General features: G+C 37.2%; 3 protein-coding genes across 4 annotated transcripts in view; 2 read left to right on the top strand and 1 right to left on the bottom strand.

The window, feature by feature from the left end:
* Positions 1-7,348: 7,348 nt before the first annotated feature.
* Positions 7,349-22,376, bottom strand: cib2.S (calcium and integrin binding family member 2 S homeolog). The gene is given in 6 exon segments (NM_001096791.1): positions 7,349-8,567; positions 9,888-10,083; positions 10,403-10,550; positions 12,005-12,116; positions 17,875-17,909; positions 21,988-22,376. Coding segments are annotated over 6 exon segments (564 nt in total). The 5' UTR covers positions 22,039-22,376; the 3' UTR covers positions 7,349-8,545.
* A 6,237-nt stretch (positions 22,377-28,613) lies between these two features.
* idh3a.S (isocitrate dehydrogenase (NAD(+)) 3 alpha S homeolog) lies at positions 28,614-43,838 on the top strand. Of its 2 annotated transcripts, none has more exons than XM_018254263.2 (11): positions 28,614-28,699; positions 31,320-31,382; positions 34,290-34,373; positions 35,082-35,196; positions 35,886-36,073; positions 36,837-36,970; positions 37,829-37,931; positions 40,459-40,523; positions 41,492-41,576; positions 42,421-42,573; positions 43,114-43,838. In XM_018254263.2, exons 1-11 carry the CDS (start codon positions 28,649-28,651, stop codon positions 43,195-43,197), a joined length of 1,125 nt encoding a protein of 374 aa, XP_018109752.1. In that variant the 5' UTR covers positions 28,614-28,648; the 3' UTR covers positions 43,198-43,838.
* A 16,137-nt stretch (positions 43,839-59,975) lies between these two features.
* Positions 59,976-72,089, top strand: part of LOC108713002 — a 15,575-nt gene continuing 3,461 nt past the window's right edge. Inside the window, exons 1-5 of the mRNA XM_018255623.2 lie at positions 59,976-60,144; positions 65,409-65,609; positions 70,653-70,785; positions 71,169-71,363; positions 71,898-72,068. Of these exons, the coding sequence (XP_018111112.1) occupies positions 65,463-65,609; positions 70,653-70,785; positions 71,169-71,363; positions 71,898-72,068 (646 nt within the window). The 5' untranslated portion in view covers positions 59,976-60,144; positions 65,409-65,462. The remainder of the gene's footprint in view (positions 60,145-65,408; positions 65,610-70,652; positions 70,786-71,168; positions 71,364-71,897; positions 72,069-72,089) is intronic.

A 72,089-nucleotide genomic window follows, 5' to 3' on the forward strand; every position in this document is an offset into this window, starting at 1 on the left:
AAACATTTGTTTACATCTATCCAAATTTTGCTTTGAAAGCTACTTATAACTTTGCCATAAAGTATTTGCACAATGCTTTTAGATTACCTGTCCGGTGCGATGTTCCTGTATGAGGGGCTGTCATATTTGTGCAGCAGGAGTCCGTTAGCATTAGAATCTTTAACTGACAGGCTGAGATGGGACAGTTAGGTTGGCAAAACAGTCAGGTTTAGAAACTTCAACTAACAATTACTTACAAAAACAAATCTCTCCGCAAAAAACATTCAATATGACCTATAGGTAACTTTTAATATACTTTCATATTTTAAAAAGTAGTTTTTTAGTGTCAGTATCACTTTAAGTCTGCTAAAAATATTGATATAAACCCAATAGGATTGTTTTACCAACCAATATGGATTTATGCTTAGTTACCATTAAGTACTGTTTTATTTTTACAGAAAAAAGGAAATCTTTTTCAAACATTTGAATTACTGTTTTTGCTTAAAATGTTCTCCTATGGGAGATGAACCTCCTTTGATCTGGAGTGTTCTGGATAAGGGATCCTATAACTATATACACAACACTTTCTTCACATTAAGGTAGTTTATTTAAACACAGGGGTGCCTATGTCATCATACAAAACACAAGTCATAAAAATAAATCCTGCCCACTGGATGCTACCGTAAGAAAAATACATATGCTGGGGTCACATCCCCATACTCACTGGTACTTTACAGGCTTGACTGTATCACCTTGTAAGTTTAACCAGTGCAGAAACCCCATACTCACACATCACATGAATCACCCTTTCTCACTAAACAGCAATGTGGGCAGTCTATATCACTGAAGTTCCTGCCAAACATGCCCCCTCCGTGAGGTCCAGTGTCAAGATTTGGTTAATGGTGTTTCAGTGGTTCTAAATGGCATTTGCCTATGAGTATGCACTAAAAAAATGCCGCTTTTCTGATTATTGAGGGGCACTCAACATAATATTTCACACAAGGTGCTGTTATTTCATATGTAGCTGGTCCCCGGAAAGATTACAGTACAGTATTACAGTTACAGAACTGAATTGTGCCATTTGTCTCAATACAAACAGTTTCGTGGAAATCTATAAATAAGTAGGGGCACATACTGTAAGTGGCAATGCAAACGGGGACCAGCCCTTTGTCGAATGCGGCATATACAACTTGTACTTTAAGATGAAGAAAGAACTGCGCAATAACATTGGCATGCAGACTGGGTCTAGACTAGCAGGAAACAAAATAATTATTTTCTACCAATAGATAGGCAAAACTTGAACTTCAAAAGAAAGAAAGCAAAACAGCAGTTTAGATGTTAATTAGAACACTGTTTTCTTTGCAGTTTTCAGATTTTAACAAGTATGATGAGATTGAACCAGGGTTCCAGAATAAAAAGGGGCAGAATAAGAAGGGACAGATTAACTCAAAGCAGGATGATGCCCTTTCTTCACAATCCAAGAACAAGACAAGAAGCAATCCAGAAAAAATGAATATGGACTGTGCCAAGGTATGTTACAATTGGAGGTGTTACATAAGGTATGTTGAGTTTGGAGGTGGAGGATTATGTGGCCCTCCCTGTTAATAAGAATTCTATGACTGTAGACCTGGGGGCTTATTTATGAATGAGACAAAATGCAAATTTAAAACTAGGCGCACAAGTGGTCAATTATCACCACTAGTCAAATTTGCTCATGGGCATAACCTATGGTAACCAGTCAAATTGTTACTTACATTCATTGTTCTTTTTACAGCCGGCTAAAAAAATCCAATCATGGACTGGTTGCTTTGGGTTACTGTCCACCAGCAAATTTGCCTAATGTTGATACAAAAAGTATTGTAGAAGTGATACTTATATTGGCTAACAAAAAAAATACATTGCAAGCTTTCGGAGCTTTCGGAGCATCAAGGCCCCTTCGTCAGGCAAAATACAAATGAAAGTTAGAAAAGCACAGCATATACTGTATACTGTTAGATCAGTGAACAGTAGTCATGTGCAATAAATTAGGAAGGTTACAGATAGATAGAGATCAATTGTGCAGATAATAAAATGAATTAGGGTGGGTTGTAAATAGTCCAGGAGTCTGGATTCAGTCAGGACACATAGTGTGACATTAAACCTGACCCTAAATTAAGGCCCTGTCTTAATGTGTTAAATAACTCCATACATTTGAATTCATAAATCTTCCTTTCCCATTTTAAAGTTCCATCACAGACATAAGCTCAACACCAAATCATGTGATATACCACTTCTGCAATCAAAATCGCAGTCTTCAGGGAACTTTCTCTTTCTTTCTCTCTGAAAGTTCTCTAGCGCTGAGGTTTTTTCCTAGTGAAGTGTGTTACTTGCCTATTAGTGAATTGGTGAAATCACTGTAAATTGTAATTTTGTTGAATTTTCACCAAAAAAAACCACAATTTGCTCCGTAGTAAAGCTGTCCTTTATCTTGCCAGCACTTGTACCTTTCCAATATTAAACCCTCATTTCTCATAATTTGATACAGTTAACATTCTTCTGTAAGACAAGGCACCACCTTTGCCAGAAAGAAACATCTCTTTGGCTGAAATCACACAGGAAGATGTTGGGGATCAAGAAGTTTTCAGACGCTTCAGCAAAGCTGGGGTTTGTACGTCTAGTGGAACTGCAGAAGCAACTGTGCAACAGCACAAAGAAACCAGTGAAAATGTGTATGCCCAGATAACCAAAGGGGGTACCTTTCATTCATTCAAAGAGACAGATGTTAACCAAAAGAACATTGTGAAAACTGTGGTACCAGACCTTCTATATTCTGAAGTTCATGCTCCTACTGCCTTGGGGCACCTTAAGAGCTTCTCTGAGTCAACATCTACAAGTCAAGAAACAGTAAAAATTACTTTAGATACCAAGTCCCAGAATGGGGAATATGAAGTGGTGGAGCTGAACTTTGCATCATCCATTCAATGTAGTGACAGATTTCAGATGCTTAACAGTAAAATTATGGGAGGTCCAATGCTACCCGAAACAGTGGAAAGCATATATTCGTATTGCACAGGTTATCATCCTGAGCTTGAGGACACGTATGAACCGATTCCTTTGACCGGACTCAGAACCTCCAGCTGCGATCAAGGGTCCAGTCGAACACCCAAAGACACTATCAATAAAAATCCTTACGAGAAAGCGCGTATAGCCACATCATTACAGAGTAATATACATGAGACGGCTGAGAGAGGCGTCTCAAAACTTGCTGTAAAAAAGCAGACTCCAGTACAGAAGGTATGCCCAGGTGTAAGCTCTCTGCTTTTGCCATCCTAACTGTATGTTGTACTATTTTATATGTGATGGTGTTGGGCCTATGTCATTACAAGGGCACACAATGCACTTCAGTCACCAAATTGTGAGCTGCAACATTATGAATACAAGCAGCAAATGTACATCTGCTGAACAATTACTTGAAAAAGCCAAAAATGAAAGTGTTTTAGAGAAATTACAATATAATGTCCTATTGCCCTGCACATAGCAGAAGAAATTCGGATGCACACCTAAGATTGCAGTGGTGTCCAAAAATAGTGATTTATTTGTGGCCCAAAATATACATCACAAAAGGGCAACGTTTCGGACCCCTCTGGGTCCTTTATCAAGCCTATTGCCCTGCACAAGCTGCTGTGTAGCCATGGGGGCAGCCATTCAAAGCTGAAAAAGGAGAAAAGTCACAGGATACACAGCAGATGACAGATAAGCTCTGTAGTATACAATGAGATTCTTCAGAACTTATCTCTTATCAACTGTGTGTCCTGTGCTTGAATGGCTGCCCCCATGACAACACAGCAGCTTGTTTATATAAACTATAGTAGTGTTTCTGAAGCAAACACCAGATTTGCCAGTGCATGGCAACACTACTTGATATTGTCATTCCTTTAAACCACTTTCATTTTCTGGTGTTCCTTTAATGCCATGTCATATATATATATATATATATATATATATATATATATATATATATATATATATATATATATATATATATATATATATATATATATATATATATATATATATCTATCTACACCATAATCTAAACAATTACAATATGGAAGATTTTAGATTAAACCTGAAACAAGATCTTCTTTACATGTTTAATATTCCAATATGTATTTGGAAAACATGATTTCTTATCTCCATTCTTATTCTTTTTTTTTGCAGAATGAAAAGCAGAAAAGATTCTTTTTTGCGGAAAAGAAGAAATAAAGCAGTGTGAGTTGTCAGGATTTCATTACATAGCATCTATTGTGGAAAAAATAGATTCTCATGGAGAATATTACTGAATTCATGACGTTGAATGATTAGCATGATGTTGTATACAGTATATTCACCATAGTTTACTTCAACACTCTGTTCTGCAAATATGAGACAACTGACGTCTATGTTGGCATTAAACATTTTTTTCATATAGATGGAACAAACTTTATTTAGGCTTTGAACGTAATAGGATTGTAAACATATACAGATAATTATGTATATTTTTTCTTCATCAAATTATACTGGAAGCAAATAGGGATGCACCAAATCTAGGATTTGGTCCAGTATTCGGCCAGGATATGGCCTTTTTCAGCAGGATTCGGCCGAATCCTTCTGCCTAGCTGAACCGAATCCTAGGGGAGGGAAATCTCGTGTATTTTTGTCACAAAACAAGGAAGTAAAAATGTCTTCCCCCTTCCCACTCTTAATTTACATATGCAAATTAGGATTCGGTTCGGTATTTGGCCGAATCTTTCGTGAAGGATTCGGGGGTTCGACTGAATCCAAAATAGTGGATTCGGTGCATCCCTAGAATCAAACAAGGGAATAAAGGACAGGTTTGTTTAGTTCTAGGAAACTGTGCTTAAAGCTTTTATACAGATAATGTAGGATTCACGTTCAAGGAATTTTTGCATTTTAATGCTGTTGCTGAAATTTGGGGAATAGTTTGGGGAAAGTTTTTTATTGTGCACTATTGCTTTAAGATTATGACCCTGATGTTGATGGACTACAGTTCCCAGCATGCCTCAAACTTTCATATATGTTCTATTATTCTAGGATTTGTAGTACAACAAATACTGAGCAACTTTTGATTTACTACCCCTTTAATTAATGATGTTACTTCAGGTGGAAATTCACAGGGGCTGCAATGAGACAAAGTTATTATTTTAAGAGCTGAGTTTTTTGTACAGTAACTGGAAATTCATATATTCTAGTGCACAACTGTGTTCTCTGTACTAGACTGAGCAAGCCCCAAGTATAGTGAGTGCGGGGGATAGATGATGGATGGTAACCCCACCAAAAGTAGTCAATGGGTCTACATTATATGCAAATATATTTCAAGATATGCTACTACATTAAGCACTCACTTGCATCTCACATATTCAGATGTAATACCTTAGGTTAGAATATTCTTCAGAAATAAGTTTGTCAATTATTACAACAAATAAGAAAATAAACCTTACAATATCTCCCTTTGAATTATGTAATTCATGAGAAATGAACTCTCATACAGACCTTTGTAATTAAAAACATACTTTTGATTTATCATTACCACTTATAAAATGCAAATACTGTATATTTAAACATTACTTTCGTGGCTGATCATTTTAATGAAAATACACACAGAAGAATAAGTTGATAATAAAGTAATTCAAGTCGCTTCATCCACAACTAAAAAACTTTTATTTTTAGTGGTATTATTTGGACAGTACAGATTGTGTTCAGTTACTACACCTAGCTGGAAGACTATGCCCGTAAAACCTTTTTAAAATGCAAACTGCTTGTTCTGGAATTGTTACGTGTGTGTATTATTGCAGCAACTGAAACTGAAACTTTCTTGCATCAGGCATTTCTATTTTCTTTTTTTTAATTAAAATATAAACTCTATACAGGTATTAATTTCAGACACTTTGGTTCACTATACATAGGTTACTATACATTTAAAGTACTACACTATTTATTTTCATAATTATTTAGTCCAACATGTTATTGTGCTCTTTTGCAAATTTCTTTTTAGGGCTATGGCGCATGACATTGCCTCCTGCTTTGGCCCTGTGCCTGGACTTTGAGTATACTGTATCTCTACCTGCTTCCTTTTACATGTTGTCTGGAGTTCCTGACGATCTTTATCTGTAACATTTGATTTCTCGCAGTTGTCAACTTATTGCTGGTCCACTGAATGCCCAAAGTGGAATGGGTTCCTTACAGGTTCCACTGCAGACAGCAGGTTCCAAAAGGTTCCAAAAGGTTCATGGTGAACACCAATACTAGTGGGCAAGTCCTAGTTTGCCAAGGGGCTTGTGTGACACATGTGGGTACATATGCTGGCAGAAACTTTACATGGGTTTTTCTTACCACCACTGCAAACAGGTTAAGAAAGGCAATAGTCAAACCACCACAATCTGCCTGTCACTGCTTCCTATAGGATACTGTGTTTCCCATAGTATCCCATAGTATCCTATAGGATACTATGGGAATCACACTTCCTGATAGGAGGACCACAGCTTAGAAACTCAAGCCAAGACTGTTTTAATGGAAGCCCAGTGACCAAATAATTTTTATGGTCCTCCAGTATTCTCAAAGGTTTAACAAATTTCTGTAAATTATAACATAATCTTATAATAATAATCAAAGACTCAAACACAAGGTATGAGACATAAATTGGCTGCTATGTGTAAAGCTATACAGCACTGGCTTATGTATTACAAAATAGTATTATTAGCCTGTACATCATCTTCAAGTCATTTTGACCAAAAAAAAGGAAGCACATAAAATAATCATGTATTTTTACTTGTTCACTGTATCAAAATGAAAATTATTTTTTGGAGGAAGCAATGGAAGTTACACTGCATTTGTTTTTGCTTCCATGGCTAAGCGCCATTTGTATTCCCTCTATTTACAAGTCCCTTGTAAAAAGGACTATATATATATATATATATATATATATATATATATATATATATATATATATATATACTGTATATATATCTATATATCTATATATATATATACTGTATATATATATCTCCAAGCGATGATGTATTTTATTTTTGCTTTTTGTTCCAAGGACGCCCACCCAACCCATGCACATATTTCTGCCACTGCTGGAGGCTATACTAAGCAAAGCACTTAGCAGGCAGCAAACATAGGTATTGGGGTGGCTACAGAAGCAGACACTACATGGGACTACATCAAGTCACAGAAAAACAAAATGTGTTTCAAATAAAATGCACACTGATTGGTGACTGAGTCAGCCACCAATTAAATACTAAAGAAAACCCACTACCCTTTGTCACTTTTAAACCTCAAGAATGAAACATCATAGAAAAGTGTTACAACAGATTTTTTTTTCTTTAATTGCTCTGTAAATGGACATCAAGAGCAGGTTCTACTGGAGATGTACATAAATGCAGTTTCGCTATGAAAGGCACCATAGTAGTTTTATGTGAGAAGCTACGAAAGCACAGTCATTAAAATGTCCACTTATCACTTTGCAAAGTTCCAGTATTTTTTTATCTTCAATGTGCCCCTGGGTTGGAGTGAGCTTCTGTCACCCATTCTAGCCCTTATAACCTTTCTTGTACGTATTAAGCTTCCATTAAAACATTTCAAAACATTTGTATTGCCTCGCTGGAAAATACGCTGTGCTCAAAAGCCACTAAAATATTAAGACATCTTACTGGAAGGTGTTTTAGTTGGAGATCATTACATCCAGCAGCAAACCATTTTCATACCTATTTCTTAATGTTTTCCTCCATTCAAGCTTGTCTTTAAAATTGTTAATAATTAGGACAAGGCTGATAGGAGGAATCATAGAAAGAAGATGATAGCTTAAAGCACCACATATTCTCATGCTTTTTTCTTGATCTTGAATGACAAATAATGGCTTCCATAACAGTGTTTTCTGATTTTAAACCTTAATTTTATGCAGGCATGTTTTACTTTGTTATGAGAAAGCCCTATGATTAAAGGAGTTGCTCCTGAAACGCATCAGGTGATGTTGGTTTGTGACCCGTTGCAATAAACCACCTTCTTTTTAACCGGAGTACCGCCTTTCCATCCTTTTGCGTACCTTAGGAAAAAATACTTATCACTCCAAATCACTGGTGCGAATTATACCTACCATGAAAAAAAAATAATCCAGTTGAATGAAGGTTGCATGAAATGTGATATTGAATGGCTGCATATTTTCTTTTGCAGCAAGACTGCATTTACAGGTGTTCATACTGTAATTTCACAGTTTATGTGCAGTTATCTGTAATTTATTTCCAACCTCTACTCATTCAGCAAATATCATCCCCTTCTGTTCCAGTTATAGATTGTTTGTTCTTTTTTGCATCAATATTATTAATAAAAACTGAATCGATAAAAAAGACTGCAAGTAAATGCATCCTCAGATTTTGGAAAAGGACTCCTAATGCAAAGTCAGCTTCATTTCAGCAGATGGAGCTATTTTGTTAATGTTTTTGCACAGTAAGTGAGGCCAGGGCCTGGAGATGCCGGAGATTCAGCAGTTCTGAAGTAGCAAAACCTTCCATTTGCTAAATCTTCATATTCGTATATGAAAAGTACTGCAATAGAAGAACAGACAATTTATAGTGCTATATAAATAAACAGAATTGCAGGTCATTTGGGAGGTTAAAAATAAGTTTTCACTGGTCAACTTGTTCCATGCTATGCTGTATGTTATTATAGTATAAGATTAAATAAAACTATTACCCTGAACAACGCAAGTCCTTATAAAAATATATTTCACAATAACAGCCTGTATGTAAAATACCATTTCATATAAAAAAGGGTATTTTCATGAAAAATAGACTTCCCTAGTACTCACTCACAAACCAAGGGTTACAGCAGCCAAATAATGGATACATTTGTGTCTTTTACCCCACACTTTTTTCTATTACAACTAGAACTCTCATTCAATCTACCATTTCTCATTGTGAGCTGGGGGGGGTGAGTATACAGTCCTAGGCATAACTCCACACTTTAACTATGACAAAGGTCTCTTAGCAGGCTAAGATGTTGGTTCACAAATAACAAATGTTTATTCACTATAGTAAGTCATGAGCGTTCCTGGCTCTATACATTCCTTGATGACTATTTCTGCTAAAGGTGCAGCTACTGCACTTATATGTATACATACATGCATATATGGGGGCATGTAATAAAGGTTCAACATTTTGCTGACATCTAGTAAACCCTAGCAACCAATCAGATGTTTGTTTTCAAATAGTAAATGCTACATGCCGATTGGTTGTTATGGTTTGTTTACTAGACAAAAGCATTACCCCTATAGATTTAATTTAGTCTCTTCTCTGCAACTGTTGTTTAATAAATACCCAATTTATGGCAAAGACTCAGATCCCAGACCTCTACTACTAATTTCAACATCATAACATATATTAGCATACCACGGAGCAACTCACATTTCTTTCACAAACTAAAAGTTCACACTGACAAGCGTCCATTCATTCCAGATTAGCAAGTGGTCAAATACTTGATAAAGGGCTAAGCCCGAAACATGTTGTTGTGCAATCTTCCACAATAAAACACTTTGCAGTCACTTTGGATGTGTCCTGCTTTCAACTAATATATTGAGGTGGTCAAATATGCACCATGTGTGTACATACACTGGTCAGTGTGTTATGATGATCAGAATTTTAATGTTTAGTTTAGTGTTCACTGGTTTTATAACGTATTTTATGCACCAACACAACACAGCAAGTAAAGAATATTAATCAGGACAAAGTCAAAAATCTTTCTTGCTACCCCTTACATTCTTCTATTTAGTGGTTGGTTTCAACATGTCCTACACAGTTCTTCCAAAAGAAATAGTGCTTTGTGATTCTGATTACCAAGTTAGCACATTTATTTAAATATGGATTTACCTGAGAAAATCTGGAGCTTTGGAAATCATGTTCTCAAAATCTGCAAATGCCAATTTACCATCCCCATCCATATCAGCTTCTTCAATAACCTTCTCACAGACCAGAGTTACCTCCTCTTCTTCCAGCTCCTCTCTTGTCAGTTTGTTTAGGGTTTGCTCCAGATCTGATTTACAAATGAAGTTGTCAGTGTTGAAATCTGGAAAAAAAGAACAGACACACACGGAATAGTTATAAATATTGTCTAAAATGTATAACATTCTGCTTAGAATTAGGTTTTATTGATTGAGAAATACAAATATTGTCACCTCCTTGACATAGCTAAATTAAAATAATAATATCATAACATGAAGTGCCCCATATGTACTGTTTATCTGTGGAGTCTTTAGATATATATTAAAGCATGCAGAATTTGCACATTTAATTACTGTTATGTACTATAAGAATCAGTAATAGCACATAAGATGTACAGATTGTGCAAATAAGTGCCTGATAATTCGTTTGCTCTGTGTCATTACCATAGATTTTAAAGGCGTAGATTGCCTTGAGCTCCCGTGGAGCCGTTTCACTCATCACAGAGAACATGTCAACAAAGTCATTGAAACTGAGGTTTCCTTTTCCATCCTCAGAGAAACCCTGTACAATTCTCTCCTTGAAAGGATTCTCCTGGAAAAAAAGAGAATGATGGTTCTTTTTTTTTTTTTTAGCATTGCTGTAACCATACAGTTTCATAAGCTGCTATTTATTGGCAGAATATTTTTTCTTATTATGATTCAATGGGAATAGTACTACTTTGGTACCGATGGGGCCTCTTACATTGGGCTTATATTGGTTATATTGAGTGAATAACAGAGTTACAATCTTTTCTAACAGAGAAAATAGCCTTCCTGGTTATAATTTCAGTCACCTTTCTAACCAATTTTACCAGAAAACATACAAAGCAACACAGACAAGCAGCTTAGTCAATACTAAATATTCACAGAAACCTTGTTTTCTCTCCTGAGTGATCATTTTACTCTTGATTAAACAGCTAGATTTTCCAGCTGGTCTCCATAATTACATAAACTGACAGAAAGCTAAATGTTGCATAGTGATGCTAATTCCTATCCCTAGGGAAATGCCAATGGCTATCTTGTCTACCTTACTGTGCACAGCATGGGATGGGGGTACTCTCGACAGCCACACAAAGAAACTGTCAACTTACTGCACATCTGAACTGTATATATAATATATATATATATATATTAGATATATATACCCAGCACACTCTAGATAAGTAAAAAAAAGATGTATTCACATATCATTTGTGTCCAATGTTTCCGTCGGACTGGGCCAGTGGGACACTGGGAAAAAAGCTGGTGGGCTTTTATATATATATATATAGTGTATAACTTCCGAATCAGCTAAGTGAGCCATGAATATCCTGTAAATTATACCCTTGCTTAGTCATATAATTTCTGTCAAATGATCTCAGAGTTCCATGACCTTTATAAAATCACAAGTGGGTACTTTATTCATTATATACACACATAAAATATAACTTAAGTTTATTTAATTCTCATAAAAACATTGTAGAATTATTTTAACTCTACGATAAACTCTGTAACTTTAAACTTAAAACTTGTGGTTGCAAAATTGGGAGCTTGTAGATAAGTGGGGGTTTTGGTGGACCATGGATGTAATGCTTAGGTCTCTAACACGCCTATGTTAGTAATGCTGTTGTACAGATCTGCTCTTTTTGTATTTTTTATATTATGAATAAATATTAAAAATTAAAAGCATAAATACATCACACCTGGATCCATGCTAACAATAAATTAGTTTAAATCTATCACACCATGATTCATGTTAAAATCAATATTAAAATCATATTACTAATGATATTGATTAATCATATTAGTTTAGAAGGAAAAATACATCCTTTTTGTGCCATCAGAGTTGTGCAATTGGTTTATCGCATCAAAACCCACACCTATGATCTGACCCTAGAGAGAAGGCTGATGAATTACCCTTTTCACTTAACCCTTTATTTTCTCAAGAGAATTATTGTGACTTGTTCCTTGGAAGTCTGCCATTTACAAAGACTGCATCACTAGAGTACCAAGGTATGTTGTGCTTACCACTAGCTCTGGCATGTTAATTATTAGCTGCATTGGCACTTTAACATCAGGGTCATTTGTGTAATCCATTGGCACAATGTGAGGTGCCAGTTCATAGAATCTCCCATGTAACCTACAAATATCACAAAAGAGTAAAGACAACATTTAACAGATTATATTAAAAATAAATGAAAGTTAAAATGGCATATAATTAGTGAGGGACAAATCTGACACATTTTGCTTCACCGAAAATTTGCAAAATGCATTGAAGTCTATGGGTGACGATTTTTTTTTTTTTTTGATGCATAACAATTTATTTTTTTTAGGGGCCTCTATGGGCATCTTTTTCACAACAAAACCTGGTGAAAATTTTGACTACATATAATGGTTTAAAGTTCTCATACCATTGCCTTAAATACACAATATTAATACAATATACAGTTAGGCCCATAAATATTTGGACAGAGACAATTTTTTTCTAATTCTTTACATTACCACAATGAATTTTAAATAAAACAACTCAGATGCAGTTGAACTGCAGACTTTCAGCTTTAATTCAATGGGTTGAACAAAAAGATTCTGATGAAGTGTCAGGTTTACTGACACGAAACGCGTTAGATGTAAACCCCCCTCCCTAACTATTTTAATGCGCATAAAGCCAGTAATTTGATATTAACTCGCCTGACTCCGACATTGCTTTGAACGGCGCTCCGCAGCGGTATCAGTGGTATGTAGTTGAAGCCGGCTAGAAGGAGCCGATCTATCGCGAGAGCAGCTGCTTAGCAGGAGTTAGCGTACAAGGGAAGCGCTCCGCCATTAGCCACATCGTATTTTCGATTGTTGAACAAAAAGATTGCATAAAAATGTGAGGAACTAAAACCTTTTTTTCACACAATCACTTAATTTCAGGGGCTCACAAGTAATTGGACAAATTAAAAAACTGAAAATAAAATGTGAATTTCTAATACTTGGTTGAAAACCCTTTGCTGGCAATGACAGCCTGAAGTCTTGATCTCATGGACATCACCAGATTCTGGGTTTCCTCCTTTTTAATGCTCTGTCAGGCCTTTACTGCAGTGGCTTTCAGTTGCTGTTTATTTGTGGGCCTTTCTGTCCGAAGTTTAGTCTTCAACAAGTGAAATGCAGCTCAATTGGGTTCAGATCAGGTGACTGACTTGACCATTCAAGAATATTCCACTTCTTTGCGTTAATAAACTCCTGAGTTGCTTTGGCTGTATGTGTTGGGACATTGTCCATCCCAATCAATTTAACTGCATTTAGCTGGATTTGAGCAGACAGTGTCTCTGAACACCTCAGAATTTATTCAGCTGCTTCTGTCCTGTGTCACATCATGGATAAACACTAGTGTCCCAGTGCCACTGGCAGTCATGCATGCCCAAGTCATCACACTGCCTCACCATGTTTTGCAGATGATGTGGTATGCTTTGGATCATGAGCTGTGTCACATCTTCTCCATACTTTGTTCTTGCCATCATTCTGGTAGAGGTTGATCTTGGTTTCATCTGTCCAAAGAATGTTTTTCCAGAACTGTGTTGGCTTTTTTAGATTTTTTTTTTTTTTTTTTAGCAAAGTCCAATCTAGCCTTTCTATTCTTGATGCTTATGAGTGGCTTGCACCTTGCAGTGCCCTCTGTATTTACTTTCATGCAGTCTTCTCTTTATGGTAGACTTGGATATTGATCCGCCTACCTCCTGGAGAGTGTTGTTCACTTGTTTCGCTGTTGTGAATGGGTTTCTCTTCATCATGGAAATGATTTTGCGATCATCCACCACTGTTGTTTTCCGTGAACGTCCAGGTCTTTTTGCATTGCTGAGTTTACCAGTGCTTTCTTTCTTTCTCAGGATGTACCCAACTATAGATTTTGCCACTCATAAAATTGTAGCAATTTCTCGGATGGGTTTTTTCTGTTTTTGCAGCTTAAGGATGGCTTGTTTCACCTGCATGGAGAGCTCTTTTGAACGCATGTTGTCTGTTTACAGCAAAATCTTCCACATACAAGCAACCCCCCTCAAATCAACTCCAGGCTTTTGTCTGCTTCATTGATAATGACATAACGAAGGAATTGCCCACACCTGCCCATGAAATAGCCTTTGAGTCAGTGTCCAATTACTTTTGAGCCCCTGGTCCAATTACTTTTGAGCCCCTGAAATGAAGTGATTATGTTAAAAAAAGGCTTTAGTTCCTCACATTTTTATGCAATCTTTTTGTTCAACACACTGAATTAAAGCTGAAAATCTGCAGCTCAACTGCATCTGAGTTGTTTCATTTAAAATTCATTGTAGTAATGTATAGAACCAAAATTAGAAAAAAGTTGTCTCTGTCCAAATATTTATGGGCCTAACTGTATACAATATGAATGCAATAAAAATGGAAAACTAACACTACAATGATAACTTTTTTTAAAAATCAAGAAAGATTATGCTATCTGTATTTGCAAAAATAGCATAAAGGGCAAATTTCAGAAATGCAATGTTTTTTAACTAAAATGTAGTGTTTTCCCCAGGATTTCTAGCTTTCAGATTTTGAAGGTTTTCCTTGTGTCTTTGTCTGTACTGTAAACCTTGCTGCAATTCAATAAAGAAACAGGAACCAGTGATCTGAAGCTAGGTTCCTTGCAAGGAGTGTGTGTGTGTATCTGTGTGAATGTAATTTAAATTAACAAATGTACAACAATGGTGTTCTATATGAGCATATTTGATATTGAATATAATTCTGCGTTTTGTATGATTGTAATCATCTGTACTACTAATTACAAAACAATTTTTTTTTTTTATTATTGTTTTTGTGATTGTTGTGCAATCTAAAATGTCATTCGTGTCACTGTCTATTTTGGAATTTGCCAATAAAAGCTACCTGAATTAAAAAAAAAATTAACAAATGTAAATGAATTGAATTAATTGCATTCTTAAATGACCCTCAGGACCTGTAAGACAATATCAGTCCTTGGTGTATATAATATTTCTAACCTTAGAAAACCTTGCCAGACACCCAGGTACAGTATATCTAACATATACAAGGTATTTTAAAAGTTGGCTCTATGTGAAACATCATAAAGAACAATTGAGATGTACAGTACTTCTAAGGCTAACTGCACATGGGTCATTTTTGCCCTAGAGAAAAACTGATAGATAGATATGGTGGCAATAATTATTATATTATAATTATTATTATATTATCATTTATAACACAATCTCACCACAACCCAACAGCATTTGGTGGCCAATAAATCACCCAAATGTGTTTGTTGTTGTCTCGCCCAGCTATTTGTTTTTACAAGTGCACCATACAAACCATTTATTAATTAGAAATGTCGGACATGACTAGTCAAGCATAAGAAAATATTAGTCTGGAGAATGCTTAGTCAACCCCCATGTGTAGGTGCTATCATTATTTTCTTTTTGTGCATCTGTTATTTCACTTGCAAGTGATAGGACTTGTCCTTGGAGTAACATATTATCCTGCAGAGCGGATAGATATCTAGGGACCCTACATACAGTATATGTTGGTCAGATCATAGTGAAATACAATACTAATGTCAAATGGCTTTACAAGTGGTGTCATTATAGAGGGACACCCCCACAGCACTGGGGGTGTCTGGGGAATAAAGGCTTGCCAGAAAAGGGGATAGGGGACACACGATTTTCGCCCATGGGCTTTGCATAATCTGGGGTTTTTAACTGCATATTTTAGCAATATGATACTCCGCAGCAGGAATTATCCAATAACAACACACATACTATGTGACGTAGATTCGTGAGTGGGCACCACTGTCACAGATGCTGTGTTTATATATATATATATATATATATATATATATATATATATATATATATATATATATATATATATATATATATATATATATATATATATATATACAGTATATATATAAACAATGAGGAGAGGTCTGTCCCCTGAAACACATTTTTTTGGCACTTTGTGGTTTTCAATTTAGAGGGTGTGCAGCTTCTGTTATTATTTTTGTCTCCTACAAAGTTAAACATCTAATTTATAACCATTTGTTTAATGTTCTCTTCTTAATGGCTTTGGAGATGATTAATGATGCCCAAATGTTTGCGTCAGTAATTATCTGCTTAATGATGCTACAGCTATAAGGAAAGGGAATCTCTGAGGAGGGTGGTAAAGATTTACGGAGAGGAATCTGAACCCATTCTCATGTATCATGGTGGTTCAACAAAGTGATGGTCACTTCTACACACTTCTTTCTTAAATATCCATATAGTACAGTGGCTGATAAAATGTACATTCTGTATCTATAAAATGCAGAGAATGTATTTTGCATAGAATATAGGGTTGGAGGATCATAAACACTGCAGCTTAATTCATATTAAGGTATATGTGATATTCTGACCCAGGTGTACTGATATATTTTTTGTGTTCCTCTCATGGCTCCTTTGCACACCTACTATTATTGGTAAGGAAAGCATGTGTCAAATATAGGTGGACATATATAAATGGTGGCACAGTAATTGTGCTGCTCATTTGGTGGTCTCATTAGCATGGCAGACACTATGGGGCAGATTTATCAAAATGTGAGATTAGAACTCACCAAAGAAAAACTCGCTCACTTTCTATTCTTTCCGACTTAGAATCGTATTTATCAATGGAGTTCACCATTTGATAAATATGCTTTAAAAAATCCCATAGGAATGAATAGAAAGTGAGTAAATTTTTCTGTGGTGAGTTCTAATCCTACATTATGATAAATGTGCTGCTGCATGTCTATAGGGAAAATATATAGGGGAAATGTTAAGAATCAAACTCCAGTGTTGTGTACATATTCACTACAGGGGGCAGATTGGACAGAGGTGGGGGGCAGGGATTAAGTCTAGAAGATCATGGGTAAACTCAGAGTGGGGATTAATTCAAATTTGGAGGTGTAGCTGGACTGGTTAGATGCAAAATAATGAGGATTTACAACTTTACCAGCAATATAATTGATGAGAAATCTTTAATACTGGGACCTGTCTTTGGCTGGTGTTAGGCCAATGAAATACCAGGCAGGTGGCAACACTAACCTATACGATGGGGGCTAAGGAGGTCCCTGACTAAATTTTGTTCACTGGGGACCCAGTGGACAAATACTGTGCAAGACTAATGTCTAATACTACACTGTGGATAATACATCACTATGGACCTGGCATAACCAATTGACAACAATCAGACAAATATATAGTGGAAAAGAATTTCTGGTGTGAAAAGTGTTGTAAAATGCTATGTAAATATGATGACCACGTTTGGCAAGGATGGCTGGTCTCCTTGGACCTGGAGGACACCCCACACTAAGACCAATATATTACTGTTATGTACCACTGTAATGCTATTCTTCACTACACCTTTTATTAAACACCACATATAAAAAAAAACAATGAACCGCACATACCCACCTATTCTTTTCTTTATATAGTTTGTTTACTTTTCTTTTTGTTACGGTTTGTATTTAATGCAATAAAAAAGATTAAAAAAATATGATGGCACTCAAGTTATGTAGGTTTTGTTTTTTAAAGCTAACACTTCTTGCCAGAATTGTACACTTGGCTTTACAGCTGCATAAAATAACTGGCCGGATTTATAAATACATATCATTTTACACAGCATGATATGCAGTTTTGTATGCGTTAATAAATATGGCCCTGAGAACATTGGTCTCTCACAGCTAGAGAATTTCTACTTGCACTGATGATTCATATTCCTTTCACTATTTTATTCGGTGTATGTCATCATTATTCTCTAAATCATTCAAATACAAATACACCATTCTTATTTAGATTAATATACAGAAAGTACTCTCCTGTCCGTTTTTGCTTAACGTATTATTTAGCCATATAGTACAGTAACCAAATACTCACCGAAGAATTTCTTTTCGTGCAAAGAAGGTGCAGTCCTAAAAAAAAGAAGAAATGTTATTGAATTGGTAAGCACAGATCATTAAATACCAAACAATTAGTCTCTTTAATGTAGCAATTACTCACAAGGGGGTCGAAATAGCTCTCCATTGAAGTTTTTGCTAGCTCTGCGTTTTCAACATGTGATGTGCTTTGTAATCTTTGTAATTGCTTGTCAATGTTACCATAAGTAGATTTTTTTCAAAAGTTCAAACATTGGTTCCCAAAGTGCTTTCCAAAAGACAGGCGTGAAAAAAGCCTCATGAAATATTGCATTTATTAAAATTACTGTACCAGCATAATTTACAGACTGAGCAAAGATAGGTGAGCAGCAAAAAAAAAAAGCAGTGGGCATGGTGGTGGCATATGGACTGCAGAGAGGGGTGGATAAGAAAAATATATGGAATCCACTAGGTTGGTTAAGAATATAAATCTTGATAGACCCCTGATAAATCCTGATAAATCCTGACAGAATATTCTCTTCAATCTGTCTGCAAACAGTTCGGCAAAACTCTCACCATTTGAAAGATCCTCCTTCTCTTTATGTAGATCTCCCCCCCCCCTCTGCCTCCCATATAACCTGAAGTTGAAGTATCTGCAGACAGACAGCTATTGCAATGGATAGGAATTAGTCCAGCTACAAGCAGCTAAAGAGGCAGATAGCTGTAGCACTGAGAATGCTTAGGCTGGTCTATCTACCCCTGAATGTTATATGAAACCAGGTTGGGTTGACAGCTCTGTAAGGGTTTTCCCGCTGTGGCCCTTTATAGCATTGGTTAGGAGCTACCTTGTTCTCTTTGCTGGGGGTGGACCAGGAGGAAAGCCCCCACAATGCTATTGCTGACATTGGTTGGCTCAGAGCAACTGGATGAGCTACAAAAAGTACAGGGCTTCCAAAATGTGTGTGTTTGATTTACAGCTCTGGCCATAATCATGCATTGTCTGTCTGTACATCAAAACATAGTAGTAGTTTCTGAGGAAATAGCAACTAGTGTTATCTGGGAAGCTAGTGGAGGTAATGTTGCTAAAATATCATGCAAAGAAGGCTAAGCCTGATAACAAGCTCTAAGGGTAAGGTCACACTGGGTGATTCGGGGAGATTTAGTCGCCCGGCAACTAATCGCCTCTTCTTTGGGACGACTAATCTCCCCAAACTGCTTCCCCCTGTCTTCCCCCTGCTCGAATGAGATATCACCTGCAGCATGGCACTCGCGGCTCATCATTTTCTGAAGTCGCCTCACGAGAAAACATTGTGCGACTTCGGAAAACTAAGCGCCTCGAGTGCCATGCCGCAGGCAATTTCTCATTCTAGCAGGCGGAATACAGGGGAAGCAGTTCGTAGAGATTAGTTGCCCCAAAGAAGAGGCGATTAGTCGCCCGGCGACTTAATCTCCTCGAATCGCCCAGTGTGACCTTACCCTAAAAGAGAGGGTACATCTCAAAACCATCATTGACTGGTACAGTACTGTACAAACTGTATATATAAAGTATAGTAGTAGTTTTGAAGCAAACACCAATTTTACCAGTGCACAGAAACAGTACAATATATTGTCATTCCTTTAATTTTTTGGTGTTACTGTTCCCTTGAAGGGGTGGTTCACCTTTAAAGGAGAAGCAGAGGCTAAAATTAAGTAAGCTTTATCAGAAAGGTCTATATAAATACATCACTAAACCCTCAAAGTAATGTTGTTCTGAGTCATCTGTCAAAGGAAACACAGCAATTCTTTCCTTCTACTGTGTATACATGGACTTCTGTATCAGACTTCCAGTTTTCATCTTAAAACTCCAGGGCTCGGGCTTGAGCATGCTCATTTTGCGCCTCACCCCTTCCCATTTCCCCCCTCCCCTCCCTGCTGTAATCTGAGCCCAGAGTTATGAGTAATGAGTGAGCAGGGAGAGGCTCAGGCAGGAAGTGATGTCACACCAAGCTAATATGGCAGCTGTTATTCTAAACAAACAGAGAGAGTTTATAGAGCTGTTTACTCAGGTATGGTAAAGTATTCTGCAGAATAAATATAGTGTTATAGCTTGCACTATTGTGGATAATCTATTGGCAATAAACTGCTTCTGTAGCTTTCCTTCTCCTTTAAGTTAACTTTGTAACTAAAAGTTAACATTTTAAATCGATAATTAGCACTGAATTGTTTAGTCAAATACCCCAAAGTATTGTAATGATTTTTATTACGCCAACTTGCAGTGTAGCAGAAAAGAGTGACTGAAGTTTATCAGACCATAAGTCACATAGTTTGGGGCACCTGTGAAATGGACATCATGTCTAGCCCCATGCCAAATTTCAAAATTAAATTGTTTTGCTCTTTTAAAAAATGGATTTCGATGCAGAATTCCCACTTCCCATTACAGAACCCTATCATATCATCAAACGATATTGATATCACACTTTTTTTTATATATATATAAGAGATTTACCCAAATTATTCAGAAATAATATAATATGACAGGGTACATTTTTTAAAATATATTTAAAAAAAAGTGCACCATCATTATTGTTAGGTGAAGATTGTTAAGGCAGTGCTGGATGCTCAATGTACGTGTAATCATGACCTTAGTTGGGCTGTATAACACTGAAAATATAGTATACCATTTCAAATTACCTGTACATTGCTGTAAGCTCTAAGGGGCCCATTTATTAACAATCAAAATTTTTTCATAATATTTGTGATTTTCCTATATTTCTTAAAAGCTGTAAAAATGCGAGATTTATTAAGTGTAAAAAAAGACGAAAACCTATAATGCAAAACATTGCCAAATAAAAGTTTTCAAGGTATAGAAGTCAATGGAAGTGGCACTGATCTTATTGGACTTTTAATCAGTTTGGACTTTTAGAGGTTTTCAGGGTTTGTTTCGCTAGAAATTGTCAAAACAAACTCAAACTTTCAGGGGGTTGAGGTATTCATATTTTATAGCACATTGTTCAGCACTTTTTTTATTCACACTTTTTATATTTGGATCTTCTAATAAATTCCATGATTTTCGTAGGTTTAGAGAATGTGAGTTTAGTTGTGGTTTCAAAAACCACAAAAAAAAGTGAGTATACTACTGCTTTCATTCAATTTCTATCTCTAAATCACAATATTAGCTTTCATATGTCTTTCTCACTGGCACATTTTGATATACAGTATTTAAAAAAAGAACTTTATCCGTCCTACAAATCCTTCACCATTCCACTTAGCACATCTTTATGTACTTAATACTAGCCTGGCTTCAAAGAGCAAGACGCCTTTATAGTCCTCAACCCTTATATATCTTTCATTGCTTTGATTTCTTGTCACCTCCTTAGATACTAAATAAAGAATAATGAAGGTTTAGGGAAGCTCAACCTCCTGAAAAAGACCAACCGCTATCTAAAACTTATACATGACATGTTTTTCTTTAGCATTCTATATAAATAGCATTCTATATATTCGTTGCCTTAGCACAGTCCTTGTGAATCAGGGGACAAGTGTCTGGGTGTTATTGGGGATATTCTCTTAATAAAACTTGGGTTGCCGTTATGGTACAGGGGGACCAAACTTAATGCCTATGGAAGGTAGGTGGTTAGGACAGTGTAACAAATACCGTTAACATGTCCCACACTTATGGGCAAGAATTTAGGTATGCTAAGTGTAGTACTATAGTATTAGGTACATCCTGTAATAAAGGTGGAGAATCTCAGCACATCAAAAGGTTTATAAATACCTTGTTTTCTTGTGAATAATTACAAGGCCCTGTGCGTAGACTCGAGGCCATATTCACCAGTACAGTATACTCTAGTTTTTTGTGTACTATGCAAAATAGAACTAAAAGAGGCTAAAGAAACACTTCACTTTATGGGTATGGATTCATGAACACTCACAAATTTATACATACGTAATCACCTATCCACACATCAAATGACCCCTATCCACATGTACGCACAGACGCACACATTAAGCCCATCTACTGTATGTACATACTTATTTGTTTCCATATACATGCAGTTACAGTACGTCGGCGCATAGACATGCATTCACATTTACTACCAAAACCATAAGGAAGACGAGCCATGTTTATGGACGGCACATTTACAGACTTCCTTACCTGGTATGCGTCTAGCTGTTCATCTGTAAATATTGTTTGCTTATTGCCCATGATAGATGAGGGATTGTGGTTCTCCTGAAATGCATCACACAGGGAGGGGCAGGAGTGCTCTCTAGTTTATGCATTGGCATTTACACACAGGCAGCAGAAGCAAGAGGGAACCTGGGCTGCATCAGGATCTGCCCAATTCAGTCCTGGGTTTGACAGTGCAATGCAGAGTAGTGTCAGGAATGATAAAGCATCTCTGAGGTAGAAGGCCACAGCTGCTCCCAGATTTTTGCCTTTCAGCCTGGAGCAGTTAAGGCTGCGGCTAATCCTTATGGATGCAGATTCCAGTGTGAGCAGCTTGTAGTCTCCAGGATGTCTGCTCATGTTCTACTTGTCCTGTCAATGCATCAGTAGGGACAAGACACTCCCTCTATAATGTCACATCCCAGCTGTTCTACACGTTGCCACTAGATGCTGCACAGGCCACCATGGTTGCATAACAGCTCACACATTCTTCTACTGGGGATACTGGATTTCACCGCTTGATGACAGCATTTTCTGAGCAACATAGGCAGCTACATAAATAAAATGAAAATATTATAAATGTTACATGCACTACGCTGCAGATTTCACAGCTTATTTCAGTATTCAGTATTGAGACCAATGAAACGTGAGGTGACAAATGCCATTCCTTAGTTCCTCACATTCTAGGTTATAGACGCTTATGGCACTTGTATCGCTATTGCTGAATGATGCTGACATTTAGAGGCACATTTATCAAGAGTCGAATTTCATGTGAGTTTTTTTTAAAAACCCTTAAATTCAAATATACTCGAAATTTGACTGGGGGGTTATTTGAGATATTTTAAACTCTTTTTAGACGTATTTTACTGACTCAAAAACATGAATCGAATTGAATTCAACCCAACTGGATTCGAGTTTTTTCTCCGAAAAAAACTCGAATGTCAGGAAGGCTACAAACATCTCCAAATTGGTCTTTGCACCTCTCCCATTGATTCATACAGTAATTCGGCAGGTTTTAGCGAATAGTTGAATTGAAATTCACCATAGTATGATAAATCTCGAAAATCAAGTTCTAATTTTTTTAAAAACTCGAATTAAGTTTGGATAATTCCCTAGTCGAATTTGACAGTTTTGACCATAAAAAAATTTAAAACTTGAATCAGAATTTTCAATTCAACCCTTAATAAATCTGCCCCTTATTCTATTGTTTGTTAAAGGAGGATTCAACCCTAAAGTAAAAAAAACCCTACCCTATATAGACCCCCCCTCCCCCCAGCCTAGCTGCTACCCTGGGCAAATGCCCCTAAGTCTTTACTTACCCCTCGGTGTAGATTCTGTCCAGAGGAGTTCACGGCAGCCATCTTCCGGCTCTTCTGTAATCTTCGGAATGAGAGCAGAGTATCGACAATTTCAGTGACTTTCGGCACATGTGTAGTTGTCGCTAAGGGGGAAGATTGCGTCAACTGCCCATGCGCCGATATACCGATCTCATTCCGAAGATTACCGGAGAGTCGGAAGATGGCTGCCGTGAATTCTGTTGGACAGAATCTGCACCATGGGTAAGTAAAGACCTAGGGGCATTTGCCCAGGGTAGCAGCTAGGCTGGGGGGAAGGAGGGAGGGGGTCTATGTAGGGTAGGGGGGTAGGTTTTTTTACGGTTGAATTCTCCTTTGTAACAAACTTTTTGTAGAGCTATTAGCAGATGCAAAAACAGAAACAAAACGCATCTATTAACAGCTCTACAAAGATTTCAAAAAATTTTCCTTTAACTTTCCTAAATGTCATTTTCAGCATTTTTAGAAACTTGGCCACTTTGCAATGATTCAGTCCAGGGTATGGACGATTTTCTATTTAATGCAGCAGACTATTGGGCCATGTTGCCTGAAGATTTTTTTCTTATTTAGCACAATAATTTAATGCCCTGCATATATAGCAAGTAAAATTAATATAATGTATTTTGCAATGTAATGAAAAGTAAATGAAATTTTGCTGGCATTTGCTCTGCACAAAGTATTTAGACATGCTGAAAGTCTCAATGAAAATAATTTACAGCATAAAAACATGGTCCCATTGTCCTGGGCTGCATCAATCACATACTGTCAAGGACACACACTGCCACTGTAACAAAACAATGCTTCCACTGCACAGAGTAGGACAAGCAGTTCATATGCGGTGTTCCTCATATTTAGGTATGTTTTCTATTCACAAATTTAATTTTATCATACAATACATGAAATTACAATGTGAGCAGAGCCATTTTTAAAGCTCATTTAGACAGCTGATTGAATCGAGTAATTGAATTAGGAGGATAATGCCTGTAGCGAAACATACATATCTAAACCATGTAACATCACCATTATAGTACATTTCGGGGGTAAAAAAATAAAACACAGGTATTGGATCCATCCAAAAACATGTTATCCAGTAAGCTCTGAATTATGTAAGGTTGTCTCCCATAGACACCATTTTATCCAAAAAATGTTAAATTGTAAAACATATTTACATTTTCTTTGTAATAACAAAACATTTTCTTTGTAATAACAAAACAGTACCTTGTATTTGATCCCAGCTAAGATATAATTAATCCTTATTGGAGGTAAAACAATCCTATTGGGTTTATTTAATGTTTAAATTATTTTTTTAGCAGACTTAAAGTATAAAGATCGAAGTACAAATTAGAGAAAGATCTCTTATCCAGGTCCAGATCTCACTATACAAGCTGGCATACACAGTAATGTTTTAATCATATGTTATATTTCCATACAATTATATTGAGTGTATTATTCTTTATTTATGCAGCACCAGCACATTTATAAGGTGCTTTACTATTTTTTATTTAAATGATCATCACACTTATTTTAAGTCTGATATAGAGAATTCTACATCTTTGCCATCAGAGGGTCTGATTATTGAACAGCTTCAGACCCATAACAGATGTAATGGAGTGGGAGTGGAATTACTCACACCAGATCCCAAGGGCTTAATGTGTCCAGGCAACCAGAATTCAGCATGACCTAAGTTATCCAATATACCAACAAAAACACAAGGATTATGTAGGGTGATATAGCCTCTTTAAAACATGTAAAATCAAAAATCAACTATGAGTTATTAATTTTCAGATGGCAAGAGTTAACATTTGTTCAATATGAGGAATGAATGTAATCTGAAGGGTTACTTGTCCATTAATAAAGACATAATTTCTGTTTTCTAATTTCTATAATGTAATAATTTGCAAGTAAGGTATACAGGAATGAAGAAGGGTAATTAAACTACCCCCAGCAATCTTAACCCTAGCATACACACCCCATTCTTTTTGACTGGGCAACCAGACCTCACGGAATTCTACCCTTACTTAACTGAACTGTTCCCTCATAGTGGACAACAAGGTATATTACTGTAACTGTAAAGTATTTGCTTCAATGTGCAGTATGTGACATAAGGACATATTCCAGTGTTGTTTTTGTCATAAGCCATGCTTAAAATCTTGCCTAATTTCAACACTTTTCCAGGGGCATCAAAAAAGCCACCCCTGATAGCAAAGAGTGCAATAGCCCCCCCCCCCGACCCTCTTAGAAGTCATATCATATTGTGGCATAGGGGGCTGCAGCTAACACAAGTACATTATTGATACAGTTGTATAAATAGCCAGAGTAAATGTCTGAATTTGTAGAGACAGTTGAATTCATAGGTGTAATAATCATAAACAAGTGTAAAAAGGTCATCCCTTCCGCACAGTGGCGTAACTTGATATTACTGGGCCCCACAGCAAATTATTTATCAGGCCCCCAAAATGTTTAGAGGTTGATTGTTTTACCAATATTTATTGAAACTGTATATGAATTAGGGCCTCATGGGGCCACTATAGCTCCTGGGGCCCCCTGCTGCTGCAGGGTCTGCTTCCTCTATAGTTACTTCCTCACTATGGTGTGCTGGTTTAAGTGACTTGAATAAAAACTTGTCCCTCGTCATACTGTTCTGGTCTAGTAGTATTATGTTAAACCAGAAATTGAGCTAATCCTTGTTCCCACACACCAGCAATTTACAGGTTGTGTACGATTCTGTGAACCATAATTGTGACTGAAACTCACCTTCCCTACCACTACATAATGTTTATTTAATAAGGTTTCATATTTTCTTTCTACTACTTCTAATGGAAGTTTTTAGTAACTGACCTCTCTTAAAGAACAAACAAAAATGTTACTAGAAGTTTAAAAATTCTGTGCATCCCTTTTTGGGAAAAATAAAATCCTTCATACTAAAGGAAAGTATATTTGTTTATTACCTCTCGCCTTGGAAGGAGAAACTAAGGTTCTACATTGCTTGTATTTCAGAACATCCATTGCTGCAGAAGTGTGGCATTAGGTCTGACATTGTAACTCAATTCTACTATATCATATGTGACACAATCTCTTTTATCACTTGAACTCTGGAGGATGGAAATAGGACAGTTTAATAATTCATACTCTGTCATGAAATTGCATATCTGATCCCACAGAGGTATCTCTTCCCGCGCTTAAATATGTAGACACTTATGTTAAAGTCCCTGAAGAGAACAGTCAAATGATGTAAACACAATAGGAAGACAAAATAAAAAGCAAAATACATAGAAAGGCTATCTGTTTGAAATAAGTAATCAGGAGTGATGCTACCTTTAAAAATTAAACCCAAATGCTGGGTGGCTGTGGGCAAATAATGGGGCTGAGCTGATTATATTCAGTTTGCTTTATGAATGAACTGTTCTTTGTAAATAACAAGTGACGTTCTACAATGTAAAATATAAGGGCATATACAGTACTTTATTGTATACACGTATCAATGGATAACTACTCATTAGTATGACTAAAAGCCCACATATTTATTTATTTATTTATTTATTTATAATGTCCATATTAGTGATGCTTCATACCTCTGGTATGAGATCCTCACAGAATTACCACAATGGTAGGGTTGTCCACTCTTCTGAAGAAAAAGGTACCAGCCATTCTAACTTTTTATCTTTCTGCCCCATTAATAACATTGGCATCAAAAAATTTTTTTACTGGCCAAGCTGGTAAAATAACAGCAAGGTGACAACATACTTCCCAACTGTCCAGTTTTCTGTGGGACAATACCAATTTTGACAGCTCAGCCCCAGAGTTTCTGTTTGATCTCCTGCACTGACGCCAGAAAACAATACAAAGTTTCTGAAACTCAATTAATATGAGACTTTTTGGCAGAGACCCCAGAACATTGATCAGCTGCACTTGGATACTTTCGTAACAATTTAAGATAAACAAACAATTGTAATTATTTAAGATAAGCAAGTCTCTTTGAACTGAAAATAGCAGCTTTAAGGACAATTCACTTCCTTTAGCAAAACTGTTAAAACAAATAAAACATTGCACTAAAACTCCCAGAAATGTGTTCAAACTTTCATAATCTGCCAGATTTTGTAAAATGGACGTGGTAATCAAGAGGTGTGGTCATAAAATTGGAATGGCCACAAAATGTTGCTATTTTACCCGTGGCTCAAGTTTTTGTCCCTCTCTTCGTTTCTCATATGTTGGGAGGTATGACCTACACACTGGTAGGTAAGATTCTATGTACACTGCTTTACCTGGCTCTAGGGTTGCCACCTAGCCGGTATTTTACCGGCCTGGCTGGTAAAAATGAAGGTTGATCCCAATGTTATTAATAGGGAAAAATGATAAAATAAAGGAAGGCCGGTATGTATTTTTCCTGAAAAAGGTGGCAACCCTACCTGGCTCTGACATTACCTGTATCAGCATCAACTCACTGACAAAGTTATATTATTTTTTTATCTTTTGAGGTCTAGTTTAACTACAACAGAGGTAGGGAACCAGTGCTCCAGAGCCTCATGCGGCTCTTCATCCTGCTTGCTGCGGCTCAGTCTTGCGGCTTTGGAGCATGGAGCTTCAGAAACAGAAGTCACATTAAACAGATGAGAACATTAGCATTTAATAGGGCTATTCAGTGTTTAATTTATTTCAAAGTAGCCCTGCATATACACAATGCACTTCTGTTTGTTGTATTCTGTTGTTGTAACAGTTAAAATAAAAAAAAGGTTAAAAAAATGTATAAGCTGTGTTATGTTTTGCGGCACCAGACTATTTTTCTTTAGTGGGAGAGGGGCAAAATGGCTCTTTTGATAGTAAAGGTTGCTGACCCCTGAACTACAATATGCACAATTCCTTGAATGTGTTAGAATGTCTATTGGACCAATAATACCAAAATATGCAAGGGTTTTCTATGCATCAAATAAAATGCACTGCTTTACTTACTTCATTGTCGGTTCATAAATGATATATATTTATAGTGTTCATAAAAAGGCTACTGTGTAAGCATGGGCGCAGCCATTTCAGTTGAGACCAGGACTTTAGAACCCAACACCTTTATAATGATTTTACAATTGGAAAAATTGAATAATAATTCGGATTCTATTCTGATATAGCAGGACATGTGTTGTCAATAAATAGTAGCCAGAGAAACAGCCGCAAACTGTAAATTGAAAAAAAAAATACTTTTTAGCTCCTTTAAATACTTGGTGACGTCACACGCTCGCCTTACAAGCAAGGACCGCGCTTCCGGGAATCCGGTGGGAGGGGCATTGTAGCGTCGACTAGTTTCCCCGCCTCTCTTCTGATCCTTCATGAACATGGCTGGCAGCGCCTGGAGGTCACTGGTGAGACGCTGTAACATTGTGAGGATTGGTGGGCAGTTGTGGGATTTTAGGTTATAGCGGCATTATGTTACGGCCAGTAAGGCTTTGTCATAGATAGTGCGCAGCAGGAAGGGCTCGCTGGTATCCACAGTATAGGGACATGTAACCTGTAGTACTGTTATATAACTATACGTCCCAGCATTGCTTAGGGTAAACTAGAACGTGGAGGTGGATAATTGGCGCATATTATTTCCCTACTCTTAGCCCCTGGAGTGTCAAAGCCGCAGGGCATCGGCTGTGCCCGCCCCCACGTGTAACACCTCTGCCAAAAGGAATCTGCTGCTGGGTCCACCCCCACGTGTAATATAGTACAGTCTGTGCTGATAAGCTGCCAGGGATTCCCATGACTATCATTATTAAAGTGATGTAGATATTTATGTATTAATGTCATTAGTACTCTCCGTGTATTCACGAGCCCCTTCCTTAGTGGACTAAAAATGCCATAGGCTCATTACACAGTCACTGGGTCCCTTTCCTGTTCCACACTGGCTAATGAGAGTTGTTGCTGAACTGGTACAATTTCCCATGACTCCCCTATACAGGTTATGTTGACCTTTGTGGTAGTGCATGGGTGCATAGCAATCATCTGTCATATCATGAATTTAGCATAATTAAAGTCTAGCATTGCACTACTGTAGGACATCTAGATATAGCCGTGACATTCATTTGAAGCCTGGGGAAAAAAATGCATGTTATTTTTTGTAAGGTCAGAGGCTTCTAAAAGTCAGGACTGTATTTAGGTCCGATGCTGCCCTAGGTAAAAGTGATACGTGTTGTAACAGGGGCCTAGCTCTAGGAGCAGCCTGCTAATCTCATATAGGATTTGTACATCACATCATTTTTATGGCTTATAATGTATATAATCATTTGTTTATTTATGAAAACATGGCCATGGACTAACCATTTGACTTTGCTACTTCTGATAGTTAAAATGAAGTAACTGCAAGAATGGTGCCAAGAGTATGTACGTGTCTGTTGCATGAACAATGTATTGGCAACACATTTGTTTTGTGTTTATAGTTCACAGTTGTGCATCATGTTTCTGCAGTTTCTCAGGTTGTGACTTTGAATCCTCGATTTTCAGATCCCTCGGTGGCCATTTTAAGCAGCATAGTTTCCTTGGGAAGACCAACTTGGCCAATTTCCATGGGTAGTAAAATCCAGCACATAGGTGCCAGCACACTGCTTCAGTGTGTTTATATATCTGACCAACAGTTTGGACAGCAAAATCAATCGCTTGCAACCTAGCTTGTTTGAGACCATGTACTGTTAATCTAGTTTCTTCTTTATCAATCAAAGGTACAAATCTGTGGTACTTACTGTGCTCAAGGAAGAACAAATCTGATTTATTACACATACGGTAGAAAGACCAGAATGTTTTGATTAGTCTTTACCTTTTCAGACTTTTGTAAGACACAGTGCTTTCAGGAATTTGCTATTCAAGTGAATGGAGGGGTAATGTTGAGGATTTTGTTCCTGTTCACAGAACTACAAAACATCCATGAGACAAAACCCTCAAATTCTTTCTGTGTGCCATTGCACTTCTCTAAATGGTTCATTTCCATAACTACACCACTGTGTGGAATGCTGATTTAAGGGGTAGCATACCCCCTTGTTCAACCTGAGTTTGATTTATAGAACTTTTTGCTAAACATACATTTTGCCTTGAGAGATGATGCCTTTTGTTTTGACAGAGAAAGAGCTAAGGGGCTTAGGTCAGGCAGAGCAAATATATGAACTAAAATTTACCCGATTTGGCCACCTACTGGACCACTGATTGGATCGTAATTGGTACCTATGCAGGATCATTAGGAGAGTACTACATTAATATGACAATGGTGGGATTTTTAACTGCCCATTAAGTTAAGTGGCCTAGCTACAGGGGGTGAAATCACACCCAGACTTGCACCCCAGTGGGGCCCACACTAGAGCAGCGGTAAGTGTTATCACGGGCTGCAGGGCAGGGGGTAATGTCTCGGTGCATGTTCCAGGAGCGTACTGCCATGGGTTCTATATACTATAGGTGAGGGGCGCCAGGTGCACATCTTGCACCCGGGCTTGCAGATCACTAGTTACACCACTGGGCCAGTTTTTGCCCATATATCTACTGGGCGGTCATCAGGTAGAACCCATAAATTGGCAGATGAGCTACGGACTCAGTCTGAAGGGGCTGAATTAACATCTTAAAGGGGTTGTTCCCTTTTGAGCTAATGTTTAATGTAGAGAGTGCTATTCTAAGACAATTTGCAATTGGTTTTCATTTTTTATTATTTGCAGTTTCAGCAATCTGGTTGCTTGGGTCCATATTACCCTAGCAACCGTGCATTAATTTGAATAAGAGAATGGAATATGAATAGGAGAGGCCTGAATAGAAAGATTCGTAATAAAAAGTAGCAATAACAATAAAACATAAACAATAAAGAGCATTTGTTTCATTAGAGATACGTTTGCAATTGGGGGGATCATGCTGCCAGTTTAATTACTGTGCCGCAGTGCTGTGTTTTTGTTGGAATAACAGATACAACAGTCATGTAACCATCAGGATTCATTCTTGCCCTGTGAACTGAAAACATGGTGATAATGTTATGTGTTTCTACAGATTTCTCGTGTGGCGGGGGCAATCACTGCACCAGAATATGGCGCCAGGCGGCTTTCAAGTCATGTAAGTATTTGGTTATTATCCTTTATTGATATAGAGCTGACTTGCTACATAGCACTGTACATATATTCACATTAGTTTCTTCTCCTGTGAGGCTTACTATCTAAGGTCCCCATTACGTTTACTAGGGTCAGGTTTATCAGGAACCAAATAAACTGCCTGTATGGTCTTGGAGTGTGAGCAAAAAAGAGAGTATGTATCTAAAACCCATGCTAGCATGGAAAGAAAATGCAAATTACTTGCACATAAACAAGAGGTCCTCTGCACTCACCATTAATCGATTGGTGAGTTTTTATTACTAAATTAGACTGTGTACATTGCAAAATAATTCATTATACCCTATAATGTTATTCTTGAACCAGTAATTTTTTAAGTTGTGATATTGGTGTGTAGGCAGCTATCTCGGGTCATTTTGCCTGATCCTGTGCTTTAAAGGACCAGTAACATCAAAAAATGAAAGTGATTCTAAGTAATAAAAATATAATGCAGTGTTGCCCTGCACTGGCAAAACTGTTGTTTGCTTCAGAGACACTACTATTGTTTATATAAATAAGGTTGAAACGTACTAGAAATAAATCCTGAAAACCGCATATCATGTCTCAGGGGGCTTTCCGTTGTCTCCCTGCAAGCATATTATGAAGCAGGGACAGCCTCCATAGTGTAATTAATTTTATTCTAAAATCATTTTAAAAAGCATTGCACTTATATGAAACTACTTTGGTCAGCGCATTTAGTAAGGTTAAATAGTCAACCAGTCCCCAATCCGAGTCTTTCAGTGTATAGATATCTTGTTGAGGGTGTGTAACCTTGCAGGCGTCTCCCTTCCTCCTTGTGGAGGCCACAATAACAGTTTGAGTTTGTTTAATTTTTGTACAATTTTGGGCCCTCATTTTCCTTTCTGTAGCCAGTTTTGCTAAGCAGAATACATGACCACATTAAAGTTGTAGCAAACTTAACTTTGTCCTAAGTAAATGGGCATGGCAACACCATCACCTGGCAGTTGCAAGCAAAAGCACTTGCATTCTGGATGTTGATTTTTAAAAAGGAACCTATATTGTATTTATCTAGTACTGGTAATGGATCTGTTATCCAGAAACCCATTATCTAGAAAGACCTGAATTATAGAAAGGCTGTCTCCAATAGACTTCATTTTATCCAAATAATCAAAATTTCTTAAAATTTCCTTTTTTTTCTATATTAATACAGTACTTTGTACTTGATTTAAAACTAAGATAAGATTAATCCTTATTGAAGCAAAACAATCTTATTAGATTTATTTAATGTTTACGTGATTTTCTAGTATACTTAAGGTAGGAAGATCCAAGTTATGCGAAGATCTGTTATCTCGAAAACCTCAGTTCCCAAGCATTCTGGATAACTGGTCCCATACCTGTAGTATTTAGGAATTTTGCTGCAGTATAACTGGGGACAGAGAAGCTGTCCTAAGGTGACCATACACGGGCCAATAAAAGCTGCCGACAGACCGTGTCGATCGGATGGGACAAAAAATCCCGTCGGATCGTGGCGGCGTCTATTCGTTGATGCGGTTCCGCGATCCGACCGCCCGTTAGGCATCGTTAGGATCCGATCGTTGGGCCCTAGGGCCCACGATCGGATCAGCCCGATATTGCCCACCTCAAGGTGGGCATATCGGAGGGAGATCCGCTCGTTTGGCGACATCGCCAAACGGGCGGATCTCTCCATGTATGGCCACCTCTACTCATGTTTTGTGAGGGACTGTTCTGGCTGTCTGAGTGGTAAATATAATCTGCAGCTGGTTTATCATTCAAACTGGGTAAAAAGAATCCAATCCAAGTGCTTGAAACTCATGCTGCTATATAGTTAAATAGATCAGATAATTAAAAAAAAAATGCTCCCCACCAAAACATGGTTCATGTGGGAAACTGTGTATATGCTTTCACGGAATGCAATTGATCATTACAGTAAATGATATAGCTGTATAGAGAAATGATTATGGCGGCAATACACTGGCAGATTTCGGTAAAACTGATTTCTGTCCTTGTATGGGGCACTCCTTTTGTGACCTCGCAAAAAGTGCAGATCTTGTAGTGTATGGCTGTCTACTCTCTGATGTAGGGGACTATTTATAAAGCTTTATTGAAGCTAGGACACTGCTGCCTCCAATTTGAAATGATAATTTTTGGTGTTTAGAAGTTTAGATTTCTCTCGCTTATCATGTATATACTGTATGTTTGCATACACAGGTTTTGCTTAGAGGGGTGGTTCACCTTTACGTTAACTTTTAGTATGTTATAGAATCGCATATTCTAAGCAACTTTTCAATTGGCCTTCTTTTTTTATCGTTTTTGAATGATTTGCCTTCTTATGGTTCTTTCCAGTTTTCAAATGACGGTCACAGACCCCATCTAAAAATACCGTGTTCTATAAGGCTACACATGTATTGTAATTGCTAATTCTTATAACATATCTTTCTATTCAAGCTTCTTCTATTTATATCCCAGTCTCTCATTCAAATCAATGTATGGTTGCTAGGCTAATTTGGACCATAGCAACCAGATGAGTAAAACTGCAAAATGCAAAGCTGCTGAATAAAAAGCCACATAACTAAAAAAAAAGAAATAATAAAACATAAAAACCAATTGCAAATTGTCTTGAATATAACTCTACATCATACTACAAGTTAATTTAAAGGTGAACAACCCCTTTAAAAAGAACAGTGATAAAAGTTATTTCAGAGGGGTCATCAGGCTGGATGCTAGGGAGTTTGCTTTTTATACTTATAGCAATGTTATTTTCACTCTCTCTCTCCCTCTACCCCCCCCCGCTATCTATCTGTAAATTGCAGGAAAATTTAAAATATTTACAATATAATATTTGTGCCATCATGCTGGATAAAGTAAGAGTGCAAACTTGCATATATCCATACAGGTGCAGACTGTCACTCTCATACCAGGGGATGGAATTGGCCCAGAGATTTCAGCAGCTGTCATGAAGATTTTTGAGACTGCCAAAGTGAGTTTTTTAGGTTCAAAACAAGATAAAAATAGGTACTTTTATAGATGACAGTATGCAATTTTTATAACTTTACCATTAAATATTTTCATATCATGTGAACTGTCAAAATATATTGTTTGTAATACGATGCTAATACTCTACCTCCTTTATTCAATGTTGAAACATGTATACTTCACTAAGAAAACCAATAAACAGAGATATGTTAAAAAAATATTAAATATTTTCATATCCTGTTTGGACTTCTTATTCTGTTTTATAGGCCTTCATTTCAGTGCAGCAGTTGAAATAACACAAATAAAATGTTGATTAGAAATAAAGGTGTAAACGTTCCAGTGGCAGTGGTGTGACCACATCCATACATACAGCATTGTGACAATTTTTTTGTATCGTGGCTTTTCTAAGCAAAGCATATCTTGCTTTGTAAGCATGTTTAAGGGTTTGCTATACTGCTGCTTGCCTTTACAGATAAACATATCCTTACACTGCACTGTGTGCTGAACAAATACAGTAGATAGAAAATGGTGTTTCTTGGTTTTACCCCTAGATTATAATCCCTTTACCTCAGACCCCGGGACAATGCTTTTCTTCACTGAAAAATACAGCACAGGGTTCTGTTTCCTGCCCTTGTGCTGTGAGACTCAAGTGGATTGCAAAAGTGTAGGATGTAAGAAATATGATGTTAGCAAAATATAACTGTTGTTATAGGCTCCTGTACAGTGGGAAGAGAGGAATGTTACAGCAATTAAAGGACCTGGTGGAAAGTGGATGATTCCCCCAGAAGCCAAAGAATCCATGCATAAGAACAAAATGGGCTTAAAAGGTAAATCATATAGACAATCTCCATAAAGATGATGGCACAAAGAAACCAGAAAATTGTGCAGAATCACAGAAGTAAAACACATGAATCTCATAACTGTGCAAAATTGTAAAATAATGTATTTTCACTGTGATACCTGTTGTTTCTAAGTATTTTCGGGTGGTTTTGCTGTCCATAGGGGAGCATAATTTCCAAGGGGCAACAAAATGTCTCATGCTATCTTCCTTAATCAGCTATTCCCAAGGGTTAAGGATGAAGGTTTATTTAATGTGTTGGAGGGTTATTGTTTATTATATTGGTATTGTTATGATGGAGCTAAAAGTTTGATGAGATCTAAAAAAAAAATGTATGTGCGTTTTGCAGGTCGCCTCAATTTGTGTATTTTTTTTCTTGCAGAATAAACCCCCCCCAATATTTTTGCTTTATAAAGCACACCATTTATCCCACCCTTTTACAATGATTATGTGGCCACCTGTGGTCAGTATTTCATTACATGGCGATTAGAGCTTGGTTATGTCATTACACTTTAACCTTTTCAGACTATTCATAGTCACTAATAGAAATAAGTGCAAATGTCTTCCAGCAGGCAGATATGTTTTACTAAATTGTTATAGCAAACCCTATTGACAAACATGATATGTAATTTGGAAAATCTTAATGTCTTGTATGTTTAATTTGCTATGTTCTTTTAGGACCTTTAAAGACACCCATAGCTGCTGGACATCCATCCATGAACTTGCTGCTCCGCAAAACATTTGATCTGTATGCAAATGTGCGTCCATGTGTTTCCATTGAGGGATACAGGACCCCTTACACAGATGTAGACCTGGTCACAATTCGTGAGAACACAGAGGGAGAATATAGTGGAATTGAGCATGTGGTATGTGCACTAGATGTTACTTACTTCCCACTTGGTCATTTTCCCCTGAAACCATTATTTTGTGCTCTCAGGTGATTCCTGCTAACTCCGCATCTAGCTCATCTTATCAAAATCAATTTCTTCTTATTTTGTACAGTTTTCTGATAGACATGCATTCATATGCAGAATTGTAAAACAAGAAAGAAAGACACCTGATTGTTTGCCCCATTGAAGGGGTTGTTCACCTTTTAAATGAAGTATTATGTAGAGTGATAGTCTGAGACAATTTGCAATTATTTTTCATTTTTTTATTGTTTGTGTTTTTTTGTTTACCTTTTTATTCAGCAGCCCTCCAGTTTGCAATTACAGACATCTGGTTGCTAGGGCTCAAATTACCCTAGCAACCATGCACTGATTTGAATAAGAGGCTGTAATATGAATAGGAGAGGGTCTGAATACAAAGATGCATAGTAAAAAATAGCAGTAGCAATAAAATTATAGCCTTACAGAGCATTTGTTTTTAAATGTGGTCAGTGACCCCCGTTTGAAAACTGGAAAGAGTCGGAAGAAGAAGGCAAATGATTCAGAAAACTATAAAAAGAAAAATTGAAGGCCAATTGAAAAGTTGCTTGGCATAAGCCATTCTTTAACCTACTAAAAGTTGATTTAAAGGTGAACCACCTCTTTAAAATGTTATGCAGAACACAAACTGCTTTTTCTCTTAACTGTAGTGTTTATTCGTGCACAAAATAAATAACAGAGCTCTGATAACCATTATTTGCAGATTGTGGATGGTGTTGTACAAAGTATTAAGCTTATTACAGAAGAAGCAAGCCATCGCATTGCACAGTTTGCCTTTGAGTATGCAAGGAACAACCAGAGAAGCACGGTGACTGCAGTGCACAAAGCAAATATCATGTAAGGGTAAATGGATGCTATGAAATATAACCATATTTGCTAGTCCTAGAACTAGTGCCCTTAAACTTTTACACCAGACACTTTTAAGGCCAAATGAGAAAATTTGTTACAGTTTCTGCAACAAGTCAGCCACTGTCAAATGAAATGACCATCTTTGATTGAGTTTTGGGAAGAAAGGGACCCTCGGTAGGCAATCATTAATCCCTGAAGCAATGAATTCTCACCTCTAGTGATACGGATTTTTTTTGTTCAGGAATAGCATTGGCCACTGCAATTGCATATGATGCAGACTTAGTATGCGTTCTCTGTTATCCAGGCCGGACTGGCAATCTGTGGATTCTGGCAAATGCCAGAGGGGCTGCTGTAAAATGCCATAGACAGTATAGTAATTATCTAGTGGGCTGCTGGTGGGCTGTTTGGGCCTCTGTGCACCTTAAATGCCAGGGCCTATTTTGGCAAATCACAAGGCTGGATTTCGCTTTCTCTGATTAAGTAGTAATTTGTGTAATCTCAAGTGATTTAAACCTTTGCCATGTGACTTAAAATGTCATATTTGACATAACATTGCTACGCAATATGTTGGCGCTATATAAATACATGCTAATAATAATAACATATTTACCTTCATAGTAGGGTTATCCGCTTTCATGCAATTAATGGGGTTACATGTAAGAAAACTCTTAGAACTGTTTTGTATGCGGTGTCAGCATCCTGAAATTAGGATTAAGACACCTATAGTGTCTATAACTTCTGTATAATTGTTTAGTGTTTAAATATTTTGTGCAATGAAATAAAGTAGTTAGTATATTGTGAGGGTCTTTATGTGATGCATATTAATATGTAATATTTTTCTTCCAGGAGAATGTCTGATGGGCTATTCCTGAAAAAATGTCGAGAAGTTGCAGAAAACTTTAAAGACATTAAGTTTAATGAAATGTATCTGGATACAGTGTGTCTTAATGTAAGAAATAGGCTCCTCACATAGTCTGTCACTTTTAATTTTGTTCTCTTCCTTTTTATTTATTCTTTCAAATCCCTTTCCTCTCATGCTGTCTTTTTTTCTGAATTCTGCTTAATTCTCTCGGGCCTCCTCTTTTAAATACCGTAAAAGGAGGCCATATACAATAAGATTTTATAATGTTTTCAGGATGATCTCATTAATTTGTTGATCTATCGTAATTTAAAGGGGTTTGTGTACCTTCCAAAAACTTTACAGTTGAGTTGTTTTCAGATTGTTCACCAGAAATAGACTTTTTGTTCAATTTGATTCCATCTTTTATTTTTAACCATTACATTTTTTTTATATAAGTTTTTATTTAATGCTTTGACAGTTACAATAATTAGGTATAGCAAGGAAGAAGAGTAGAGATAGAAAGAGTATATAGCTAATTAAGCCATTGCGAGTCATATCAATTTATACGGATTGAACACTCAACCAAGTGTCCCATATTGCATCAAACTTAACTGGACATCCTCTTGACAAGTAAACCAACTTTTGTTTGGGTTACACATCATTAATTAGTTTTTTGCAGATTACCAGGTCAACAAAATAACTTTTTTCAAATAAAACAACATCTGGAGATAGCATAAGCGTTGGTATGATGACAGTCCCAAATCTTCCAGCACCTCAAGTAAGCATACCTTTGGGCACTGAATATTAGGGAGCAAGGCTCTCATTAATATACTTTAACACAGCAGACCAAAATTGTTTAATGACTGGGCATTCCCAAAAAAACATGAAGGAAGGTGCCTACAGCAAGATTACATTTGGTACATGTATCTGATACTTGGGGGTACAATTTAGCCAGCCTGTACGGTGTTAGGTAGGCTCGGATTTTAATCGTTAAATTTACAATTCGCTACATTAATTGGTAAATTTCTCAACATTATCTGTGGAATATTAGCAACTATTGTTCAATTCTAACAGCTGCCTTTAATACTATAAGGGATATTGCTCAGCAGGGACAAAGTTACGAAAATGTATTAACTAAATGTATCAATTTAAAACTGTTTACAGATTGGAGACCCCCTCCCAGAGCTACTTTAGAAAGACACAAGAAAGTGAAAAATTAAACTTTACACTACGGTCACAAATAGGAAGTAATTGGACAGTCTGTATTTATGTTGAACTATCCGAAGCCAACTGAACTGAAAAAAGTTTCTGACAGTGGACAAACCCTTTAATAGTAGAGAAATGATTTTATGTTTTACTGTTCCGATATCTTTCTGGACATGGATTAGATTCATTTTTAGTTCTCTCTAACAATCTCTTACTGCATGTTTGGGTGTATTCTCAATGATGACTGTTAAAATAGGAACATGTGACAATACCACAATGCAATCAACCAACTTATTTAAAGGGAAGCTACCGCTAAAATGAAAATTGAACATAAACTTTACCATACTGAAATACAATCAATTTAATATTCTGTGTCATTTTCACATTTAAGTCTTTTTTCGTGGTCTTTTTTTTTTTTTTTTTTTTTTTTTGCTGGCCCACTATATCATATTGGTAAAGTAATCATTAAACAATACGATCTTCCAGTATGGTCATCTTACTCTTCATATTGGCTCCATGTAAATGTACTATATTTATTTAAGTTTTATAACTTAAAAATTCCACTAGGCAATAATGTATACTATATGGTGCCGGTTTCAGTCTGGGCTTGTTATTTTTAAAAATGTCTCATTCATTGGCATTCTAAAGAGATTTCTCTTGTCTGTTTTTGAAATAAGTGATGGCTGGCTGCAGTTCCGTGTTAGGTAGCATTTTAGGCTGCTGATTGGCTGACATCCTACAGTCCAAAGAGCTGAAAAAATGCTGGCACTCCTGCAGTGCCTAGGAAGGCATTTTTGAGTAAATGTTTAATAAAGCAGCACAAAACACAACTCTTACAGTATAATGCAACGGCACAATCTTGTTTAAGTTTTTCCCAGTATAAGAGCAATATATTTTCCAGCTGTGGTTGTCGGCATGATCGGTCTCTTAGGACGTGTGTCACACTATATATTTGTAGCATCAAGCATAGTGTCCCTTAGTACACTTTTGGGCTCTATAGCATTTACTATATGGCTGCTTGGAATTCCTGTGGCAATACAACAATGATATATAAGAAGGTGGAGCTGAACTAAAGGAAGCATTCAGCTGATAAATTATGTAAATATGAAATCTGAACCTTAAATATGGTTAATAAAAATTAGTCGAACACTACTAAAGAGTTTGTAAAAAATTAAAAGCAATACCGGAAGCTGAACTGTGATCATGCCCTAGTTTGCATACTTATTCTGTCCAAAAAACCTTGGACCAGAAGTGAAGCAGCCAACCCCACTATGCAGTTTTTGCACCAGGAAGGCAACAGTTAAGTGTCTGTATGTGTGATTGATTTGGTGAAGGGAGTCTAACAAGTAATGAAAAAGGGGGCAAAATATGTAATCACACTACTCCTTTAATAAAATTTGGAGTCATCCCTTTGTGTTTTCATCCTCAGATGGTGCAGGATCCTATCCAGTTTGATGTGCTTGTCATGCCAAACCTCTACGGTGACATCTTGAGGTAAACATTTGCATATGCCTAGTGCCTTGAACAGTGACACCAAAAAAGAAATTAAAGGAATGAAAATGTAATGTGCAATTGCCATGCACTGGTATAACTAGTGTACTTGCTTCAGAAACACTACTATAGTTTATATAAACAAGTTGCTGTGTAGTCATGGGGGCACCCATTCAAGCACAAGATTCACAGTAGGTAACTGATAAGTTATGAAGAATCCCATTGTATATTACAGAGCTCACCTGTTAGCTGCTGTGTATCCTGTGCCTTTTCTGCTTTTTCACCTTTGAATGGCTGCCTCCATGGCTACACAGCAGCTTATATATAAACTATAGTTGTGTTTCTGAAGCAAACACACCAGTAGTACCAGTGCAGGGCAACAGGACATAATCGTTTCACTACTTTAATATGCATTCATTTTTTGGTGTTATTGTTCCTTGTTAAAAAATCTTGAAATCTTGTTGGCAAAGAAAAAAAAACATTTATTGTAGAAATGTAAAATCGAGGGTTCTGTTCTGGATTTTGCTTTTTTTTCAGCAGGTTTCGGCTGAATCTAAGTTTAAATCATGTGACTTTTAATCAATTTGCAGCATGTGGTTCTTTATAACCCTTCCTTAGCCTAATTTATATATGTAAATTACTATGATAGGAACTATAACAGGAATGTGACAGAATACCATAATGCACCCAACTAAGTCAATTTGATTTCTTACAAGCCTTGCCTTCTATCAAGACAGTGTCACATAGTTATGTAACCACAGTAAATACCAATTCATTGACAAGATCTGTTTTCCAGTAATATCGCCTGGACTGAGTAACATTTATTTTCAACTCCTGTCAGTTGTTCATCTCTGCAATTCTCATTAATGGTCTAGAGTACTCTTAAATATTAATAAGCATTTAATTTATTTGTGTGTGTGTACAGGTCCATTTTCTGTTGTGTTCTAATATGATTTTTTTTTCTTTTCTAGTGATCTTTGCGCAGGTCTAATTGGAGGCCTGGGAGTGACACCTAGTGGAAATATCGGTGCTAATGGGGTAGCAATCTTTGAATCGGTAATTTTTTTTTTTTTCATAATATGTTACACAAACGCTGAACATTTTGGCGTTTTTAGCTTTTAACTTTTGCACCTCAAACAGTTCCAAAGCTTTTTTTTTTTTTTTAACGAAGTTTTAAATTTCGTCACCCAGATACAAAAAGCTATAAAATAAAAGCCCTTTTTAAATTAAGCATGAATTCCAATTTCTATTTATTAAAGCATAGCTGTTGTAAGCTCATTTAAAAATCTCAGCTGTCAATCAAATATTGTCTGCCCCTCCTCTATGCCTAGGCATAGAGGCGGGGCAGACAATTGCTTTCACTTTCCATTCAGCACTTCCTAGATGTCACTGCTCTCCCCAGTTCTCTTCACCGTTTAATTGTGTAGCCAGGGCATGTGGATGGACATCAGGTCCCCCATTCTGGTGCACAAACAAGTTTCTAAATTGGTACAATGCTTGCCTTAATAATAGTGCAAAAATGGCTCCTGCCTGCCTGCTATAATTATAAATCCCCAGACTGAAGGAAACAAAATTCAAATAATTTATATAGTGTAATTAAAGTTAATTTTGCTTGACTAATGTGATAAAATAGGATTTTGAATAATTTGTTTGGCTGACGGGTCCCCTTTAATAACAGATATGTGTTCTTACCTAAATAAGAGCAGCAGCTTTTCTACCCAGTTTACATGTAAATTGGTACATATATACATATACGTTTGTGGGATCATCAAGCCCATTGGTTCTGCTCTGTTCTTCCTGTGTTTCTATATTTATGTATATATAAATGTGTATCTACACATCCCATCCGATATGTTGATTCTGCACAGTTACAATGGTATGTTGGATATTTTGTATGCAGGTTCATGGCACAGCCCCAGATATTGCTGGAAAAGACTTTGCCAACCCCACTGCTCTTCTTCTAAGTGCAGTCATGATGCTGCGGCACATGGGTCTCCACGAGTATGGACGCAAAATAGAAAGTGCCTGCTTTGAGACCATAAAATCTGGCAAGGTGAGGATGACTGAAGTGATGATTTGTAGAATTTTGTATCTGCAGCACTTACATATATATATGCAGAAGCAGGATCAGCACACTCTGTTAATTGTGATATAGTGATTTATTTCACAAAGTAGCATTTTATAAAATAAAAATTTTATAAAATAAATCACTATCACAATTAACAGAGTGTGCGGCTCTTGCTTCTGCATATACTAAATACTATTGATTGTGCACCTCTGGCTTTGTTCAAGTGAGAGTGCTGGCACTGTGGGATACTTTCACATCTACGCGTTTCGGTTGTCCTTGAACCGTCGTCAGGATGTTCAAGGAGAACACGTAGATGGCAGCGCACTCCTTTGATTTTAATATTAATAAAGTCTTTATGCTTTAATATTAAAATCACAGGAGTGTGCTGCCATACTTCGTTTGTGTGTGTGTACATTCCCAGGAGCAGCACCAAAAAGATATTTGAAAACATTAAATACCCTCTTTTGTTTTTGACTTTTGTCTTCTATTCTTTTAACATATATTTCATGCTTTTTTATTTCCTAGGTTCTGACTAAAGACTTGGGTGGTAACTCCAAGTGCTCTGAATTTACCAATGAAATCTGCCGCAGAATACAGGACAGTGATTAGCATTGTAGCTCTTCAGTAACTTCTGTCAGAACGGTGAACTGACTTGACAAGCACATAACTTCCTGCTGTCTTTATCATGCTTCAGTGCTTCATCTTCTTCACAGCAAACCAAAAGCCCTGCTATGCATGGCATGCTACTCTGTGTGTATAGGCTTCTCTGGCAGTGAAAGATTTCAGTGGAAACTCAGATTTTTAATGCAGCAACCTGTAATTAGAATCAACACAGCAGTGCTGGTTAGACTTAAATTGCAGTTATAATATTGGCTGCTTACAGCTCCGCTCTCTTTATATGAGGTCTTTCATTGGTTGCTCATTAACTGATCCACCTGCAGAAGGTGCTGCTACAGCGGTATGCCAGAGTCTGAAATAATTGTTATAAATGTCATGTTCAAGCTTTAAACATTGTGACTTCAGAATTTGTATTTATTTATAACTTCACTCCATTCTTCCAGTGTTTGGAGGTACTATTCTTTTTTTTTTTTTTCTTTCTTTCTGATTATGCACTTTTTTGTTTTGCATTTTCATTAAATGTGTGTTCAAAGAGACATTTGGATGTCAAAAACCTGGTGCAGATAAAATGTTTTGTTATGGTAAAAATTATTGTTTGGTGACAGCCCATAAAGCATTTATTTTTAAACCTGTTTAACTGTGTCTACTGAATTAAAACTGAATGAATGGAGGCGAGAAGTTTATAGTAGGAATTTAAGCCAAAGTTTGATGGAAGTATATCTGTTTTTCTGTCTTGAGACAGGATTGCTTGATTTTGAATGGATGCATACTATAGAACTGTGGTGTCCAACTTATGTTACATTAAGGGCCAGAATTTTTCTGGGCAATGCCGCAGAGGCTGATAATGGAAGCCTGTGTTGACCACTCCCAGTTTTCAGAACACACCCACTTTAAACCACACCCATGTTATCACAAGCACTTTTAAGACCATATCAATATTAATGGTGGCAACACACCAAAAAAACCAAATGGTTGGTCATAAGACATGCTCTTAAATCCATATGAGTACTTCCCCTGTGGATAGCACAGCAACACCCAGAATGACACACACACAAACACACACACACACACTGAGTAGAGAGGCAGAGTATGGCACACACAAGCAACATAGGACAGGAAGAGTAGAGAGGTGTGAACAGATGAACAATGCAGACACTCACATTGCAAGTAAGAGTTGTGACAATACAGGGGGGGTTACAGGTGTGAACAATGCAGGGTTTACAGCCTGAGTCTGGGGTGCAAACAATACAGGGGCCAGTTAATCTCAGAATTGATACCTTTTAAAGGAGAACTAATCCCTAAAAATGAATATGGCTAATACTGCCATATTTTATATAATGAACTCATGACACCAGCCGAAAGTTTCAGCTTCTCAATAGCAGCAGTGATCCAAGAGTTCAAACTTGTCACAGGGGGTCACCATCTTGGAAAGTGTCTGCGACATTCACATGCTCAGTGGGTTCTGAGCAGCTGAGAATCATCAAAGACTATCAAGCAGAAAATGAGGTTGGCCTGTAATAAAAGTTGATGCTATAGGGCTGATTATTAAATTCTGATGCTAGTTGCACTGGTTTCTGTGCTGCCATGTAGTAATTATCTGAATAAATTACTAATCAGCCTTATATTGTGACATTTAGATTCTATGTGTGAGTGGGTCCCTAAGCTCAGTAAGTGACAGCAGCACAGAGCATATGCAGTGAATCAGCATTAAAGAAGATTGGGAGCTACTGGGACATCTTCAGAGACACAGATATTCTCTGCTAAAGGGCTGTGGTTACCTTGGGCTGGTACAGGAGTCCAAAACATAATGTACAATATTTCTAGCCTACTTCTTTAGTTAAGCTTCAGTTCTCCTTTAAAGCTTACACAACAACAAGACTTTGATGTAGGGGGCCACACAGTGGGGGCCATCTGGCCCACGAGCCGCCAGTTGGACAGCACTGCTATATAATATAAAAATCTGACTTGGCTGGTTGCATGGAACTAGTTGTATCTGATGCATTTACAGCTCTTATCAGCCAACCTGAGGCATGCACATGCCTTTTTTTTTTTTTTTTATTCTTTTTTGCTCTAACCAGTGCATGTGCAATATTATTGTATAGCAGAAGGATGTGACATCAATACAACTAAGATATTATAATATATAATGGATCACTGAATACTTGAGTGCCATAAGAATTTAAAAAATAAATAAATAAAAAATATATATACTGGTTTAGGACAATGGGATGAGTGTTTCCACCTTTCCTTCCCCTTTAAAGGTTTCTGCTGAACAGGAACAAAATGGCTCTTTTTCCATTTATTGTTGCAGTTAAATGCTTTAGGAAATGCAAGACATTACCGTTTTTACAGCAGTCTGACCTTTGAGAAAACAAAAGTTATAAAGGTTTATACTTGATTGTGATGCAGCTTTCCCTTTTCTACATGAATGCTGAAACCAAACTCCAGTTTTAGTAAAAGACTGCATTTCACATGTCTTCTGTATATTTCTCTAAATCCAGATTCTGCCTCTTATTTTCTTTGGAGATCACTGCCGTAGGAATAAAGTGCTACTCATAATCCTGTACTGCTGACAGAGTTCCATAGTTCATTTATCCTGTAACTGAAACAAACTGATAAGTGAACACTTAGCGGCATATTTATCAAAGGGCAAAAAAGCTTGCACCAGTACTAGCACACAGTGAGATTAGTCACCAGCTTTTAAATCTGCGCTACCGCGGGCAGCATCATCCCAAACGACTTTCCCGCTGGCAGCAAAGTAATTTGCCGATGGGGAAGCATATGCAACACTTTGTTTTCCAAAGGTGCCCATTTATTTAGCTCGAGTGAAGGATTAGAAGAAAAAATACTTTGAATTTCGAATGGTTGAATATGGCTACTTCGACCTTCGTGTACGACTTCGAATCGAATGATTCGAAGTAAAAATCGTTCGACTATTCGGCCATTCGATAGTCGAAGTACTGTCTCTTTAAAAAAAACTTCGACCCCCTAGTTCGCCACCTAAAACCTACCAAGGCCAATGTTAGCCTATGGGGAAGGTCTCCATAGGCTTCCTAACAATTTTCTGATCGAAGGAAAAGACCCTTTATCTGGAAAATTCCAGGGCCTGAGCTTTCTAGGCCCTGTTCCCTTTAGTTTGAACAAAACAACCTACTAATACATTTTGTTGCTGATGTTTTCTAACTTCTATTTGTTTGTTGCAAATACTAATTAGTCAGTGTAAGTAGCTGCAATTTAAAACCTACTGTATGTAAGTCCATGCGTTTCATGAAATAAAATAACTCGCCTTTTGTGGAAAGTTTTAAACATTATAAAAAGCTTTCATGTGCTGTTTGTACTTTTCCAGTATTGTATGGAGTTTCAACTTCATTGTTGGGCCTGAAAAAACGACATACGGTTGTGTTCAGAATAATAGCAGTCTGACAACATGGCTACATCATCAGCCTTCAGGGCCAATACGGCTATTACCACCTAGTTGAATGTTTTACTTACTGGGCTCAGTTGGATTCACCTTCTCTCTTTCTCTTTTTTTACTTTTGTTTTCTTTTATCAACTATTGTATGCATGTAAAATTTGAAAACAGTTAAATAAAAATGTATTTAAAAAATTTAACTTTTAATATAATATAGAGAAATTTTCTGACATTCATGATTTATTTTACATATTGCCTATTTTGCGCTTGCAAAAATACTATACCTTTGTTGGGGAAACTGACCCCAGCCACCCATTTTATTGCTTGTCTTACCTTACCCAACCTTTTTGACTTGCTTCTATGGATTACTAAGAATTATTTTTTTACCTAATATTTCAGTGTAATATTGCGACCATTTTAAGAGCATCTGGATTTGCAAAGTAGACATGTTCTCCCCATTTAACTCCAGTCCATAGATCATATATCTGGGCTGCTATGTGACTGAGAGGCAGGTAACTGACTATGGCTTCCTGCTGGATCACTGTAGGTATCATATCACCTGCACGGCTTGCCTGAGCTGTGGTTCAGGTTATCTGTATTGGAGATCAAACAAATACAGTAACTATGATGTACTCTTTGGCCATACAAGAAAGCTGTATATTCCCCATACCAGTGTCAGACTGGGACACCAGGGGCCCACTCTTAAGTACTATTTTCTGCTTCTCCTCACTCTATAAGCTCTATTTTCTTCTTTTCTTTACATACTATAATCTATTATTACATCTATTTAGCCTCTTTGTTAAGGAAATAAAGAATTGCCTTGAAATAAAACAAATGTTTAGAAGCAGGAGGGCCCACTGACACCTGGGCCCACTGGGTGTTTTCCTGGTATCCCAGTGGCCAAGTCCGACACTGCCCCATACATTGGCATGGCTCAACATAATTCCTTTTGCGTTTCCAGTGGTACCAGAAGTGTAGATGAGAGCACAGCATTTGTTGACTTTCTGAGAGTTTATGATGTCATCCAAGTTAGCATCTGTGATGTCCTTCCCCAATTCCATGAATTCTTCCCACTAACAAAGAAGTTTAAAGAAGAATATACCTGCATTAAATGCCTTATTTATATGATAACGTAGATTTGAATGCAGTGTTAAATTGGTATATAGACTATGCAGTATGCTGTTTTTATGGATAAGAATATTAATATATATTTAATCAATTAAATCAATTAAATTCTCCAAAAAACTGTGTAATCTGCAGTAAAACATTCTGCTCAATAGAATAATACATTTGTAATAATGAATGTATTTTTACGTTTCAACTAAAGGACATTCTAGTTTTGCTTCCTAAAGTAATTACATTTTATATTAAAATAATTCATTCCTAGGAAATTAGCAAATACTCAGGGCTACTAGTGTTGTCTTACGGACCTATGTCTAAATCTTTATTGTATGTAATGTGTTGCATAACTATTGTTGCTGCTATAGATAAGCTATTAGATAAAAATTGTTAGGACTTGTGCAACCAGTTATAAAAACCTAAGTAAACAATAATCTCACATTTTGGCCTTACAAAACATTTAAGAATTACTGATGAAGAATCACAGCACTGCGAAATCTGTTGACGCTCAATAAATACATGCTAATAATAAATGCTATATAATGCCTACCATGTATAAATTTGGCCTCTTCTCCTGCAAACTGTCTTTATACTGAACTACAGTTAAGATGAGACAGAAGGTCCCAAATCTGTAATTTACAGAACAAAGTAAGTGTATGAAAAACATCTTTCAGCTGCCAGTACTTTTTATTCCTGGCCCACTAGAGAGCACTACATCATCTACCGTCCTTATAAGGAAGAGAAAATCATCATGCGCTGTTGTCCCAGTGAGAAAAGACACTATAGAGTATAGCTATAACAACAGCAGATCTTTTTGCAGCAAAAATTGGAAAATACAAGAAAACTCAAGAGCAAAGAGGAAGACACTCTGCTCCTGCTGCAAATAGAAAAGGCTGCTGGTTTGGGGCTAGTCATAATCATGGGGGATTTTAATTACCCAGATACTGGCTTGAGCACAAGTACTGCAATACAGGTATGGGTAAAGGTATCTGTTATCAGGAAACAAATTATCCGGATAAATCCAATTTACGGAAAGGCCGTGTCCTATAGACCCTATTTTATCCAAATAATTTTTCAAGGATGATTTATTTTTTATCTATAATATAAAAATCGTGCCTTGTACAAACTAAGATAATTAAAGGAAAACTATAACCCCTGAACAATGTAAGTCTCTATAAAAGTATATTGCTTAAACAGCTCATATGTAAAACCCTGCTTCGTGTAAATAAACCATTTTCATAATAATATACTTTTTTAGTAGTATGTGCCATTGGGTAATCATAAATACAAAATTGCCATTTTAAAAAATAAGGGCTGTCTCCTGGGATCCTAGGACTCACAATGCACACAAACAACCCCTACATGTTAGATTACACAAGCCAGTTAACAGAAAGAGTTCTGTCTTTTGCTTCCACCTTTCTTTTAATATGCTGTTTATTTTGATATAAACCATCTGTTGTTTAAGTATTCGTTTTGGGGGTATGGTTTTCATTTAATCCTTATTGGGAGTAGAACCAGGCTATTGGGTTTATTTGGTGTTTACAATACTTTCTACTAGACTTAGAGTATGAACATCCAAAAGATCCATTATCCGGAAAGCCCAAGTATTCTGGATAACAGGTCCCATACCTTTACTAACAATCCAGAACCGATTACAAATGTACAATTACTAGAACATCTCGTTAACATCTCGTTAATGTATAGTATAAAAATCAGTTCGAATCTCTTCAACAAAGACTTTAGATATCAGGAAAACCAATTTTAGCTCATTAAGATTTTTCAGTGCATAGATTGGGGCATTTGGTTTACAGCTTAATGGGCAGATTTATCAGTGTGAAATTAGAACTGACCACAGTAAATATCTCCTACTTTCTGTTCATTCTTAAAGTTTTTTTAGAGCCGTATTTATGAAATGGTGAACTCTACCTTTCACCCATCAATAAATATGCGTCTAAAATTCTATATGAATCAAAAGAAAGTGGGGGCAATTTAGAGTGGTTACCCATCAATTAAGAGTTGTATCTGTTTTTAAAGAGCAACTGGATATCCAACCCCACCTACTAGTTACACATTTGTACAGTATAAATGTTATGCAGAAAAGGAATGTTCTGACCGTACAGTTTGCTGTGCCCTTCTGCCTTTTCCTCTGTTAATACAAAACCATCCTTGAATATAAACACTGCTGGTAAATATCCTGGTTAAGTCAAGGACAAGGAAACAAGTCTGCTTGCTTTTCTTGTTTAGTTCTTCAGACTGTACCTGCAGGATTTTCCTCAACTGTTTCTGATTCTCAACCACAATGATGTTCATTTTGCAATCACTTCCGACATAATGACAAGCTTCTGGAGAATTGGTTGTTTAAATCCCTGTGACAATTCCCCTAAAGTTAAATAGAATCAGTTTTATATCTACTTTTTGTTTTTTACAAATGCAAACATTTTATCTGAACAGATAATAGGCTGAGCCGAGATATATTATGAAGAAGAAGAAAATGTGGTGTAAAGTAGGAAGGGTATATATGCAGGCCATTGGATCCTATTGCATACTTAGGCCTCAGCTCCCTCCAGTCTTCGTCATTCCCCAACATCCATCTAAATTCAATGGCAGAACTACCAGGGTGAGTCTTCATCAGTGCCTGCACCCCCTCTGGGCCCGCTGGCGGTTACGTGCGCACCCAAAACCGTATCGAAATATCTCTGGAGGCGGTTGGGGGGCCAGCTGCATGGCCTTTACCCTGGCCCTGTAGCTTTTAGTTACATTACTGTCTAAATTTATACTAGTTTCTTAATTCAATTGTCTTTATCCACCCACGTTCCTCAACTTCTTGTGCCCATGGGATACCCTTGGTTATTTAGGTTCAAATATAGTTCTTACCACTGCAACCACTGTAGATCCCAGAGCCAGGCCAAGTAGTATTGTGTTTGAGGCGGAACTTGGCCCTATGCTCCTCCTCCTTTCTCTGCTGCCCCCTTGTATTCATTGCATATTGCTGCCTACTTACAACTCTCCAGACCAGAGTCAGAAATGCACCCTGCCATCTTGCCCTCTGCTGCCTAACCCTAGTTTTTGCCCTGGTAGCTCCATGCATATATTTAAAGAATATGAAATTGAAAGAATATGAAATTGGTTGTTTATATTCAGTATGAGAAGCAATTATTGTGCATCTGGGCCAAAATATATTTTTTTATGTTACTAGTTCATATGAGAGGAGAAAGGCGAAAGTCATATTTTTGCTTTGGTGTATGAATAATTGTCTTTTACCATAATCAGGCATTTAAGACAGAATTGCATCTAAGCTGGTCTGCACCAAAAAAAAAGAGTGCAAAAAATTTGTACAAAAATAAAATAAAGCCATTGTTTAGGCCTATGCAACTTCATTTAACCTTAATTATAGCATTACAAATTATAGCCTAAATGCCAAATCACATATAAACATACTAAAATAGATAAAATAAAAGATATCTAAATAGTCTAGTTCCAATTAATGATCATAAACAGACCATGCTCATGGCAAAGTGAAGAGGAGTAGGTCCAGTTAGCAATTGACCTCAGAGACTGCATAAATGAGATCATGCCAGAAACAAATGGGCTTGTTAACTGGCAGAGACATATACTTTTGCATTGATAAAGGAACAACTTATTATTTCTTTCCCCAGACAGGTCAACACACTTAAACTAGATAGAGGACTCTCACACCTTTCCCAGTGTTTTAAACATTCATCTTTTACATTTAATTGTAGTTCGTATAAAGTTTTTTCATAAAAAGTTGGGATTACATAGAGTGCTAAATCTGAAACATTGGGACGAGAGATGTTTCGTTATAGCATTCGCAAATAGAATTGTTAGAATACTATGTTATGCTTCCGACTAATGCTATGATCGGATTACTGTTTTGTATGTTCTCTCTAGCAAGCTATTCCCTCGTTCCATATGTTGCTGTATTCTTTTTTTTTTTGGCAATTAAAACTTAATAAAAACTTTCAATAAAAAAAAAAAAAAAAAAAAAAGTTGGGATTTATGGTTCTGAATTTTAAGACTGTTCTAATAAAGCAGTGGTTCTGGATGCATAGCTGGCAACGGGGACATAAACGAGTCATTTGCATGGTTTTGCCCATAAATCCTTACAATCTTTATTTTACAGTTGAATGCAATGCTGTGTGTGTGTGTACATTAAGGCACATGATTTCTTTGTGATTTAAAAAGACTTTCACTGCGTTTGTTCCCATAAGTGTACATAGTAATTTTTTTATCTGTGTTCATGGATAGTACCAGTTATTTTAAAATTCCTCTCCCCTCCTTACTATTGTAAATATGCTACAGCATCACCCAGGGTACCAGATTTTAGCCACATTCTCCTCCCAATTAAACCCCTGTATAATAAATTATCATCATCATTTATAGTATTTATATAGCACCACAAGTTACGCAGTGCTTTACATTATTTTATAATGAACAGGGAACAAATGGTGAATAATAAACAAGGGTTTACAGAGTACAATAGGATTAGAGGGGCCTACTTGCAAGAGTTTACAAACTTACAAACCTTACAAAGGTTACGGAACAGTTGAGACATAAGAATTTGAGAAACAAATTTGTGATTTGTGATACAGCTATGACTTACTGTATACAGCTTATGATTAATTAAGGTACATTGAATAAGCTTCCTTAAACAGGTGGGTCTTTAAGGAGCGTTTGAAAGTTTGGAAAGAAGGAGAAAGTCTGACAGCTTGAGGCAGAGAGTTCCAGAGAAAAGCAGAAGCCTGACAGAAGTCTTGTAGTTGAAAATGGGCTGAAGTGATGATAGGAGAAGAGAAGAGACGTGAAGGTCAGATGTAGAGCGAAGGTTGCATGAAGGAGAGTATTTGGAGATCAGAGATGGAATATAGGGAGGGGCTTCATTGTTAAGGTCCTTGAATGTAAGTGTGAGTAGCATTTGATTCTAGAGAAGATTGGGAGCCAGTGAAGGGATATGTATATGGGAGCAGCTGATGTTGAGATAGATGAATGAGCAGCAGCATTTAGAACAGATTGTAGGTGTGAAAAGCGACTTGTTGGAATACTACAAGGAGAAGGTTGCAGTAATCAAGGCAGGACTTAATAAGAGACTGGATAGGTCTTTAGGTTGTGTCTGAACTGAGATGCGGTCAAATTCAGGCAATGTTGCGAAGTTGAATACAACACAAAATGTGTTTGTTCCCATAAGTGTACACAGTATTTTTTTTCCTGTGTTTATGGATGGTACAGGTTTAATTTAAACACAAAGAAATTCCTTTCCCCTCCTAACTATTGTAAATATGCAGCAACATTGCCCATGTCCCGCTGTGACACATTCAGTTACATTTAGTAAGAGAAACAATATTCTGCCTGAAAAGCAGTTCCATCCTAAAGTGCTGGCTCTTTCTGAAAGCACATGAACAGGCAAAATTACCTGAGATGGCTGCCTACACACCAATATTACAACTTAAAAAATAAACTTACTGGTTTAAGAATGACATTTTATATTGTAGAGTGAATTATTTGCAGTGTAATTTAAAAATAAAAACTAAACCATAAAAATAACGACAGAATTCCTTTAAAAGTATATGGCAGGACATAAAAGGGTACACAGATTTTGTCTCCTATAATCAATCCTATAATTAACTAATAAGGACCCAGCAGCCAAGAGAAATTTGATACAAACGAGTACAGTGGGTAGAATGAGGCTTAAAGACTTAGAAAACACACACATCATTAACCATATTAAGCCTGCCATTCCACTATAAGCAAAAATGGCAAGACTGAATGGGTCCCATCATATTAAAGGGATACTGTCATGGGGAAAAGATTTTTTTCAAAAGGCATCAGTTAATAATCCTGATTTAGCAGAATTCTACGCTGAAATCAATTTCTCAAAAGAGCAAGCACATTTTTTATATTTAATTTTGAAATCTGACATGAGGCTAGAAATGTTGCCAGTTTCCTAGCTGCCTCCAGTCATGTGACTTGTGCTCTGATAAACGTCAGTCACTCTTTACTGCTGTACTGTAAGTTGGAGTGATATCACCCTCCCCCCCAGCAGCCTAACAACAAAACAATGGAAAGGTAGCCAGATAGCATCCCTAACACAAGATAACAGCTGACTGGTAGATCTAAGAACAGCACTCAATAGTAAAATCCAGGTCCCACTGCGACACATTCAGTTACATTGAGTAGGAGAAACAACAGCCTGCCAGAAAGCAGTTCCATCCTAAAGTGAACATAAGATGGTTGCCTACACACCAATATTACAACTAAAAAAATACACTTGCTGGTTCAGGAATTAAATTTTAGATTGTAGAGTTAATTATTTGCAGCGTAAACAGTGTAATTTAGAAATAAAAACATCATAAAAATCATGACATCATCCCTTTAAGCTCAGAAAAGGGAACTAAAGGAAAACAAGGAAGAGTACAACCTGCAACAACATGGATGTTCTCAGTCACCACAATCATAACTATAACATGACAAATCCTGAAAACCCAAACAGAGGGCAGTCTCTTGAGAAAGACTATTAATATAGTTGCCAAGAGTCTAAACCAACTCAATAGCAAAATAATCCTACAGATATATGTGATCTGTATGCTCTACAATACTTTTCTCTCCTTTAGTCATTAATAGGACATTAGAATTCTCCAGTGCTTTCTGTTTGCTTTCACACTGTTTCACTGTTTTCTGCATTGTGAAAGGGCAAAATGTGTTTTGCTTTAGCTACTGTCTGTGTTTAGTTCCCAGCAAGGAGCTTCCTAACAGCACTGACAGTTGTAGTATAGTAACAGGCATTTATCATTTAACACTCTATTATTTGTTTTGGTTGTACTCCTAGTGCTAGTAGTTATCAGTGGACTAATGGGGAGATGGGGCACAGAAAAATACTTTTAAGCCAAATTCTGCTGTACTTAAAGTCCAAAAAATAATGAAAATTATTATATATATTACAGCAACTTAACATCAGTGGAAATTACAAAGATAGACATTGGATACAATATTTGGGTTTTTATCATACTACATATATATGTTGAACTTTCCCAAAATATATGGGTTTTTGTGATTAGCGTACCTTTTTGTACCTCTACCCCACATATAATGCAGTAAATGTGCTGATTTTGCAGTAGCTGGAATGACAGAAATGATATCATATGGGGTGTCTTCCTTTTGGGAGCCCTAGAGGCCACATACTTAGGTACTGTTCAGTGGACCCCATGCCTTCATATTTAGGGTGAAATATCTTGGTACCTAGTCATATCTGGGAAATAAGATGATGCAAAATGGAAGCTTTGATGTGATTTTCAGAAAATTCATAAAAAACGCCAAATTTGAGAAAGTTTTGCAGCTTGGTACTTTGGAGTAGAAATAAATATTTACCCATTTTGGATTCCCGGTGAATGTATACTTTCCAAAAATATGACTTTTGGGGTTAGCATACTTTTATGTAGCTTTACCCCACATACATGTAAGTAAATGTGTTGATTTTGCAGTAGCTGGAATTACAGAAATAATAGCTCAAATAAGGTGTCTTCATTTCAGGGACCCTAGAGGTTACATACTTAGGTAAACCTATGCACATTGGGTATCAAACTGCTCAGTGGACCCCTGGTCTTTATATTTAGGGTGATATATCTTGGTACCCAATGATATGTGGGAGATAAGGTGCTGCAAAGTGGAAGCTTTGAGGTGATTCTTTAGCTCGGATAGGGTGTCTTAATTTCAGGGGGCCTAGAGGCTACATACTTAGGTAAACCTATGGACATTGGGCATCAAATTGTTCAGAGGACAACTGAACTTCATATTTAGGGTAATTTATCTTGGTACTTAGTGATATGTACGAGATACCATGCTTCAAAGTAGACGCTTTGAGGTGATTTTCAGAAATTTCATTAAAACGGACAAATTTAGGAAAGCTTTGCAGCTTGGTACTTTGGAGTAGAAAGACATACAGTATTTACCCATTTTGGATTCAGAAGAATGTATATTTTCCAAAAATATGACTTTCTGGGGTAAGTGTAGCTTTACCTCACATAAAATGCTGCAAATTATTTGATTTTGTAGTAGATGTAATGACAGAAATGATATCTCATATGGAATGACTTAATTTTTGGGATCCTACAGGCCGCATACTTATGTAAACCTATGTACATTGGGCATCAAATTGCTCAGCGCAACCCTGGCCCCTATTTAGGGTGATATATCTTGTACCCATACCCAATAATATGTGGGAGATAAGATGCGGCAAAATGGAAGCTTTGAGGTGATAGAAATTTCATCAAAATCGCCAACTTTAGGAAAGCTTTGCGGCTTGGTACTTTGGAGTAGAAAGGCATTTTAGAATTGGGGGAATGTGTACTTTAAATATGGAAGCATATATGTTATTACAGAAGTAGAATCACATCACAATTCTACTATATTTTGAAAGCTTAGGTTATCCTGAAAAAAACTAAATATTGTTTGTACCTGGGTAAACTGAAAGTCCCCCAGGAAAGGTGCCAAAACTGAAAGAGGACAAACTGTTCTGGCAATAAAAGTTTGCAAGTGACCAAATCAACTGGTAGTAAAAGAATTAAGAGTTGTGAACTGTGAGACTACTATATTCGCCTTCCAGCTATTCAGCTAGCTAGTCTTTCAGTTCCATTTCGACAGACAGAATGTTGACATGCTACTGACATAAAACATTTGAAAAATTGCATTCTACTGATGCCTTAGCTGCAATTGCTTCAGGCACAATGCTGGAATTCTGTGGCAAATGCTGCCTTTTGGGGAAAAAAAACATACTGTGCTAAAAAATGCACTTTACTCACTGCACTTTCTCATGTTTCTAAAATATTCACCCAACCCTCACTTATCCACTCCTGCTACAGTTAATGCTCTCAGTGGGTAACCATAAGTAAAACTGGACTCTTGTCAATTAGAATACCAGCATTACATGGCTAGAAAATATTGTAAAATGGTATAAAAAATTTTCGGTATGAGCTCATTCTCATCACCTACAGTAATAATAAACATGGAAGCCCCAGCAGCAGGGTATTCTCTCTCTAGGGACCAAGATACAAATAATGTATTATCCCTGTTTCATTCAAAAGTAACATAAAACAAATATGTTTTTAACCTAAATGTAACTGTTTAATATGTTTTGTACATTAACCTAAATGTAACTGTTTCCCTGCTTTTAGTTTTCAGAAAAGAGTGAAGATTGTTTTGACTACAAAATGCCTACACCTGGAATAAAGCTTTCTCGGAGCAGGATCCCATCCTAATTTATGATTATATACTGCATAAGACATCTTTATTCCAAGAACAATCTTTTACTTATGGTAAATATTTTAAGTACAGGTATACTGTGTGAAGAATAGGTGTACATGAGTATATGTAAATTCAAACAATATTAACCAGTTGATCTAAGCAGGTATTACATTTCCTCATTCTAAATTGATTGGTGTAAATATTGTATAATTTATAGCCATGGAATTTACTAGAAGAGAAAGATGAGTGTGCAATTTCAGAGGACACAATTCATAATGGGAAAAGATGTTTTAGTGACTAAATACATTTTTGTAGGTGATTTATTTATTTAGGGGCAGATTTATCAAGGGTCGAATTTCGAATAAAAAAAACTTCAACATTCGAATAAAAAAAGACCAACCAAAATGTATTTAAAAAAAAAAATCTAATTTTTTTGGGGTGAATAGGCCGCTTTCATTCGAATTCGAATCGTACAAATTGAAGTAACATCATATTAGATCCGATTCGATTCAAAGTTTTTCCTAAAAAAAATTGGTCCACCAATTGACTCCAGATAGGTTCTAGGAAGTTCCCCTAGGCTAAAATAGCAATTCGAAATTTTAGATGGCGATTGGTCAAAGTCGAATTTTTAAATATACAGTACATGATGAATTTTGATACTTGGTTTTTCGAATTTTTTTCAAATTCAAATCGAATTTGGACTATTTCCTAGTCGAAGTACACAAAAAATAGCTTGAAATTCGAATTTTTTTAATTTGAATTTTCACTTCAACCCTTGATAAATCTGCCCCTAAATGTCTATGCCTTTGGTTAGGGCACACTTTTCAAGCCAAAAACCTATTATTGTAACAAAATTGCATCAAATACATAGCTATGTTGTGTTGATTTTAGTTCCTGGTTTAATACTTTATAGTAATGTTTTTCTGTTTTTGTTAGGGATGCACCGAATCCACTATTTTGGATTCAGTCGAACCCCCGAATCCTTCGCAAAAGATTCGGCCGAATACCAAACCGAATCCGAATCCTAATTTGCATACGCAAATTAGGGGTGGGAAGGAAAAAAGTCATTTGATTTCCCTCCCCGCCTGTAATTTGCATATGCAAATTAGGAGTTGGGTTCGGTTCGGTCAGGCAGAAGGATTCGAATCCGAATCCTGCTGAAAAATCCCGATCCAAATCCTGGATTCTGTGCATCCCTAGTTTTTGTACAGTTTTAAGCCTGTAAAATAGTAGTTTATTATGTAGCTTTAGGCAAATGTTAAGGATACTATAAATTTGCAAAATAGTGGAAAAATTTGCGAAACGCCTTGAAATCAATGGGCGTCAAAATTATTTTAACACGTGTTCATTTCAATGCTCGTGAGCCTATTATGGCCAAATGCATTAAAGTCAATGGGCGTTTAATTCTTTACAAATCTTCTGTCCATTCTGGTTTGCATGCACACACAAAGTAGAACTTATATGGAAAAAGCCAGCTTTTCACTATATAGCGCATCAGCACTAGTGATGGGCGAATTTATTCGCCAGGCGCGAATTCGCAGCGAATTTGCGCGATTTGCCGCCAGCGAATAAATTCGCAAAACACCCGCGAAAATTTGCGGAAAAAACGGGCGCCGGCGTCAAAAACGGGCGCCGGCGTCAAAAACGGGCGCCGGCGTCGAAAAAATGGGCGCCGGCGTCAAAAACGAGACGCCGGCGCCGTTTCGCGAATTTTTCGCTTTCGGCGAAGCGAAACGGCGCAAATTCGCCCATCACTAATCAGCACCCAGCCTTGTGCCGCAGAGAAGAATGTTGAAGGAAAAGAAGATTGCTACTTTGTGCTGCTCCAGAAATATTCCAGGTGGGTGCCTGTTAACAGGAGCATTGGCCTGGAGTCTCATGTAAGTGATTATATTCACTTTAGCAGAGTTTTTGTAGGAATACTGCATTATGTATTATGTAGCATAACAATACCTGCCCCTTTTATTGTGGTTATATGTCTTTAAAATGGGTGTTGGTCTTGGAGAGTCCTCCTATATTAAACAATGCAGTCGTTGAGGAACAGTCTGTCTGTATGAATCTGCTGGCCTATGGAAAATAGGACCACTGATCCACCCACTCTCTGGTAAGCCCCACAATTTGAGACCATTGGAAGGTATGCAAAGGTTATTTCACCTTCAGTTCTCTTGATTGGTACATCAACAGATTGATCAGCCAGAGGACTCCATGGACTTTGTATAGAAAATGGTTCTGAATAATACAGAGATAATAAAAACATACATATTTACTATGCAAAGTAAAAAAGTATAACAGTGATAAAAAGCTTTTTTGTTTAATTGAAAAGGAAAACATAAGAAAACCCAATGCTACAAAGTTATAAACATGCCAGTGAATATGTTTACAACTTTGTAACATTGAAAACTGATAATAGCTTTCATATGGCAGGCATATAGTTGTAAGAAATTCCTTTGAGTTCCCTGCATTAGGGAGGGTTATCAGTTAGTGAACTTGCATCTTCATTAGTTTAATGCAGTAGGTTAAATTAAAATTATCTTGGTGAAGAGGTAGGGGGCACAAACAGGGACTGAACCAAAAATATATATGTAATCCCAAGGACCAAGGTTAGGGGTGTAGAGTTAAAGAGTCAAAACTGACCCCATTGTCCACTACCCCATTGGGTATAGGGAAGGCAGAAGGAAGCCTACCTTTAATTCCTCTCTCATTGCACAGGTCAATGTAAATTAGCCCCAACACAGTAAGCATGGAGTCATTATGGACAGGTGTTCAGTGTTGCCATCAGATGGGTACTGTGGTCCCCATGGCCTCGTGGCAGATAGGGCACAGAGATGGAATTAAGTGATTCTCTGGTAGTGAAAGTGGAAGGGCTTAAATGGGAGTGGGAAGGTTCGGATGAATCATGGGTGGGGTTATGGCATAATTGGAGAGTTGCCAGGGCAGATAAGCAGATTTGCTTGTAGTGTTAATAAATCAGTATTTCTATTCTATCTTCCAGTACTGTGTATTGTTGAACATTAAGAACAAGACACACCGGCACAGCATGGGTGAGTTCAGCAGGCGGTGTGTCTTGTTCCTACGTTGTTTCTGAGGTTGCCCATTCCTTCTAGCATCGAAACACCTGGGAGTCGCTGAAGTCTGGACGGCCAGGGTGTGCGAGTGTAAGTCTTTCTTGTTGAACATTATATCATATATTAAGCAATGTCTAGCAAAGCATGCAGTATACCAGCTGTGTGATCAACAAACAAATCCTGCAGCACAAGGGCTCTTACACACCGGTGGATTTTCCTGCACTCCCCTGCGTTGCGCTTTCTTCCGTTCAGCCGCAGGGGCACGCAGGAGTAGACGCACTTAATTATTGTGAAGGGGGCTGTACTCACACAGATGCATGTAAGCACAAAATGCAGGTAGGGTGCAGCATGTTGCATTTCACCTGCGTTTGCACCATGCACCTGTGTGAGTACAGCCCCCTTCACAATAATTGAGTACGTCTACTCCCCATTTCGGCTGAACGGAAGAAAGCGCAACGCAGTGGAGTGCAGGAAAAACTGTCCGTGTGTAAGAGCCCTTAATGTAGCCCGTAAAGGTTTATATGAGTTTTGTAATTACTAACACATTAGTCCAATAGAATATCTGTATAAAATAACTACATTGATATTTAAATATAGTTTATTATTAATGCAAGTGTCCATAATCCTTATGAGAGCGTGTTGTGAGTTTTGTCATTATTAACACAATTATCTAATAAAACATCCTATAAAAGATATGTTATATATATAGATTATTATTATCAAAGAAATACCTGACTGGTAATTTTCTTTTCTCTCAGATCAGTGGTCGTGTAAATTCGTCTGTTTTTGCCAATATTTAAATATTCTTCCCAAAGTTGCAATGAGGGAGTGCTTCTTGCATGTTCATCCTTTTAAGTAAACTAAAAAAAAACACTGTTCTCTCTTCCAAGTTCATTGCATGAAAGGCAGACTTTAGTTTTTTTTCCCCTTAGCTGGTTTATTTAATTTCATTTAATGTCAGCAATTTCAATGAGATTTAGCTGCTATTACGTGCAGATCTGTCCACTCCTTACAGCCAATTCAAGATGCAGAAATCTGGGCCTTTCTATGAGGTATTATCTAGGAGAAAGAAAGGAACACAGAGGAATTAGGATGAGATTTCAAACTCCAAACAACAAGATCTTTGTGTGGCTTTGAGGTTTATATGTTTTTTCCCTCACTGCCAGCTCTTATCTGTACCAATATGAACTTTATTGATATTGTGTTTTTTGTTAGTTTTGGAGGAAGCAGAGTGGTTGGAAGAATTGGCTATTGTTGAAAGAACAAAGAAGGCATGAGTTATAATTTTATAATAGGAGATGTTAATCATTGTGAAGTATGTGAGCCTGGGATTTCAACACTTTGAGCTTTTACGCAACCATAGTCTGAAAATAGTTATTCCTGCTGCATGAAAGCAATAGCAATACAGTATTTACTAATATTTAATATTTTTTTTGAAGTCGCCTTTTTTTTTTTCACATGATCACCAATAATCATGTTTATATATACACTCCTCTACACTATATCCTCAGTAATCCTATGCATCTTAAAATAGATGCAAAACCTAACATGAATTAATAACATTCATAAAAGGTACTTGTGCCCATACATGCTCCTTGCATTTATGCATACTAGTGGTGAGCAACAATGCACCTCTCTACCCTGATGAATTACGAGTACATTCACTTAATGGCACTTATTAACTGAACCCTGGAATTACCAGCAGTTTGAACATGGCAGAATTTCCAGGGTTCCACCAACAGGTTGCATCAATAGGCACTAATAATTTGCAAGAAGCGAAGTGACCAGTTCTACTGTGCAAATGTTAGTAACAACAATTTATGTGCAATTCACATAAATGCTAGTAAGTAATTAACTTGCATTTTCATAAAGTCAGCTATAATAAAAAAAAACAAGCATAAGTTTTCTTTGTTTGATATATACTTCCCCTAATCATTACATAGTTAAACCAGGTTGAAAAAAGACAACGTCTATCAAGTTCAGCCCCTCTAAATAAAAACCCAGCACCCATTCACACACCCTCCATATTTTCATGTGACAGCAATACTGCTTGGAATATTTTCATGTTTTCTTGGGTGAACTGGATCCTAATAGTAGGCAAAACAATTATATTCGCATATGTGAATTCCTTTTTCTCTGTAATAATAAAAACATTGAATCGTCTTGCTCAAATATCAACTGCCACAGTTAAACCTGAAGCCTACCCCCCTAAATGTGGCTGCATTACTACAGTTTAGGGATGTCGCGGACTGTTCGCCCGTGAACTAATTCGCGCGAACATTGGCCGTTCGCGTCCGCCGAATGTTCGCGAACGTCGCGCGACGTTCGCCAATTTGGGTTCGCCTTAGCTGGCGCTTATTTTTGCCCTCTCACCCCAGACCAGCAGATACATGGCAGCCAATCAGGAAGCTCTCCCTCCTGGACCACCCCCACACCCCCTGGACCACTCCCCTTCCATATATAAACTGAAGCCCTGCAGCGTTTTTTCATTCTGCCTGTGTGTGCTTGGAAGAGCTAGTGTAGGGAGAGAGCTGTTTAGTGATTTGAGGGACAGTTGATAGTAACTTTGCTGGCTAGTAATCTACTTGATACTGCTCTGTATTGTAGGGACAGAACTCTGCAGGGATTTGAGGGACAGTGAGTTTAGGTTAGTTAGCTTTGCTGACTAGTAATCTACCTTCTACTGCAGTGCTCTGTATGTAGCTGCTGTGGGCACTGCTTCTGATCTCATCTGCTGACTGCTGTAATAATCCAATAGTCCTTGTAAGGACTGCTTTTATTTTCTTTTTTGTTTTTTTACTTTGCTACTATAAGAGCCCAGTGCTATTAGTCTAGCTGTGTTGGGGAGTGGGACTGGTGTGCTGCTCCTCCTAGTAGTTCACCACTACCAGCACCAACCAGAGTCAAAATTGTTACAAAGTATCTTATTTGCACCTGTTAGCTGTTCTGAGCTCTCTGCCAAAAGCTAATTAAGTTAGAAACTGTTTTTTTTCTGGCTGTTCAGTGCAGAGAAAAGAGGGACTGGTGTGCTGCTCCTCCTAGTAGTTCACCACCACCAGCACCAACCAGAGTCAAAATTGTTACAAAGTATCTTATTTGCACCTGTTAGCTGTTCTGAGCTCTCTGCCAAAAGCCAATTAAGTTAGAAACTGTTTTTTTTCTGGCTGTTCAGTGCAGAGAAAAGAGGGACTTTCCAGTACAAAAGAGGGACAGGGGGTTGAGTGGTCAAAAGAGGGACAGTTGGGAGGTATGCAAGTGCCACCTAGCTGTGTGAGCTTTTTCACATTCTGTCTAAATAACAATAATAATTCTGTGTCCGTAAACATCACCTGAGTGATGTTTTTACAGCAGCAATAATATATTCCGTATCCACTACTGTATACGTTGCCCTTGCAGGCATTGTTTGCCCAGTCTTTAACCAAGTGCCACCTAGCTGTGTGAGCTTTTTCACATTCCGTGTCCAGAAACATCACCTGAGTGACGTAGTGTGATTTCTGCCCTTTACAGCACAAAACGCAGCGCTGTGTCAACAATGTATTTTTCAGATACATTTTTGCCCTTGATCCCCCTCTGGCATGCCACTGTCCAGGTCGTTGCACCCTTTAAACAACTTTAAAATCATTTTTCTGGCCAGAAATGTCTTTTCTAGCTTTTAAAATTCGCCTTCCCATTGAAGTCTATGGGGTTCGCGACGTTCGCGAACCGTTCGCATTTTTGGACGCAAGTTCGCGAATATGTTCGCGAACATTTTTTCCGCCGTTCGCTACATCCCTACTACAGTTACCAAGGATGGCTTCTTTCTGCTCACAAAGTGTGACCTGGTGCACTTTTTTTTTTTTTTTACATTTTGTAAAGTACATTTTTTTCATAACAGGGGCAGCACTGAACAAGCTGTATAATAAGAAATGAAGAGGAAATATATTCAGAAATGTGATTCCCTTAAAGTAGATGGAAATATCCAATCCATCGGGGTGCCAAATGTTAGGTCACCCCCCCCCAAGGATTGTAATGACTTACCTGATACCCCAGGTCAGTGCTCCTGTTAGCAGAAAACTGCCCAAGCCAGGGTACTTGAAAGCAAATAATCCTCCCCTCCCTTCTTCAAAATCCAGTGGCTCCCCCTTAGACTTTCGTCTTGGCTTTCTTTCTCATTTAAACATGAGATAATGTTTAAATGTATGGAGTTCACATGTTTATCCATTTTTACTAAACAATGAATATAACAAATTATTGTCTGCTTGTTATTATTTTTCCTCTCATCTCCTGGTCTCCCAATTGTCTTCTCCTTGACTGGAACCCACTTGAGCACTAGAGCTATTAGATATATATATATATATATGTATATAAAAAAAACTAAGATAATTGTTTTGTAAATAAGCCTTTAAAGGAGAAGTAAAGCTTAACTAAAGAAGTAGGCAAGAAATGTTGTACATTATGTTTTGGGCTTCTGTACCAGCCCAAGGCAACCACAGCCGTTTAGCAGGGAAGATCTGTGCCTCCAAAGATGCCCCAGTAGCTCCCCATTTTCTTTTCTGCTGATTCACTTAACATGTTCAGTGCTGCTGTCACTTACTAAGCTTAGGCACCAACTCACAATATACAGAACAAATAGAATATAAATGTCACAATATAAGGCTGACTAGTAATTAATACAGATAATCACTACATGGCAGCACAGACACCAGTGCAACTAGAATCAGAATTTTTATCAGCCTTGTAGCATCAGTTTATATTATATTATATCATTTTCTGCTGGTTAATTTGCGATGACCCCTAAGCTTAGCTTCTCACCAGCTGCTCAGAGCCCACTGAGCATGTGCGTGTCACAGACACTTTCCAAGATGGTGACCCCCTGTGACAGGTTTGAAGTTCTGGATCATTGCTGCTATTGAGAAACTGAGACTTAAGGCTGGTGCAAAAAGTTCAGTATATAAAATATGGCATTTTTAGCTGAATACATTTTTAGGGTTTAAGATGGCTATACACGAACTGAGTTGGCAGCTTATGGTCCGTAAGGACCTCTGACAGGCCTGCCCAACTTCTAGCCAGATATGGATCTGGCAGGTTCAAAAATCCTTTGGGAAACAGTCTTATATTACCCACATATTCAAAGCTGTGTATAGTAAGTCATCACAAAGGAAGAATTTTTGCTTTATTAAAGAAAAAAAGTTGTTTCCAGTTCTTTTTATATATTGCATTAAAAATGTTTATATTATTTAAAACAATGGTCCTCTGTCTCCACCCATAAACATTTATGGTAGTATGCTCAGTGACAACAATTCCCTCCTCTTTGTTTTGTGCCCTGTGTGTTGTTATTTAATTACTTAATAACTTCCTGGTTTCTGTCTTTGAAGAATTTCAATTGCTGTGTGAAGGGAGTAGATTCTCACTGCAGCCCAGGTTCACACATGGATCCAGCAAATGTCCGATGGACTGAGAATGAGTATGCTCTCAATGAATATGTGTCCAAATACATCAACTCATTTCCAAACATCATAAAAATCACAGAAGGATTTTTAGGGAAGCAGGAAATAGACAGCATCAGTTCAAGTATGGTAAGAAAGTTCAAGATGATTTCAATTTCTTGTCTGTGTTCTGTCCCATCCGCCTCTTTTTCTGTTTCTGCCTTGCATCCCAGGTACCCCCTATATTATTATAAATGTATAACATTACCAGATCACTTGAAAATTCAGGTCCAGAAAATCCAACCAGAAGGGCTGCACTGATTGTAATTTAAACAGTAAATTAATTTTATGTAAGCCCTGCGACATTTATTTATTAGTGTTCTGAATTCTTTAGAGATCTGGTAAACGTATTATGAATTGAACTAGGTTATTTGAATTTTCTTTTTACCAAAAACTCAAAGCAGACACGATAAATGCAGACAAGATAACATTTTTGCTGGCTCTATATCTCTTGTCTGTTAAGCAGAAACACAATCATTCTAGTACTGAAAGGGTAATGGCACTCAGGACTTCCACATATGTGGCACACTTACTTCTTGAAGCCCAAAGTTTCCTTGCAAGTAAATTTTGGGCAACTTAGTGCCATGTATGTTTCCCTGCCCGTAATTTGCTTTTATCCAGTAGGAAAGAAACAAGGGACATTTGTCGCCAACAGTAGGGAAGATTTATTTTGTGTGACAATACATGTGTCATTGCCCTAAGGAATTAATCAGCTGTCCTAAAATTATTATATTGTTTTTATGTTAATTAAGTATGTTTGATACTTATTTGAATCAGTTAGATCAGACAAAATTTCTGAAATTGTATCTGTTTAGAAAGAAACACATTAAAATCTCTTTTAGTGTAAAGCCAATAGCACACTGTGCTGTACCTCGGCTTCTGTCCACAGGCACATGCTCTCCCCTCCACTGCTCTTTACACTGATAAGCATGGTATGACACACAGAATATCAGAGGCAAAAATCCATTGTTTTTTTTTTGCTGAAATCTGCTCCATGCATCTGCACACAGGCTGATGCCATACCTGCCAGTGTATAGACAGGGAGCAGAGGAGAAAAGCACCTCAGCTTTTATATGCCTGCTGGGGGTCCTCTAGCCTGGCAGGTAGCTCTCTAAAATACACTATAAGAATATTTGAATCAGTGCACTATACTGGCTGGACAAGATTGCCTTAATGATGTAACCTATAACAAACAATTAACAGAAAAGACAGAAAAATGAAAGCAAATATCTGGTTGATTGCTTGGTTGCACTGCGGCAACTTTGCCCAGTGTTAATAACTTGCTTGTCATTGCTGCGAGTGACTTCAATTGCATCCACTTGTCACTACCAAGAAGGAGAAGATTTTTGGCAGGAAAATGCACACTTGAAACCTTTTTGGCTGAAACCTGCCATGTGTGTTCAATGAGAGGTTGATACAAGTCACCTCCAGCAATTATTGTGGTTTGGAGCCACGTTGCTATTGCCACTGACTCCATGTACACCATTGGATTAAAAAAATAAAAGAGGCTTACTTTTAATGTGCAGAATGTTTTTATTTATAGTAAAGTTCAATGATATCCCTACAACAGTTGCTAGTTAGCTAGTTAGTAGATAAAAAATGGGTCAAGAACACTAAGGGGCACAAGAGTGCATCCCTTCATGCTCACGTGGGAAGCACTTGCACCAGGGGTCTGCTGCTCTCTGTGCTGAGTGCTGGATAAGGAATATGCAGCTTGGTGCAGAGTACAATATCAGGAGATGCAGCTTAGTACTGTTTTTGACACTTGGACAGGGCCCTAATGCAGGCTTTGCCTCATGTGGCTTCATACCGTGTGCATTATTTAGAGGCAGGGAGGTAGCAAGTGTCTACGAGCCTCTCCCTGTCCTTCACTAAAAAAACACTGACTAATGCAGAAATGAAGCCAGAGGCCTGCGGCTATTTGCATAAATCTGAATGCAGTGTAGCAAGTGCATTAAATGTCAGCTTACATCCTTTATGCACTTTGCACACTACAGGTATATATTTTGGTTAGTAAATGAGCTCTTACAGCTTCAATCAAGGGTCTGATGCATTTTTTGGCAAGTGAGAAAATAGGTACTACCATTGTTTATAGAACAAAGCTGATACAGTCACTGCATAAAACTGGCTTAAAATATAGAAAACCCTTCCCATATGTACATATTAAGAGTTTCACAGCCAACTGGAAAAACTGTTTAAGGCAGGTGTGAGGCTTTCTCTGCTGGCATAAAAGTGCCAGAAGAAAAAAGATCATCCACTGCCTTCCATTCCTTAAATGTATGTGCTCTGCCAGGCACAGGATCAGCCCCTCAGTGCATACATGTAGAGGATTTCACACAGAAGCCCTACAATATTCATTTTTGTGCTAAAACTCACTTAACCTGTGGGCCATTGACCTAAAGCTAGCTATATATTGTCCCTTTTTCAAAAGAAAGTCCTACCTCATGGACTTGAAAATGGGTGGGCACTTCTGTAGGCACATTAACCTTCTATCTATAAAGCCTGAGTTACATTTTAAACCTTGCCTGTACGGATATTACAATATCTCTTCTGAAAGAGATTGGTTATCTGTTACATACGGCTCCCTAAATTCAGAACAAGTGCTAAGCTCCCTGGTCACAGCTCAATCTTTTGCCTGTAGCAGCCGCCTGTGGCCTTGGGAGGAGCCCTCAGCTACTCAGATAATGGCAGGTCTTAACTTGAGAGGAGCAAAGCAAGTGTTCTGAATGAGTGAAGGGCCACTTGCATTTCCAAGGTTTTGGACGGAAGGCAACAGTTGAGGAAGTAGATGAAGCGTAGTCAGACAGGCTGTGCTCGGTACAGGCAGAGTTCAAGCAGGGTCAGACAGGCAGTGGTCGGTACAGATGGAGTTCAAGCAAGGTCAATCTGGCCAGGGTCAGTAGAGGCAGAGTTCAAAGAGTAGTCAGGCAGGCAAGGGTGAATACCGGTAGAGTTCAGAATAGTCAGGCAGGCAAGAGTCAGGCTTGGCAGAGTTCAGAATAGTTTTCCTCATCCAGCCATCTTAATAAATACCGTAATGCAGAAATGGGCAGAAAACCTCAGGTTGACCTCTTTTCTTAGTTCGCTGTACTAGAAATGAAAAGTAAGGTGCGCCATGAAAAGTAAGGTGCGCCATGAAAAGTAAGGTGCGATAACCATCACATTATTATTATTATTATATGATATTTCCTCGGTATTCAGTAGCAATCATTAAGTCACATCAAGGAAATTCCCTTCTAGCAAACATTGCTTTATAGCTGTCCATAAATGCTATGTCAAAAGTCCTTTGGCTGAACTTTTGCTTCCATGTAATAAAATTAAAGGGTTTGTTCACTTTTAAATTAACTTTTAGTATGATGTAGAGAGTGATTTTCTGAGACAATTTGCAATTAGATTTTATTTTTGATTATTTGTAGTTTTTGATTGTGGTTTTTGAGTTTTGTTTAGCTTTTTATTCAATAGCTCTCTAGTATAAATAGAAAAAAGAGTAATAAAAAGTAAAATAAAATAATAAAGAACAATACATTTGTAGTCTTATAGGGCATTTTCTTTTTAGATAGGGTCCGTGACTCCGATTTGAAAGCTGAAAAGAGTCAAAAGAAGAAGGCAAATAATTACTACTACAAATTATTTAAAAATATATAAAATAGCAAAATAAAGCCAATTGCTTAGAATTAGAATTCTATAACATACTAATGTAAACTACCCCTTTAATGTTTCACCAAACTCTACCTTATGATAGTGCAATAAAGCAAGACTGGAGCTGAACACATATTTTTCATTTAAAATGGTGCTTTAGCCATTTATTAGGCCGCAGAGTGTGAACAAAAGGAAATAACATTTTGAGTGGACAAACCTCCCATAGTCATATGATAATCAGAGATCAGTACTGGGCAAAGAGGAAAGATCTCTCACAGAGTAAATTTTAAGCAAATTATTTTTCTTGATGGTAATTAAGCGGCATAAATCCATATTGGAAGCAGAACAATCTGTTTGTCTTAATTTAAAGGTTTTTTAGCAGATCTAAGGAAGATTTAAGGTATAGTGCTCCAAATTAGAGAAATATCCCTTATCCGGAAATCCCCAAGCATTCCAGATAATAGATCCTATATCTTAACTTTTTAGGTGCCAGCACCTTTTTTATTTATCCATATGTTGCCAGTACACACAATATGGAATAAATCAAAAGGAAACCTGGAAATGTAGAATGTGTGGCACCAGCATAATGTTGCTTATTATTTCTATTTCTTATATAAGTATAATATAAGTGGCTGAATTATATATTATACATTTTATCGGTAGAGAAGTTTGCGTGTGAAGTTATATAAACTCTGTGAGAGATTATTCAAATTATTGTTTGTTATTATAATGCACAAAATAAAAGTTGCTCATAATAGGCTCTACAATGCCAAAGGGCATCAGTGAAAGGAGTGCACATTGCCAGAGTGAGCTTGTAATAGGGTACATATAGCCACAGGGTAGTGTTGATACGGTACATGATGCTGGTGGGCGAATAGATGCTAGGAATACGAATGAAAGAGCTAGCGTGATAAGGGTCACAAGGCCAGAGGGCGCCAGTGGTAGGGTGCGGTGTGTGCCAGTAATAGGATACAGTGCCAGAGGTAAGATGCAAATAATGAAGGTGGCCAAAAGCAGTATCCACAATATTGGTGACAGCTCCCTTAAAATCACAATGGACTTTAATAATCATAAGCAGTTTAGAGGGGTAATAAAAGCCAAATATTATAACAGTTGTCTCCAGTTATTATTTATTTATGGTGGAATTTAATCAGTTGCACATGTGCAGGACATATTTTTAAAGCAAGCAGTGATGCAAAGCTTACCAGCAGGTTTGGAGGCCTCTGTAGGTTATTAATAAGTTACCTGAAATTCCATACCAGTAGACAGCAATAGATAATAACAATAATATTATTTCAGATATTGTGCGGGCCTCATGTTCACCATAATTTAAAATGGCTGTGATTGTGATGTTTTTAACATAAAAAGCTATGTATGTGGGGCAGAGATTTTTTTCTTCATGACCTATTGCCAAACAATCATTAAACAAATAACATTAGTCATAAGATTTAATTATATCTGGTAATGTTTTCATCAAATATTTTCCTTATCCAGGTGATTAGGGTCCATTCCCTTTACAGCCAACAGAGAGTAATAGCCGAATCAAGAAAGGGGAAGTTGTTCTCTATACCAATAAAATTGAAAACGCTGAAATTCGTCCCTACCGGAGGTTCCTGTCCTATCAATGGTAAACACCACAATCTCATAGATGTAGTAAGATAGACAGATTGGTAAATATTTTTACCATGTGAGTTAATCATTTTCAATTTTATGACTACCAAACCATTTTTTTCAGTGGAACCTTGATCCCTGAGGCACAACTCTTTAAACACCTAGAAATAAGCCAAAAAGTTCTTACTCATGTATACATGACTGGCTGTGTTCAGCACTGATATATACAGCTGGGACAGAACATGGTTTGCATTTCTGTGTCTCCAGGCCTGTGCATCATTCAGATGCAACAGAGTGCAAACACTAGCTACAGAGTGCTGGGGAATTAAATGTACAGTTACAATAGTTGTCTGTACAATGCCAATAAACCTATTTAACAATACTGCTTTTAATCTGCAGGGCCCATTTTGCAGCATCCTATGACCCTACAAGAAATACTTTCCAACTATCACCTCCCTGTAACCATTCATTCCTCCAAAGCACTGTCTTTCAAGGAAAAAGGGGATGAGAAATCTGAGGATCAAAGACTTCCTGAACTACTACTGAAAGAAACCTATGAGGAAAAATTTTTACTTGGTCATCCCATTGATAAAGGTGAGTAATTCTCTAACTTCATGCAAATGAGATTATTCTCATTCTACATCATTTCAATGGAAATTTAGAAAAGCATTTTTGTTTATAAAATATTAAGAGAGAGAGCATGCACATGCACAATACCAAGCACAGAAGAAGCCATGGTACACCAAATACAGCACTGGGGGTTAAATGCCAGTTGTTTTATTCATGGTCCTGGCACTTTGCTACAACCTCTAGGCCTGGGTTGTACTTGTCATTGATGTGGAGTCTGGGAAATATCTACATACTGAACAATAATCTGAAAACCTTTTCAGCTATGTATAATAATTTATCAACAAAATGTAAGTGCTCTTCTAGTTTATGCTATAGAACTAGATTCTCTTATAGAGCATGTGTAGGCTCAGTATAACATGTGAATGATGTCATCTTTGTGAGACATAACAGGTTTTATTTGTATACAGTTTTCCCCCCAAAAAAGCAAAATAACACACACAGATATGCACAGTAAGATGCCTGTATAATCTTTTTTTTTTTTTTTTTTAATAACAAAAGGTAAAATCTTTACCAAAGAGCCCATTATGGTCCCAATGTATATGAAAGAATTAAGACTGGTGGTAGCTTTTGGATTTACCAATAATAATGTAAAAACATGGAACAGCATTTGCCAATGGCTTACCAGACTAGTGGAAAATGAAGGGGACATGTCACAGGTTACTTTTGAAGGTAAGCATTTGACCTTTCTAT

Source organism: Xenopus laevis, chromosome 3S (assembly GCF_017654675.1).
Source record: "Xenopus laevis strain J_2021 chromosome 3S, Xenopus_laevis_v10.1, whole genome shotgun sequence".
NCBI lineage: Eukaryota > Metazoa > Chordata > Amphibia > Anura > Pipidae > Xenopus > Xenopus laevis.

What these genes read in the sequence shown, in the direction of transcription:
- idh3a.S (XM_018254263.2), top strand. Translation starts at nt 28,649, where the DNA reads ATGAACATGGCTGGCAGCGCCTGGAGGTCACTGGTGAGACGCTGTAAC. An exon ending in TGGTGAGACGCTGTAACATT is followed by an intron (nt 28,700 to 31,319) that starts GTGAGGATTGGT and finishes GTGTTTCTACAG; the next exon opens with ATTTCTCGTGTGGCGGGGGC. An exon ending in TGGATACAGTGTGTCTTAAT is followed by an intron (nt 37,932 to 40,458) that starts GTAAGAAATAGG and finishes TTTCATCCTCAG; the next exon opens with ATGGTGCAGGATCCTATCCA.